General features: G+C 39.8%; 2 protein-coding genes across 4 annotated transcripts; both read left to right on the forward strand.

The window, feature by feature from the left end:
- The first annotated feature begins 1733 nt into the window (after positions 1 to 1733).
- MTRF1L (mitochondrial translation release factor 1 like) lies at positions 1734 to 20218 on the forward strand. Its single transcript, XM_068938682.1, has 7 exons — positions 1734 to 2294; positions 5291 to 5370; positions 6650 to 6833; positions 13109 to 13272; positions 14202 to 14319; positions 18721 to 18857; positions 19444 to 20218. The coding sequence occupies exons 1-7, from the start codon at positions 1997 to 1999 to the stop codon at positions 19657 to 19659; spliced, it is 1197 nt and encodes a 398-aa protein (XP_068794783.1). The 5' UTR covers positions 1734 to 1996; the 3' UTR covers positions 19660 to 20218.
- Positions 19801 to 29183, forward strand: FBXO5 (F-box protein 5). 3 transcript variants are annotated; one of them, XM_068938679.1, is made up of 6 exons: positions 19801 to 19942; positions 21573 to 21679; positions 23935 to 24671; positions 24884 to 24974; positions 26199 to 26360; positions 28076 to 29183. In XM_068938679.1, exons 1-6 carry the CDS (start codon positions 19927 to 19929, stop codon positions 28325 to 28327), a joined length of 1365 nt encoding a protein of 454 aa, XP_068794780.1. In that variant the 5' UTR covers positions 19801 to 19926; the 3' UTR covers positions 28328 to 29183. The 3 variants fall into 3 exon arrangements, with proteins under 3 accessions (XP_068794780.1, XP_068794781.1, XP_068794782.1); XM_068938680.1 differs by lacking the exons at positions 19801 to 19942; positions 21573 to 21679 and adding an exon at positions 21943 to 22038; XM_068938681.1 differs by lacking the exons at positions 19801 to 19942; positions 21573 to 21679 and adding an exon at positions 22668 to 22985.
- The last annotated feature ends 42906 nt before the right edge of the window (positions 29184 to 72089 follow it).

Below are 72089 nucleotides of genomic sequence, written 5' to 3' on the forward strand. Positions count from 1 at the left end.
ATAGGGATAAAATTCAGGTGATTCAAAGGCTGACAACCAGTCAGTGGAAACTTGGTCATTTTTTTCTACCCTTTTGAAAAAAAAAAGGTATACTGTATTATATTATCTATCATACTTAAGGGTTCATGGACAGGTAGATAGCAGTGAGTTTATGGGAAGCTTTCAGTGAATAAGATTTCACAAACAATGCTCCAGGCTGTTTATCAATGCCAGACTAGCTGGAAAAACTGTATAATCTCCACATAGACCTTCCATTGTAATTTTAATTTACTGTTACAGTGTTTTTTGTGAATGAATCTTGCCCAAAGTGGTGCACCTGCAATGTTTATAAAAATCAACCATTCATTTTAATGTTCAGTACTTCAAATAACATATTCTCATTTTGAACATAATACCTTCGGATTTCCAAAATAAACAAAACTTACAAGTTCTCATTTCTAACTACTCAAACAACTTCAGTGCTTATGCGTTATTCTGACTTTTGACACGACACTTATGAAATTGACAATTTGCTAACATATGGGAGAAGTCACTGTCATTCCATCAGCGTAGGTTAATTTAGTTATAAAGTACTATTATCTGGTTCTGTTAAGACATGACCAAGAAAGGAAGACAGCAAACACCTGGCTCATTCCTTGAATGACTGTTATATAAAATATTGCTTAATACAGTGTTACGGATAGCTGTACATTTTTATAATAAAGTATATTTTTAAATTATGTTTTGAGTTTAGCCAAGAATCTTACTGTTGACGCTATCTAAAAGTCAATATGCCAGGCTGTCTGGATACCACAGATGACTTGTTCAGATCATCTGATAGTATTTATCACATCACCTTTAAACGACTCCATCTTCATTCCGTGCCAGCTTAGATTTTTGACACAAGAAATTGTACTCTGACGACTCACGTTTCAGAAATAGGTAGACTTTCAGTCTAATCATTAATCTCTGATTTAAAAGCTCTGTGAATTGCCATTCTTTTCACTTCTGACAACACAGGGAACTCTTAATTTTTTTCCTCTAAATTCTTATTTTTTCCATCTGCTTTCAGTGTAGAATGCATACGGAAATATGCTGTCATAGATATTTGCAACTTCCTTCACCACCTCACAGCAGTTTAGTCCTGCGAACTTCTTCCAGAGGGAGAGGAAAAGCACTGCAGTATTAACTTGGCAAGCCAGACCGCAGGCGGAAGCTGTTCGCGCGCGCTCCTGCACAAACTGCCTCGGAGGCGGGCTGCAGAGGAAGAAGACACTTAACGGTGCAAGTCAAAATCTCAGCTCCTTTGTGGGCTCTTATCCTAGGGAGCCTTTTTTTTTTTTTTTTTTTTTTAAACCTTGTGACATTGCAAGGACCATCTGCAGAGGGTTGGGCTCCCCTTCCCCTCCACACACCCTTTGGTCAAATTAAACAAAAAAAAAAACTCCATTTCCGTGTCGAGTTACGTCTTCCCCGGGACGTCACGGAGGCAGCTCAGCGCGCTGCCCGCCGCCAGCCCCGCTGCCGGCGGCAGCTGCTCTGCGCAGGCCTGGCTGAGGCCACCGAGGCGCGGCCGCCAGACGGGACCCCACTGCCCGCGCCGGACAGACGGAGGGAGGGAGGGAGGGACGGCGGGACGGCTCTCGGCCCTCGAGGCGGCAGGGCCGCCAACCCGGCCGCCGCCGCCCCTCACGGACCGCGCTCGCTGCGCGCCGGGCCCGCCCCCTCGGCCCCGCCCCGCTAGGGCCGGCCAATCAGAGTGTGCCGCCCGGCCTCGGCCCGCCAACAGTCCTTCCCGCGGCAGCGGCGCAGGGCAGCCGAACCCCTTCGTCTGTTTCCGGGAGCGGCCGCCGGAGCCCCGATCCCTTCCGGCTGCCGCCGACACCAGCGCCGAGCCTCTTCGGCAGCTTCCGGACACCCGGGGGAGGGAGCCGAGCGCGTTCGGCTCCCTCCGCCGTGGCGGAGGCTGGCGAGGCAGGACGACGCCCGCCTTTGCGGCTACTGCCCCAGGCGCGGCATGCGGCTGCTCTCGCGGGCTCTCCGCGCCGCCCGGGGGCGCCGGGCAGCCGCGCTTCCTCCTCGGAGCTACCGACCGGCACCAGTGGAAGGCAGCGCAGCAGCGCCATGTCGGCCGCAGCCGCGGCGCTCGCTCAGCGCCCGGCCTCGCTTGGACGAGCTGTTCGCCGCCCCCTCCTTACGCCGCCTCCTGGAGGAGCGGGCGCGGGGCGGGGCCGGGGCGGAGGTGGCGGCGCGGATCCAGCGGCTGCGCGACAAGGAGCAGGAGCTGCGCGACACGCAGGAGCTGGCGCGGCAAGGTGAGCCGGCCCCGCCCCACCGCGGCCGCCCCGCTCCGGTCCCGTCCGGCCCGGCCCCGCACCGTGGTGGGGGGGGGGGGGGGAGGGTTGGGCGGGGAACCCGCGCTGGCGCGGAGCCTCCTCGAGGCGGGTGGCCGCGACGAGGGAGCGGGGAGGCGGTGATTTGCATAGGCCGGGCGTGATTGGAGGAGTGTCCCGGGGGCGGGGCGTAGGCGGCCACGTGGCGCCGCGCACCTGTGTGGGGGCCGGCGGCGGCGCTGCGCCTGCGCCGGGGGGGGGGGAAACTGAGTGGCCGCGCGTGCGCGGCTGAGCGCTACAGGTGAAACGGCGGTTAAGCAGAGGGAGCTTAATAGGTGCGTGTGCGGCCGTCAGCGGAGGTCCCTAGAGGGCGCGTTTTTGCCGCTTCTCCCCGGTGCGAGGTGAGAAGCAGGAGCGCAGGGCGTGGTGGCACGGCCGTTATTTTTCCCTGCTGCGCGCAGCCTGTCTGTGGCCCGCAGAGGCCTGAAGCTGGCGTGCCGGTCGCCTGTGCCCGTACCGGAACCGCTTATGTTCCCTTCACAAAAAACAAACAAACCTTATAAGCAGAGGGCAAGATATGTGTGAGCTAGGGTGAGTGGGCAAGTTTCATCTATAGACATGAAAAATGTTATGGAAACAGATGGGAACCACTGACATTTGAAGGAGGGGCAGCATGATCCTATTGATTTTGCATAAAATCAGGGTAATCCTATTGGGATACAAATTTTTTTTTTTTGGAGTCTTATTGGTTGCAAGCTTTTCTTAACTTGCTACTATGAAGAAGGACCACTACACCTGTACTTCTTCATTTTAGAAGGCATAACATTTAGCAAACATTTGTGTTACATTCTCACCATGATTTAACTTCTTCTTGTGATTCCAGCAGCACACTTCCAGTCCACAGTGAATATTTTTTACTTTACATCAAGCTGCATTTTGATAGCATCTAGAAGTGTGGTAAAATAGCACAGATCAGTAAACATTTGCATGATCATTAAATGTTCACTGGATCATTTAAAACTTATTGCTTCATTAAATATTGGTTAAAAAAAGTATTAACTGTAGTCGGTTATTCTAGCTGATGCAGAAGGCAAACAATATCTGAAACCAAATTGTTTCTCTCTCTTTTTTTTTTTTTTTTTGTTCTCGTCTCCCACCTCAAACTGAAGGAAGAAAAACGCTTCCCTTGGGGGATAAAACCCCACTAATCATTGACCTTAATTAACTAAATAAAAGGGGTTTGTTTTTTTTTCTCCTTTCAGAGCTTGCTGAAGAAGCTAGTGCCATCAAAACTTTATTTAGAGCTTCAGCAAAGTGATTGCAAGTGCTTGGTCAGTAGTAACTTTGAGCACTTCTGTAGTTTATCCTTTAAAATGTTTTTAATATATTAACTGATTTTAAAGATGATGTTATGTTTACACTTTAAAATAGGCAATGCAGTTAAATGGATTATTTCTTAAAAATTGCATCATAGATATCTAATTTGATTATATTCAACTTATAATTCCTTAATTTTTGTCCTTCTTGCTATAGGCCTTATATAAATGACTAGCCCTTAATCAGTCACTAGTTACTACAAAATTTTAGGTAGTGTTGCGGATGACCAGATTTGCATGCTCAAAGCGTTAGAGCTAGTCAGTTAGCCAACCATGCATGCTCTTAGCCTGCTGTTAAGTAAAGCATGCTTGTGATAAACCAGTTAGCACACAACTGTGTTTTTCAGTTTTCTTTTTCTAGAATTGATTTGATAAAAATACTGGTTTATTCACCAATATTAAACCTGGTCTATAAAGTCAAAAAGTTTCCTTTAGAATTGCGTTTGTGACTTGTTGCAGTTACACTGCTGAAAAGGTTCATGTGTACTCTCACACTGAACTGCCAGTCTCAGCTGAACTCGTATAGAAGCTTGTTGTGCCAAATGGGAGAGGTTGAGCTCCCTCCTTTTCCCTTCTTGCTGCTGACTGTGCAGTCTGTCACTTTCTTTGTACAATTTTCTCCTTTTGGAGGTTAGTTTTTCTTGTTTTTCTTCTGGGAAAGTGAGCTGAATCAGTGCAGATAGGAGACTGCTTAAGCTGATGCTGTAGCGCAAGGATGTATGTGGAACCACAGCCTCAATATATGGAATGCCTTTTTATTTATTTATTTGTTTAAAGCTGTAACAGAGCCCTGAAGTGACCAGAAAAAAGGAACGGTTTAACATATTAAAACTGTAGCATAGACAAACAGCTGTACTTACAAAGCGTTAGTGTTGATCAGTCAAGTAACACTTTAAAAATATCACAGTCCCCTTTTTATGCAAGAGGCTTTTCATGCCTTTGTTTTTAGTCTGTTTTTAGTGATGACACATGGTTAGTAGTTTTGCAGCTGTTCTGGCTTAACTTGACAGAGGTAAAATACTTGAAATTACTGGGGTTTTACATATGATGCTAGCATAAAAGTCCTTTTAATGAGGAGTGTCAGTTGCGGGGCTTCTGTGCTTTTTAAATCTTTGATGCTCCTACCGCAGATGAAAACAGAAAGTAATTTCATAGTATGGCTGAGGTAAGAAGAGACCTCTGGATAGTCTCTAGTCCAACGCCCCTGCTCAGAACAGGGTCAGCTACAGGAGGTTGGTGAGTGCCATGTCCAGTTAGGTTTTGAACATCTCCAAGGATGGACACTCCACAACCTCTCTGGGCAACCTATGCCAGTGTTAGACCACCCTCACAGTAAAAAATGTTTTTTTTTTTTCTTATGTCTAACAGGAATTACCTGTATTCAGACATTCCCATGTCTGATACTTGGACAACATCAGAAAACACTCTTAACAAATATTGTTCATCTTTACAGATCATATTATTAATCTTTTTTTCTGAAAGATTTAGTGTATTTTTTATTTGTTAAGTGGAGTAGGTTGTTCATACAATTATTTTTCAGAAGGTTTTCTGAGAGCGGCGGTGATTTTAAGTCTGATGATTAACCATACTCAAATATTCCAGATGAGAGTGAAGATTTGCGGAAGCTTGCAGAAAGGGAAATCATTTCCTGTAAAGAAGAGATAGCTGAACTGAAACGCCAGGTTAGAGTCCTTTGAAAAGCCTTTGTTTCCTTACCATTCTTAAATTTGCAAAGCCAAGTTGTCTTCTCGTCAAAATAAGATATGTGATTGTGCATGTAGACCTCTTCTCTCTCCTCCCCCTCCCAAAGTAGTCTGTAACCAGTGTTCATTGTCTAAGGAAAATGAAAAAGGCAGACCATATGTAGACCATCTGTGAATGTCTACTTGTATCAGAAATTATTTGAATCAATAAAACTTGATAAGTAAGTTCTGTGGTTTGTCCTGTCTTAGTGTGTGTTTGTGGATGTCCATCTTTTAGCTATTAGTAACAGTAAACTTGTGCAGTATCACACACTAGTGGTTTTGAAAAAGACTTTTTAAAACTGTGTAGCTATTTCAGACCTGCTAGCTTATATAGGCTCTACATAGTATCTATGGTATTTTGTGTCAAAATAATTCTCTTAACATAAACACATGTTACAGTTTCCTAATTTTGCTAGTGCAGTAGAGGCTGCTATTGTCGCATCCTTTATTCATTTAGCAACAGTGCAACAGTCATTTTATAAACATTTCTGTAAATTTTCATGATAAAGATTTACCAAAAGAAGAAAGAGAAGTCTGTACAATGAGATTAAGCCTAATGCTGGGAAAGAAAGATGGGTGAAAACACTTACAAATCATCCAAAATTACATGCAGCCTGTAAAATTATTATACAGGTTTTTTTGGTTCTAATATTCTGGCATATCCTTTAGTTCTGCAGATCAATGTCAGGTCACCTCTCATGTAAAAAGAAAATTATAGCTGAATTCTTGTTGAAGGAGTATATTCCTGAAAAGAAAAAAAAAATATATATATATAATCTTATAATAGTATTATATATATATATAATATATATATATATAATCTTCATTCCTAAGCTGAGACTAGATTAAAAGGAAACGATGCAAAGGGAGATAGTCACTTTTTTTGCAAGCATCAGTGTGCATCCTGTGGTGTACAACATGGTGCAGTGCTCCTGAATAATGAAAAGTTCTGTAAAGTTTTGTACGTCTTGAATAAAAACTTCTGTTACCACAAAGAGACACAGCGTCCCACCTCCCTCTTCCTGACTGTGTATTAATGCAAAGGGCATCAGAAAGCACTGGGAACCCAGTCCTCTGGAGAATCAATGAGTTAATGCAGGAGAATGCCACATAGAATGCTTAGACTTGCATGACGTTTCCTTTACATGGCTTTTCATCTCAATGGTGGGTTGTGGTGTCAGAGTGAAATCTTAGATGGATATTTTTGTATTCACAGATAGTATTGCTTTTGATTCCTTCAGAAGAAACAGACAACAGTGATCTTGTCATGGAAGTAACTGCTGGAGTTGGAGGACAGGAAGCGATGTTATTCACCTCAGAGATATTTGATATGTATCAACGATATGCTGCCTATAGAAAGTGGAGTTTTGAAATACTAGAATACTTTCCCAGTGAAATAGGTCAGTAATGAAAATACTTAATATTTGTGACTTTTTAATTTCAGTTGAAACATTTTACTCAGGACACTTGAGTTTCCTGTCTGCAGGAAACTGATTTGCACTAATTTGGTTTTAGAATTAGAGATTATTTGAATGTTTTTGTATTTGAGAATGAAATTTCATTTGAAAAATAGTGCTAAATACTAAAGTACAAAAAAATAAAATTTGTTTTCCAGTAGCTTCAGAAAAGTAGAAATGAAACTAATTGTTTGGAATGAGGAAGTTCAGAAAGTGAGGCAAATATGTTTCAGCTTTATTTTTTTTACAAATACAGGTTAGATACTCATTTTTATTGTGTTTGGATATGTTATTCTATTTAGTTACTTGACGTTTCTGGTGCTTGTGGATCAGTTTGGTGGCAGGCTGAATGTCTGTTCATTGTTATGGGTTCCTTGGCAGAGAGAGAAAAACTGTATAATTGAAAGTATTCTCAGTGTAGAAGTAGTTTTTTTCCTTTCTTCCCTCTTCCTTACTTCCTCTGCACCTATCTGAAAAGTCCTACCATTTTTTGTTTTGTCTGTTCTGATGTCCTTTCACTTAGAATGGTAAAGATTATGCTTTTTTGTCTGGGATAGTTTTTTGCTTGGTTAATGAGGTAAGTCAGCTCTCATAAGCACTAGATCTAGCATAAGATAAGCAGCAACATGTGGCTGGATGCAAGGAGGTTAAAAAAAAAGTGTCTTTTCATGATCATGAGCTGTTAGCTTACTGCATCTCATGAAACTCTGTCTTTACAAAGATGAGGTTTGGTAGGTTTACACGACAAATGAAAGTCCAGTAATGGCATGTGTTAACATATTAATTCTAGCTTAATCAAGCTAGCCTGCAAGGTTGTCTCACAGAGATGAGGCTGCTGTCCTGTCCCTGCGTTCCTCTGACTCCTTTCCGTTGGCACTTGTGATTGTGTGGCTATGCAGAGATTCAGTCACCACGTTGATCTGACTGGAAAACAGCACACACAAACGTGATTAGTTTTCAGGTGATCCAGCACAAGAGGAGAAGAGAAATGCTCATGGAGGGCAGTGAAGGCAGAAATGTGTGGCTGGTACGGGTGACAGTGAGAAAACCAGGACCTCTTCTTCCAGCAGCAAGAGTCTTTGAGTTAAAGCCAGCTGTGAAACTTCAATCCAAGTCATGGCAGTGAACATGAGGTGACAGGGATTTCAGGTTTTGACTGACAAATTGAATATTCAGCCATGGTAGATGGCTGAATCTGGCCAGGCTAGATTTGCTGAGTCTGAGTGTGTTAACATATCTGCATGCTTACTGATATCCATGCTGTCATTAGTAAAGCTGGTGCATTTTGCTAACCTACATTTTCCTGTGGAGGAGTACATGTATTATAATAGGTATGGATAAGTAAAGGAGCACTTGTCCAGTTTACTACTCCTGTCTCAGACTGGTTAGGAAACTTTAACCACATTTGTACTTTCATCAGCATCTTTTTTTTTTTTTTTCCTTTTTTATACTGATAGGTAGTTCGTTTTTAGTTTTACTTAAAGCTTATGCTTTGATTCTTAATACTTCTAATGAATAGGTGTCAATGAAATGTAATCTGAATTCACCTAATTGGTAATGTGAGAAGTAATCATTCAAAAAACTACTTATTTTTAATTGCAAAAAAATGAGGGAAACAATTTGCATGTGAAACTTTGTCAAAGGTGAAATGGAAAAAGCTAAGTTGTTAGTATGTGTAATCTTTTAGAAAAACTGAAATGTCTTTTCAATCAACAGTATTAATATAAATGCAGAGAGATTTTAGCAAACTTTGAGAAATAAGAAACATCTAACACATCATCTATTTGCTTATGCCATATTTTGGACTTAATGGTACTCTCAAATATTTTGAATCTTTTCTATTCCTACCCTGTAGAAATTCACAAAAAAAAAATATCCACAACTCTGCTAACAAATCTTCTCTTCTCATTGAGCTACTTGTCCACTTCTAGTGAGGATCTTTCAGTCTTGAGCCTTAAGACCTTTCTTGACATCAAGTAAAGTTTTTGATTCATTGTTACATACTGAGAAGAGGTTCAAAAATTGGGCTGTATGGGGCGGTAGAGTAGAGTATCACAAATTCAGAACTTGAAAATGTAAGTACAGGTTTGATTTGCTCTCTATATTCACACTTCAGAAAAGGGAGGCTCCTTTCTTTATCTGTTACCTATGCAGATATGCTTTTGTCAAGCCAACGGGCTTACTTTTCAGTGATTATAATTAAGATAGAGTTACTGATTTCAATTTAATATGGATTTCACTTCTGGATTCTTAAAACCCATAATAGAATGCAATAAAAACCTTCTTTAGATTTCTTTTTAGCAGGTAACTTATTCCAAGTTCAACTTTTTGAACTTTTGAATCAGAGCTGTTTTTCACCATTCCAAAATTTCCATCTAGAGCAGCTGCTGTTAATTCAATTAATACATTCTTAAATTCTGTGAACTTGAATTTACTGTCATTTATTACGTAGACTTGTTATCGCTAATAAACTTTTTTTTTATAGTCAGGAGGTCATTTAAGTAAACAGTTTGCACAGCTTAAGTGAAGGTAGAGAGAAGATGAAGTTCACAGCAGCTGAAAGGGAAAGTCGTGTTTATCCCTATTTATGACTAGGCAAACATGACCAGAAGCTGAGCCAATTCAAGCTACTAAGCCTGTAGAAGTCTATTAACTTTTTAGCAAATTAAATTGGCATAGCAAGGTTAGATAAGTGTAAATGGTTTATGGGGAAGAGGCTTGAGTCCTGTGCATTTCACCTGCCCAAGAAGGGGATGTGGAAAGGAAACGAAGGCCATCCTTTCCAGTGATGGCAAACTTTAGATCAGATAAATGCAGCTGTCACATACAACTTCATCACCTTCAGAGCATAGTTTCACAGTCAGCTTAAACGACCAGTTGCCACCTTCCTTCCAGTTGCCAGCATTATGTTCCTTTCAGCTCTAGCGATTTTGAGACCACTATGCTAATTGGGTCATTCAGCTGATCTGGCTTGAAATCTATCTATTGTTATTGGACAGTTTTAAGCTGAGTCAGATCTGACTCAACTTGCAGTTCTGTGATTGCAAGAGAAAGGGTGTGGTGTTTGACTACCCTTTTGATGAAAGCTCATTCTTAGGTGGACAATGAACCCACACCCTCTGAGGCATTCTTTCTAATACCTTAAATTGGAAATTGGAGTAATACATTAACCTCGTTAACATCCTGCCATATTTTCTTTTTGAAACTGTTGGTTTCTGAATGGATACATATTTATTGTAAACTATTTTGTCTTGCTGATGGCTTGCCTGTGCAAGGAGATGAATATTTAGGAAGCTAGCTATCAATTTAGAGGAAAATAAAGGCAGTTCTATCCTCTGTATGCCTCCTGCAGTGTATTTTCTGATCTTATTCACTTGCATGGCTACATATTATCAAAAACTGAGGGGCTGGGAATAAGTTGAGAGGTAGGGGACTATGGGAAGCTCTGCCGCTGAAAGACATGTTTTCCAGGCTGAGCCCTCAGGTTCAAAGCGTCTTTGCTGTGTTTAGGAAAGACTGAGTTGAGGATATTTGCTGGTGATGCTAGGCTGTTGTGTCCCATCCACACTCAATTTTTTATGGACTGCATGAGCAAAAGCATGGGTCCTGCATTAAAATGTCAAGCTCACTCACTTCAGAGATCTCCGGAGTTTGACTAAAAGTTGAACGTGATGAGCATGTGTAAACAAGGTGGTTGTTAAGCAAAGCTGTAAGTAAGAATCAGTTTGGATCCACGCTTAAGTGACATTATTGTCCTATCCCAAAGAGTACCTTTGTACAAAATAACACATTCAAGATTTAAGATGCACATTAAACACAAACCTACATCACTACTTATCCACTACTTCCAGCCCCATAGTGGCATGCAGAGCCATAGATGTAGGACTTTGTCTCAGTCTGAGTATAAGCTGCCACATAAAAAGCACACACCTTGCTCTGTGCCCATCAGCTTTTTAGGATAGAGAGGAACATTTTAATTAAAAGAGATCAACATACACTTGGCAACAGCTAAAGAAGTAATGTTTGACAGGCCTACGATGCGTCTGCCATGTGAAGACGTTTTGATAAAAGGTTTGTGTAAATTTCATTGGATTTCACTGCATTTCATACTAATGCTGAATTTACCGTATATATTGGTAATCGTGTATCTGAAACAATATGTCCTAACTATATTTCTTTTAAACCAGTTTCTTGGGCATCTCATGCGAAGCACCACAGTGTTACAGACACACTATAATCACTGCAAACTTAAGTTCTCTCGAACATGTCGCAGATTTGGCTGCAGCTCAAAAGACAGACTGTACCCCTGATATATATATCAATGCCAGGATAAGTGAGGGAGAAAAGACAGAACATTAGCTGTTGCTATGAACTGCTTATTACACAATTAATACTTGTCAGGAGTGCCATAGCATTGTGGACATTGAAATTATTTTTACTCTGACATTGCCTAGCTTCTTCCTCGTGTGCAGAGGTTGCGTATTATGTTTTTTTTAGTACTTGCTTTTTTATGTAAAGGAGTAATTATGTTTCAATACCAGCATTGTAGTGAACTACATAAATTATTTTAGGTTGTATAAGAATCTTTCAATTTAAAGAGGAATCCTTTTGTTCATTGGAATGGTATTTGTATAATAGTACAAAGATTTTACAGTACCCATTAGAATGAAACTTACTGATTTAAATTGCAGATATTGGCAGATATTCTTACTTGTTAAAACACCTGCTTTATGGCCATATTTATTCTAAATATGATAGATTAATCTTGCAGAATAGTAGACAATGGCTTTAAATGAAATCACTGAAGCATTAGGTATGTTGAACATTGCATTCGAATCAAGTGGTACAGATTTGTGCAAGTAGAAGAAAAATTTTAAAAATCCTGAGAACAAAAATGAGATGAAAGCGAAAGAAGCAGTAAAGGCTATTTTGCAGAAACTTGACTCTAAAATGAAATCTGTTTTAGGAAAGTCATGGAGAGCGTTAAGTTTAAATAGAACAAAAACACTTACAAACCTGCTCAGTAGAGATGAAAAGCCTGGCTTGCATCCTGACTGATGATTTTTCTCATGCTCTGGATGGCTTTTCCAGATTCTGTGTTGTCTTCATTTTCATTTTTAAAAAGCTGTTATCTTGTCCCCATGGTACAAGGTTGTCGATGCAGTCGTGCTTTACCTAGTCTGCAGATAGCCTGAAACAGTATTTCTGAGAACTATGTGCCTGCTGTTTTCCTCAGCTGTATTTTCATGCTGGAAGAGTTCAACAGCAATAGTCTTTCAAGGTATTCTGTCTCCTCTTCAATTGCTCTCATTGCAGAGCATCCCTTGTACTGAGAACTGGATCAAGAAACTGATCTGGCTTAAAAAACAAAACAGGCAAAAAAATATGTTGTTTTTAAGCTTCATCGGTTCTTTAATCCCTCAAACAGTTATACTAGCACAAATGAAGAGAGGTTTGCACACTAGCACAAAAGGTAGAGCAAGAATACTGTAAACTAGGATTGCATCGAACTCTCTTCTGTCAAGAAACTACAGTTATATTGGGTTTTACTTTCAAGTTCCAATTCTGACAGCTCAATGCTAACTTCTAGTGCATTGCTGTCAAGTGTTTTGCTGAATGTATGGGTAGGAGGGGTAGGAGTTGGAGTTCTGCTCATTGTGAAAGAGCAATAGACTAAAATGAAAGAGCAAAAACAAAAGAGGATAATGGTAAAGAACAAAGAGTATAGGTAATAGTCGTCCTTAGGTTAAAATCTTTGAATGTTCTGAACTTTCGGAAGGTCTTAACGTTACCAAGTGTGATAAGGTTCTGAAATAACAGTAGACAAATTTGATATAGTTTTTGAAGGTGGCTTTCAAACTGTGATCTTTATGTAGACTTCCTGCTGGTGTTAGTGAGAGTTCTACTATGGTTGAACGATTGTATATGTACATATGTAGTTTCATGGCTCATAAACAATCTTCTTATGTATATAGATAAGTTGAATTTACCTCTGTTAAATGAATTTGATAGTCCTTTATTTGAGAAACTGTACAGGTATGTATGTTTCTGTTTAGAGTTTTCTTGTTGGATATAATTCTAAGCATTTAAATGGTGAATTCCTAATTTTGTTTAGGAAATGAATGACAATGATGTCTACATACCATGCTAGAATTATAATAGCATAGCATCAACAGTTTTTTACAGCTTTACAACTTTTTTTTTTTTTTTAATTTAAGGTGGCCTAAGACATGCAGTTGCCAGTATAGCAGGTCTGGAGGCTTACAAGTACATGAAATTTGAGGGAGGAGTGCATCGTGTTCAGCGGGTGCCAAAGACAGAAAAACAGGGACGCATTCACACCAGCACAATGACTGTTGCAATATTACCCCAACCCACTGAGGTAGTATTTGTATTTTAGTATAACTGATTTACTATGAGAAATGATTTACCTGCTGTTTTGCTGATGAACAAAATGTTTCCTATCCGTGTTTTGTTAATCTTTCTTAATGGTTTTTTTGAATCTTAAAATTTAAAGTCATTTTCTTTTTTTCCCTAGGAAATTGAGTTAAGGAACTTCTGGATTTCCTCAAAATCCTAATCTCCAAAAAAAAAAAAGTCACTGGCAATTAACTTAACTATACCTTAAAAATTCACTGTAACTTTGCCTTGCGTGTTTTGTGGAAAAGTTTAGATTTTTGACAAAGACTGAATTAGTTTACAGAGCTCATAGAGATTTCTTTTAACACCCCCTCTTCCTTATTTTTATAGTATCTACATTTCCCCCTTCCAAAGTATATGGCTGATAATATCTTCTTATCATATTTGCTTGGTTAACAAAGACTGGAAATCAGAGCTTTGTTGTAATTTTTATCTCATGTGAACTTCACAAACTGCTGAATATGTTATTTCTTCCTCTGCTCCCTAAGATGACTCAGTCCTTCCTCCCAGAAAACATAATTCCTTTCCAAAGCCCAGACAAGGTAATATGTTCCATTTTAGCTAAAACCCATCTGGTCAAGTTCAAATATTGGTTAACTCTGCTGTGAGCTCTGCTGTGCAGAGCTTTCAGAAGAGGGGGAAGATTGATACTAAGTGATGGTTATGTCGTAACTATTCTTTGACTTCCCTGCTTCCACGCTGTTGCATTCCAATCTGGTTATGAAGATTTGCTGTATTTGTTATAAATGGGTAGGGGCTACCACTCATAAACCTAAAAAGTGTTTGACCTTGCCTGAATGGGTTTTATAGAATAAAGCAACTATGCATATTTGATGTCTATGTAGAAAGAAAGAACATAAGCGTGTTCTTTTGCTTTATCTCCCACGACAGATGAGACTGCAAATTAATCCAAAAGATCTACGAATAGACACTAAGCGAGCTAGTGGAGCTGGTGGCCAGCATGTCAATACCACAGACAGTGCTGTACGGATAGTTCATATTCCAACAGGTAGCTTAATTTTTTCCTTAGTACATGATCTCCATTTTAAAATTACTGTCGTAATTACAATGCAATTTTTTGATCATCAAGAGATCTAAAAAGTAAAAACATCTTTGTATGTTTTTGACTTCCTGAATTTCTTCGTAAGACTTACCATACAAAAATAAGCTAACTGTAAGAGGCCTGATGAACCAGCAGTTCCCTTTGGAAAATGTCTTTAAAATCTACATAAATGTAGTTGATGGTGACTAAATCTCCACATCACAAAACTACTAAAAATTTGAGAACAACTATCTAGTTCTTTCTTCTTAAGTACGCAACTAAATTAACTGAATGTCGGAAATCAAGACTGAAAAGTCCTGGAACAGCTATCAAGTATAGAAAAATAGTTCCCAAGTGTTTCTTTTACAATTTATCATTTTTTAATCTTTATAATACTTTACAAAATAAAAGACTATGTATTTAGCTGCAGGTGAGACTATCAAGGTATTGGTGTGTCCTATTCACAGAATCACAGAATCGTTTAGGTTGGAAGGGACCTCTGGAGATCATCTAGTCCAACCTTCCTGCTCAAGCAGGGACCTCTAGAGCATATTGCCCAGGATCACATCCAGACGGGTTCTGAGTATCTCCAGCGAAGGAGACTCCACTACCTCTCTGGGCAACCTGTTCCAATGTTCAGTCACCCTCACAGTGAAGAAGTTTTTCCTCAGGTTTAGGTGGAACTTCCTGTGTTTCAGTTTCTGCCCATTGCCTCTTGTCCTGTTGCTGGGCACCACGGAGAAGAGGCTGGCCTCATCCTCTTGACACTCTCCCTTCAGATACTTGTACACGTTTATGAGATCGCCTCTCAATCTTCTCTTCTCCAGGCTGAACAGGCCCAGCTCCTGCAGTCTTTCTTCATAGGAGAGGTGCTCCAGCCCCCTCATCATCTTGGTAGCCCTCTGCTGGACTCTCCAGGAGTGCCATGTCTCTCTTGTACTGGGGAGCCCAGAACTGGACACAGGACTCCCAGGTGAGGCCTCCCCAGGGCTGAGTAGAAGGGGAGGATCACCTCCCTCGACCTGCTGGCAACACTCTGCCTAATGCAGCTCAGGATCCCATTGGCCTTCTTGGCCACAAGGGCACACTGCTGGCTCATGTTTAACTTGTTGTCCACCAGCACTCCCAGGTCCTTCTCTGCAGAGCTACTTTCCAACAGGTCAACTCCCAGCCTGTCGTGGTGCATGGGGTTATTGCTCCCCAGGTGTAGGACCCTGCACTTGCCTTTGTTGAACTTCAGGAGGTTCCTCTCCGCCCAACTCTCCAGCCTGTCCAGGTCCCTCTGGATGGCAGCACAGTCTTCTGGTGTGTCAGCCACTCCCCCCAGTTTAGTATCATCAGCAAACTTGCTGAGGGTGCACTCTGTCCCTTCCTCCAGGTCATTGATGAATACATTGAACAAGACTGGACCCAGGACTGAGCCCTGGGGGACACCGCTAGCCACAGGCCTCCAACTTGACTCTGCGCCATTCACCACAACCCTCTGAGCTCGGCCATCCAGCCAGTTCTCAAGCCACCTCACCGTCCACTCATCTAACCCACACTTCCGGAGTTTACTTATGAGGCTGTGATGGGAGACAGTTTCAAAAGCCTTGCGGAAGTCCAGGGAGACAACATCCACTGCTCTCCTCTCATCTACCCAGCCAGTCATTCCATCAGAGAAGGCTGTCAGATTGGTCAAGCATGACTTCCCTTTGGTGAATCCATGCTGACTACTCCTGATCACCTTCTTGTCCTCCACACGCTTAGAGATGGCCTCCAGGAGGAGCTGTTCCACCAGCTTTCCCGGGATGGAGGTGAGGCTGACAGGCCTGTAGTTTCCTGGCTCCTCCTTCTTGCCCTTTTGGAAGACTGGGGTGACATTGGCTTTCTTCCAGGCCTCAGGCACCTCTCCTGATCTCCAGGACCTTTCCAAGATGATGGAGAGTGGCCTAGCGATAACATCCGCCAGCTCCCTCAGCACTCGTGGGTGCATCCCATCGGGGCCCATGGATTTATGGATGTCAAGTTTGGACAAAAGATCTCTAACCCGATCCTCCTCGACCAAGGGAGAGTCTTCCTTTCTCCAGCCTTCCTCTCTTGTCCCCAGGGTCTGGAATTCCTGAGGACTGGCCTCAGCAGTGAAGACTGAAGCAAAGGCAGCATTCAATAACTCTGCCTTCTCTATATCCTTTGTTACCAGGGCACCCGCCCCATTCAGCAGCGGGCCCACATTTTCCCTCGTCTTCCTTTTGCTGTTGATGTATTTGAAGAAGCCCTTCTTGTTGTCCTTGACATCCCTTGCCAGATTTAATTCCAACTGGGCCTTAGCCTTCCTTGTTGCATCCCTGCACACTCTGACAACGTCCCTGTATTCCTCCCAAGTGGCCTGTCCCCTTTTCCACATTCTGTACACTTCCTTCTTCTGCTGGAGTTTTGCCAGGAGTTCCTTGCTCATCCATGCAGGTCTCCTGCCCGCTTTGCTGGACTTCTTCCTCAGAGGGATGCACCGGTCTTGAGCCTGGAGGAGCTCATTCATTATCAACCAAAATCACAAAAGTAATTATTGCTACAGATAAAACAGCTAAAATAGCTAAAAAGTGGACATTTGCAGTACTCAGTATCTGGAGCTAGAAAACAGCTATTTCTTTTGCAACAACTATTTTATTTTTAAACCTGGATGATGGCAGAACAGAAAATTTTCATGCATGCAAAAAGTGTTCATAGTATTCTAATGGCAGTGTCTTGTGCTCACCCTTTATTTGTAACTGTGACTACTACCTACTTCAGTAGGAAAGCCATTCATTTTGCCATTTAGGATTACACTCTAAAACCATCCAAAGAATTTATATGAAAAAGTTGTATTTAAGCTTTTAAATAATGGAAAGGGAACTGAAAAAACAGAGTAGGTCAGGACCTGATGACCTGCCTTCTTTTGATTAGTTTCTATCAGAGAGATTGCTCTATTTCCATCTTAAAATGTTTTTCTTTAAGTACTGTCTATCCTGGGGTCTGTTTGGGATACTAACTTACATTAATCTTCTGGCTCCTTTCCCACAGATCACAGACATAATTAGGAGGTCCATTCCCAGGGTTCAGGTTAGGAAACGTAGGAGGTATAAGATACACCCTCAAATGTTACCTGATTTGAGCTGTCATATCTTTTTTATTGCCATTTCTAAGCTTTTTACTTCCTTTTGAGCAACCTACAACAGCTGCCTTGATTTTCATTGTTTTTTTAACTCTTCCTGTTCTCTACCACAAGCAATAGTCAGGCTTTACAACCTCAAGGTAATACTGAGTCCTCGTTATCTCCACATATGCATATTTTTGCCACCCATTTTTTCATATTTATAGAAGACAATAATCTATTCTACACTTGTTGCATCACCTCAGTAAAGTAGAAAGTAAGCAGTAGAATTGATAGAATTCTGTTTAAAATATGATGACACAGAAGAACTGTACATTCCAAAAGTTTTGGACTTTCTGCATGTTTGGAAAAAAAAAAAACCCCAAATGATCTTATTTTTTGCTGAAGGTAGTTATTAGTGTTTGTTATAGTAATCCTAAACTGTATTGCAAAAATTTTGTGTTTATGCATTAGGAATGATTCAGAGGGCTTTTTACATCGAACCTTATCTCTTCACATTTTCCTTTTCCATCTTCATTCCTCTTCGTCTCTGTTCCTATACAAATGTTCTTTGACTTCTTCTATTTCTCTGCTTTTAACTTTGTACACAGGCCTTCATTATTACAAAAAACTTGTCTGAAAAAACTATTTCATAAAGTAATATTATGTAAGCTTACATAAATATGCTGTAAACTTATCAGAGGTACTCACAATAAATCCAAATAGCAACTTACCTTGTGCTATCTTTTTGCTGTATTTCTTCTCCGTACTGTTTTCTTAGGCTATTTACTTCTTACCTTAACTTGAGTTGTAGGTTTTGGCAGGGAGAAAGCGCACCTTTTTTGAAGAACATATTACCTATTTTTGTATCGTCTTACCATATTCCGTATACTCATTATCTAGTGTATACTATTGCTCCTTAACTCTTAATTTTCCTTGAATCGTGACTGAAAATTACTGACGTTGAAGCTATCTTCATGTATCTTTTATTTCATTGTTTACCTATTTGCCAACATATCTAATTAAGTTTCTTGTCTTATGGTTTACAGGACCTGTACAACTCAACTCTCACCTATCCCCCAAGCTCTATCATTAGATATTAATAAGCTGAGACTTTTACATTCCCGGTCCCCAAAATATATGTTGAAGAAAAAAGCTGTTTATTTTAAACTTTAACATAATAAAAATCTTGCAGAAATTGTGAAAACCTTTTTGTATATGTTACTGTTAAGTGTTAAATCTACTGTTATTTTTGGCAGGGATTGTGTCTGAATGTCAACAAGAAAGATCTCAAATAAGAAACAAAGAGAAGGCTATGCAAATGCTTTGTGCTAAACTATACAATCTCAAAATGGAAGAAGAAACTAAAAAGCGAAACAGCGTCCGAAAGATTCAGGTAAGTTTCACTTTGCAAAGACATAATGCTGTATGTGTGAAGGGTAAGTCCTGTGTTGAACTGGGAATAGGAAATGGAACTGTAGTGGAGAACAGTAGTCTGAAAAGAACTTAAATGAGACAAAGAAACACAAATTACATTCTAGGTCAGCAGTATAGTTCCGCAGAATATAAATTCCAGAGGCCTAGTGAAACAAACTGGATTAGAGCATGAATAACCAGAACAGTATTAGAGAAAGATGTAGTAAAATTGTTCTTTTACTTTTTTAATTGTTCTTCTTATACTTAAGAAGAATTACTGTAACTAGTGAGCTGGTCTTACTACTAAATACTTAGTACTAAATAATTAACAAATTTTCTATATTTGTGGAAGAAAAAGAAAAATTTGGGTTCAGATTCTTAATCTGTATTTAATCCTTTGTATAAAAAGACTGTGATCGTATACTACTACTTCTTTGATAGATTGGAACTAAAGGAAGATCGGAGAAGGTCAGAACATACGAAAATTTGGGTTCAGGTTCTTAATCTGTATTTAATCCTTTGTATAAAAAGACTGTGATCATATCCTACTTCTTCTTCTTTGATAGATTGGAACTAAAGGAAGATCGGAGAAGGTCAGAACATACAACTTTCCACAGGACCGAATTACTGACCACAGGATAAGCAGATCAATGCATCATATTGAATGTTTCATGTTAGGGGAAGACATGCTAGATGAAATGATACAATCCCTGAGGGAATATGCTGATTATGAATCTTTAATGGAAATTATTTCAGAAAGTGAAAAAATAAATCCATCCTGAACCTTGCCGTTTGTCAGACCAGATTACAAGAGATACTGGCACTTGTCTTGCAGAGAACTTATTGGAGCTCTATCCAGAAAATGGAACTGCTTTTCAGATCATGAAAGACAACATGACTTGTTTCTTCATAACTGATACACAGTTTTCTTTCTTGCTGAGTAGAAGACTATATGAGACATTATTGCTGCAGTAGTACACTTAAAAAGTAAATGTGACTGGTCCAGAAGTACCTGCAGTTTTTACTTGCTCCACGGAGAAGATACTGGTATGCCACTCTCAAAAGGTAGGCAGAAAAAAAAAAGAGCTATTGCTAGTCCCAGGTTTCACTCAAGCAGTAGTTTAGACATCAGTAGCAAACAGCTTACCTGATTAACAAAAAAATGCTGTTTTGTTAGAATCATTGAAAGAACATAATAAATGAGTGAATCTGTTACTGATGCAGAGATTTCACAAAGCAGATTTGTTAGTATCACTTACGCATGGCGTGGGAGAGGGAGTTCTTCAAAGTGCATCTCCTTCATGTTTCAATGGGCTTTTGGCACTTATTAATAAACACAAAGAAGAATTCCATAGGAATATCCCCTTTTCCAGCAAAAGCTGTCAAAGCCAAGGGACAAGTTATGCGATTACTTTGGAAAATAATATTTCTGTTTTTGAGTCAAAAGTGAAAAGAAACATTACGATATTGTTTGGCTGTCTTGAAGGCTGATATTTTTGCAGTCTCCATTTGGCTTTTATATGTACATAACCGCACAACTACTGCACAGAATATAATAGAGTCTTTGTCACCCTAGACATTGCCTGTGGTTCCACTGATGGGCTTGCTGGCTGGCTTCTGCCTGGCTCACAGCCTCCGTGTTCTTGTTTGTCCCTTAAACAACACTAGATGGTTCGTTGCCTTGCAAGTGGCTACCGTTGGATCAGTGTCAGAAAAGCCAGACACTTTGACATGATTCTGGCAGAAGGCTGACAGAGGTATCCCAAAACTGTCATCTGGCAGGGTTGTACAAGGTGGACTTCTTTACCTTAAGTTGTCCTGTGAATCCAGCCCTTTGGCCTTACACTTAACAGTACCTTCCTGGCAAGCTTTACTCCTTAAAGACTTGAAGTCTCTTTTTTGCTCTGTATTCATTTTAGTGAAAGATTTGTTTTCTCACAAAGCTGTGCCTTCACAAGTAACACAGCCTTCTTGAATTGTTAGAAGATTGTATTTTCAGGTGTGGTGGGATTCCTCCACTTCAGGTTGCTTAGCTTCCAGAAGGACTGTCTCCTTGATCTGCCAAGAATTAATGTTGATGATACTTAAAAAGAAATATATTTCTTCCAAGCGTTAGCAGAACTGCCTTCCAGCCACGGAGAGGAATCCAGATGTGTGATCCACCACCACACTTAAATTCTTCCCTTGGTTGTATTCACATTGTGTGCAAAAAATTATGTGTCTATCCCAAACATATCAATCTGAAAATAAATGTAAGTATCAGGCAGTGTTTCAGTGCACATCTTAACACCAGTAATGCAGAATTAATTCATTCTTTTAGATAAACTCAGCAAGAGATTGATCATGTACAGAGATGGGAGAAGGCAGTGCAGGAGTGGATCAGAAGTAAGCACTGCTTGCCAATAGCTGCCTGGCAGATCATACATACTTTCAGCGTGAATTTAGAGGTTTCTTTTGCGCTATTACCACTTTCCACCATTAAACCAGCGTTCTTTGTGAACTGTTTCTCCACCGACACTGAGCACTTTGCAGGCAAGATGCAGTTACAGGAATAAATACCATCGCACACTTTGTTCCGAGGAGCTCTGGGGCCTGTCCTAGGGACGCGGTGGGGGCGGGGGTGAGGTGTTTGCAAAACGGGCAGCGCCGGGGCCACGACAACGGGGGCAATGGGGTTTCTTCTTTTCTTTTACAGTAGCGGCCGCGCTGCTGCGGGGAGGACGCCAGCACACGGCTCGCCCGCGCGGCACGGGGCTGCCGCCGCCGGGGGCGACTCGCCACGCCGGGGCAGCCGGCGCAAGGGTAAGTGCGGGGCTGCCGCGGGCTGCCGCTGACAGCGCGGGGCGGGAGCGGCCCCGCCTTCCCCCTCCCCCGCTCTCCCGCGCTCCGCCCCCTGGAGCGGAGCGCGCGCGCGCCACCGCCGCGGCCACTCGCCGCGCTCCTCGGCCGAAGAGGGAAAACGTGAGCGGCGCCGGCTCCGCCCGCGGCGCCGCGGATTGGCCCCCGCCTCCTGCCCGCCTCCCATTGGCCGCGCCGCCCCGGCCGGCGGGGCCCTATTGGCCGCCGCGATTTTGGATACCAAATTCAAAGTTTTTAAAAGTACCCGGCAAGGGCGGCCGCGCACTCACTGCCCGCGGGCCGCGGCGGCTGCAGCCATGCAGGTGAGAGCGGCCGGGCCGGGCCAAGCCAAGGCAAGCCAAGCCAAGGCAAGCCAAGTGGGGGCCGGCGGACCGGCCAGTCAGCTGCAGGCTGTCCGGTCGCAGCGGGGGCGCGCAGGGCTGCGCGGCGCGCGGGACCCCCACGGAAGGGGTCGTTGGGGGCTGGAGCTACCGGGGGGCTTCGGCGGCGCCGTGCGGGGAGACGAGCGGTTGGGGGGGGGGGAGCGAAGGGGAGGGAGGCGGCGGGAGGGCGGCCGCCGCTCCCCGCAGCCCGGCTGGCAGCGATCCCGCCGGCGGGACGCGTCCGCGGCGCATGGGCGCCGGCGGGGAGCGCCTAGCCCGCGCTGTCGGAGCCGTGTGGGGGGCGCCCCGCCGCCAGCCCCCCGCCCCGGGGCCGGGGGGCGCCGATGGCGCCGGCGGGCGGCGGCCGAGGCGGCGGCGCGCAGCGCTGTCTCCCGCCCGCGCCCCGGGCCACGCCGCCAGGAGGGCGGCATCCCCCCGGCGCGGTCCTGCCCGCCCCGCGGCCACCATTTTGGGGGGAAAGCCTCAAAGGCGAGGGAAAGCGGAGAGCCCGTAGGCGCGGGGAGCGGTTCCTGGCGGCCCCGGGGGCTGGCAGGGCCCCCAAAGCTGCTCTACCTGCCTCGGACCCGGGCCATCTTGAGCGCGGGCGGGAGCAGCCTGACAGCGCAAAGCCCCGGGAACTCAGTAAATTTCGTTAAAGGGGAGCTGAGGCTTCTGCTTTAACTGCGGTACCTCAAAAACAGGGGTAGGGGTGGGGGATTAATTTCTAATTCTAACCAGATTCAGCCCAGTAGGTCCCCTGCTCCCAAGTGCTAGGAGGGAAAGGGGAGAAGGAGGTGGCTTTGGAAGGGGTTACATCTCTCCCCTGTGCCTTACCCGCAGTGCACAAAAAGCCAAACGTGTTTGCTCCATTATTCTATCCGATATCGGTAAGAAGGGACTTTTTCTCTGGAGCGTTCTTGAAATGCCTCTGTTTCTGTTTTGGTTTTTCCAAGACTATTGAGATTACTTAAATTCCCTAAAATACTTGCTCAAATGTGGAAGCCTATTTTGCATTCAGATCACAAAGGCATGCTGAAAATTATTTTTCCTTTAATTTAACGCAACAGAGATGGCTTCCTCTTCCCCTTCAGCCCTTCCCCATCCCCCCACAAGCGTTCATATGGAAAGCCTCACACTTGGCGGGAGGGGAAAGAAATGGATTAAGAAGAACTGTTTCCCCATATCTATCAATGCCAGCGTCCTTTTCTTCCACCCATTTAACATGCTTGTGTTACTATATTTCATCTTAAATCATTGTTTAATGGTCTCTGCCTTCCCTTGTAATTTACATGTACAAGTGAGCATGCATACAATTTCCGTGCACCACCCCCCCCTCCCCTGCCATTGCAAGATATCTGGCTATATCAGTAGCATTGCCTCTGGCCTTGGATGCAAGCCCTTCTGGTGGCTCTGGCCTGGCCATCCCAATATGACCTGCCTGGGCACTCTGGGCCACAGAAACGGCTTTCACCAATGTCCCTTGCAGGGACTCAGAATATCCTGAGTGTACTGCTTGCGTTTAGGGCAAGAAGTAAAGTCAATGGTGTATCTAAAAGTAATCTATATTTGGAGGAATGGAGACAATGTAAACGATCTCTGTCAGTTTTCTCAGCCCAAATATATGCGGCATAAGCCTCTTATTTTGAGAGGATCTCACGTAGATTTAGTGTGTGGCTACTCAAATTCTTAAATTCTTAGTTGTCTATGTTTTAGGCGCTAGAGGGTCAGTTAAAATTCATGCTTGCAGAAGGAAGACACAATCATTTCTTTAAAAGAAAAAAAAAAAAGGATTGTTTATGTAGCCTTGTATTAATGCTGCTGCTGTTGTTGTTGCAGGATACAAGCAAAATAACGAAAGCAAACCTTGATCATTCTTTCAAAATGAAATGTGATTTTAATTATACCTCTCTTCACACTGGAGTCATGTCGTCAAAGTCTGCCGTGGAAAAAATAAGACTGGAAGAATCCTGCCCCTCAAGTTATGAGGAAAGGTTTTGTAAAGACTGTGCTGAAGAGCATCAGAAAGTATTCCTTAGTGAATCATACCATGCAGTCCCCAGAAATCTAGATCTTGAAGATGAAGGAAGGCCTGTACATAACAAAGAAAACAAACAAGTAACCCAGAGACTTGATGAAGGTGTCTATGAAATGGAGGCCCTGGAAAATAGTAAATTTAATGATGACAGTGGTTACTCCTCTATGTTAAGCAATCAATACAGTGATTCAGTAGAACATGAGGATAGTATACCCTTGGCTGGAAATCTCTGTGCCACACCAAAGCATTGTCTCATGAAGAACCAAAACCAAGTACCGTTTTCAAAGAAGACTTTGTTGCCAGTAATCCATTATGAAGAAATGATTTGCTCAACTTTGAAAAAAAGTGGTAAAAGAAATCTCAAGTCTTGGACTTCAATAGACAGGATTGTTTTTAGGGGAAAGTTTGAACTTCATAACCTAATTGGAAAGAAAATGGGGTTAGACAGAATAGACGTTCTTGCCGAACTCTTCCAAAAGAACCTGAAGCATATATTAGCAAACATCTTAAAGCATCTTGATGAGATGGATTTAATAAAGTAAGTATATTGATCTTCCAGGTATTTTACTGGAAAAGCAAACAACCTAATCGGATGGCTTAAGAATATTTTAGGCATGAGGCTTGAAACATTTGCTCAATGGTTAGTAAATTATTAAGTTATCACCTAACTGCACAATTGTTCCTGCTGTTGAATAATACGTTTTCCCCCTCTCTTAGAAGGTAACTGACATGTCTGTATTTTCGTTACAGTGTTGCCAAAGTTAGCACAACATGGAAGAAGATTCTACATGAAGATAAATGGGCTTTCCAAACATATAGTAAAGCTGTGAAAAACATTTCTGTAAGTTTCTGCACTTGCTGGATATGTTAAGCCTAAGTTGGTGGTGTCTGTTATTTCAGGATTACTTGTAGCCTTAAGCGATCACGAGAGATCTTTGGTTGGAAACAGTTTCATTGGAGTGTTTGAATTTGTCCAGTTAGGATGCCCAAGCTCAATTATTGCTAATCACTTCATCTTTAGTGCCTTGACTGTTTTTGGAGTCCAAAGATGAGTGACTGAGAAGGTTACCCAAGATGATGTTCTTAGGGGCTTGCGCATGTCCTGTATGACAAAGGAAAAAGAGTATCAGTTCCAGCACTGATTCTTGGGTAAGCCATGGGCCATCTCAGCAGATGGCTTGCTAACTTCAGCATGGCCACTCATCCAGAAGGGAGAAAGAGTGAGAGAAACTAGCCAGCCAACAGGGAGACTCAGATCCTCTGTTTGTGCTTTCCAGCAGCAGTCTCTGAAGTGCAATGTCAGCTACAGAAAATTGAAAAGCCTTTGCATATAAGCCACTCCTAATACCCAGCATATTTGTTATATGAAATAATAAAAGGAGATCCAACTACACTAGCATTACACTTATCACGACAGGACTCTTCTAAAACACTAAGAGTTTCTCTCCTGAGATGGAAAGACAATGAAACCAGACAGAGAATCTGCCACAGGGTATGGTCACTAACTTCAACTTTAGATAGTGCTTTATGATACTAGTCTGGGGTGAAACAGCTGGACACCACTGATGTGAACATTCATCCTGTTAAGTTCGATTCCTTTCTACCACTGTGCATTCTTTTTAACTTGGAAGTGCACGTTTGGAAAATTAGGGGAGGAGGAGGAATTGACTCCTCAGAAGGAAAAGCTGTAAGCATTCCTGTTCACTATAAAGAATTAGAAATTTTGCTTTGCGCTTTAAAACACTGCAGTGACTAAACTGCGTGCTCTGTCTAAATAATTACAATGTGTTAATATGAAAGCAAAGTTCATTATATAATAGAAAATGATTTGTTCTAGTGGTCTGAAACTGGGCTATTTTCTATATGTTTACTATAGTAGTTAGCTGAGAAAGCTAAGAAAAAATTGGTAGCATACTACCTGCTATGACACTTAATTACTGGAAACCGCCAGAGGAGGAATCAAAGATAAATTGTTAGCTCATACTAAACAAAAAGTCATTTCATATTCTATAAATGGTTAGAAGATCTGACTCTTGAATTTTACTTGTGTTTTCCTTTTTATTAGGATGGCAGTAAAACATCAGAGCATGCTGCAACAAGGGAATATGTTCTCTACCGAGCAGCTTTAGCTTCTGTTCAGAAAGCCACCCCACCAAAAAACTTGAGTAAAAAAGGCACCAGATCCAAAGCATCTAAGAATCATAGCAGGCTCATGGAGTTTTCTGAGGTAACTGCTGTTTTCGTTCATCTTTAACTACTCGCATGTTAGCAGGCACATTATCAGCTTGTAAAAGATATTTCTAAAAGTAGTATCTTCAGCTTGAAGCACTTAAAATTCTTATATGTGTGGCTACCAGATTTTGCTTATTGAGCTAATTTTAAGAAACTATCAACAACTAACTGGAGAATAGTAATACACTGGGATGTTACACAGCTTTTTTCCCCTGAGTGCTTAGGTATCATCAAAATGAGGTAGTGATTTTTTTTTTTTTTGCTTAAATTTTGTCATGGATCAGACCTGAAAAAGCTTAGTCATTTCCTCTTCATTTCCGTGGGCTTATGATGAATTTGGTGCTTTTGAGATATACAATCCTCCCTCCAAGCTGTCAATTTTGCTTCAACACTGGTCAATTTCTATTTTCAAAAAGGCCAAAGACTACATAGTTTTGAAAACTGAAATGAATATCCCCTTGTTCATGTTATGCTTTTTTCAAGTAATTTCTGAAATTGAAATGGCTTTTTTAACTACAAATGTGTCCCAGATTTGGAGTTTTAATTCAGATTTTTGCTTGGTCAACAACTGTTAATAACATAATTTTTTAAATGGAGACTTTGTCGTTCAAAGAATTTATAATTTTCTAATCTTTGCTATAGACCAAAGTGCTATGGTTGCAACTGTCACAGAGAAGTTGTTAGGTTTAGAAACTGATTTCATCAAGGTGCACTGCTCTGTAGAATTAGAAACACTGGAAGTGTGGCTCTCCCTTCACCTTGTTATTTTTCTTAAACATTTTTTCAAATCTAGGTGCAGCTCTATATTGCAAGGGTATTACAAGACTTTTTAAAATGTCAGTTGAAAGTCATTGTTAACAAGCAAGGGATGTTCCTAACTAGCAAAGCAGTTGTTACACTCAAGCTCAAAAATCATACTTTGCAAATTGGTTAGACGAAAGATACAAAGTCAATTTAGAAGTGGCCTCACATTTTCATTTTGTAGTAACCTTTTAAAACAAACAAGACAGACCATCAGGCAGGAAAGTAAGATCAAGCTGTTCTAGAACAAATATACAGTACTTTGTAGCATTGCAAATCTGAAAATGCAACTGTAAACTAAAGTAGCAGTCTCAATTTTTGTTGCCATGATAAAAATATATATATGTGTGTGTGTATGCCCATGCACACATTTAAATTATGAAAAGATTTTGTGTTTAACAATTGAGTATAATATAATATACAGCTCTATAATTTTCAAATGCCAAATAAATTTGGATGGATCCATTTTTGTGTCAAAAATAGATTAATTTGAAATACTTAAAAATTGTTTCTGATGACACAATTTTTAAAAATCTTAAATTAAAACAGCTAACTAAATTCCCATCCTTGCATGAGGTTTGGAGAATTCAGGAGTTAGATCTGTGTTACTTTTCTTACTGCTTTATATTTAGTCTGGCTAGCCAGTGTTTTAGTCATCTATGACTGTACAAACGGTAAGACTTTTAAATGGGTTACCTCTAGTCCAGTATAAAATATCTGTGGTTATAGACTAATTACTCAATCTCCATCAGAATTTGATAAAAACAGAATTACACTGAACTTGTAATAACTTTTCTCCTACTCTAGAGAAATTAAATGTACAATGTGTTCTGTGGTAGTTAAATAACTTCAGGGAATGTTTGGGGCATCCGTTGATCTTTCGCTGATGACTTTGTACTTTTCCAACAGGCCGCCAAGACTTTGAAAAACACTGAAAGCCTTAAAGTCTGCCATCGCTGTGGCTCACCTGCAAAGTATGACTCCTATCTACACAGAGCAGTATGCAACCGTGAAAGCTGTGGCTTTGACTTTTGCACAAAGTGCATGTGCAGCTACCACAGCTCCAGTGACTGCATGAGTGGCAAACCAGTGAAACCAAACTCTAAGCTAGGGCCGCTTCCTGGGACTAAGAAAAGCAAACAGAATCTACGGCGATTGTGATCCATCCTAACACAAGTTGACAGATAAGCCATAAAAGTTCTTTCAGATATAAAGTTACCTAAGAAGAAAACCAAACATGAAAATGCTTCCTGCTACTCTATATTCAAAAAACAAAAAAAGTTAATGTAATGTTTGGTCTTGTCTAAATTCCTGAGAATTTTCACAAATAGCAATTTAAAAATATTTTACTAATTAATAAGTATAAAAGAAAACTCTGGATATGGATCCTAATAACCTTTTAAATATAGTCCTGACAGTTTCTATCTGCAGTGTTGCAGTCTTCAAAAACTGCCCACAGTAATATTGAACAAAGTAAAAAAGAGTTACCTTTGGCAAGCAACTTTCCATGTGTAACATTAGCAATTCTTGACTAGCAGAAGGGGAAAGCATAAATTTTGTTTTAATTAAGTATTAGCTCTTGTTGTTCCAAAAGTCTTTTAAAGCTTTTATAGTGAAAATTTAAAGTGAGGTGGGTAAGGTCTGTTTTAACATAAAATTCTGTGAGGACTCCAGATGTTACTATTTTTTTGAGGCTTTGCCTTAATTTTAAAATGTGAAAGTTCAAAATACCATTTCATCTGCTGATTTGCCTTATGTGAATCTCTTGTTGCTGTGCCTTCATTCTTCACTCATCCAGGAGCCACTGTGACCCTATCCTTTCCAATTAAAAAAAAAAAAAAGGAGAAAAAAGTACTGTATCTTGGCTGTATTGCTAAAAAAAAAAAATATTTTGGTTTGCTATTTTTTCTGAATTATAAGACATATTTTAACTATTTGTATATATTTGTAAATACCACTTTAAATATTTTCATGTGTTTGTATTGTAAATGTGAAAATAAATTACTGTTTTCAACAGATTTGTGAGTCTGGACTTTCTGTTTATAATGTTAAAGGTTTACTCTTCCTGCTCATTTCCCAGTATGTGATTCTTAAAAACATTAATTGATGAAGACCAAGTCTCTCTTCTATTTTTGCGTAAATCCATTCTCCTGCCGTGACCCAGCAGCTTACCTAAAGGCTCTTAGTAGTAAATTTCTGTAGTCTCTGAACAAACACGTTCAGTGGAAATTTTTCTATTGACTGAATTTATGATGCTATTATAGAACCAACTGCCTAATAGTAAACTTGCGGTTGGTATTCCATGGCAAAGTTTTCAAGGAAAGCACTGGTTGTGTTGTCAAAAATGACCGCTGATTTTTTTGTGTTATTTGTGTTATTTACATCAGGAGTAAGTAGATAACAGACTAAGAATGCAGCTTAGTAGGTCCTACCTGAGTAGTCAGTTTTCCTTGAACTTTTGGTAGAACAGTATTAAATGCTACATAGCATCTTTTTCTGCACTTGTTCATTTGTCATTCAGGACAACAGTAGTAGGAAAAAGTTGTGTGGAATCATTAACGTTTTGCAGTTAGATGATAATGTAATATACTAACTTAAATCTGAGACTTTAAGAACCTGACTGAATACTACAAAGAACTTTCATTTTATGCAGCTGTGGTCTGTTTAAGTCCACTTATGAGATATGCTCAAGATTCAACTGTGAAAGCCAGAAGTCTTCCATCCTGTTATACCTTTTCTTATTCATTAGGCCACAAAAGTTTCACTAACTAGTCCCACGCTGCAGGCCAGAAGAGTGGTGTTTTTATGGAGGATAACAGCCCTCAGCTATTGGGTATTGGTCTTCAGCATCTTTTGTGACATATGGAAAATAGCCAGTGGTCAGTGACTTGATTTACTACTAATTATAATCAATCTGTTATTAGGCTACAGGCCTAGCACAAATGTGTAAGAAATGTTGCGAACAAGCTGGTTATCAAATTTTCACCTTTGCCTCCTGGAATTCCTGTGTCCTGAACAGCACAGAGATCCTAATGTGAGTTCAGTAGAACTGTCCTTTCCTGTAGATTATTGGCACAGGCCAATAATGCCATGTTCCTGTAGAGCATGGCACAGGCATGCAGCCTTAGACTGCTGTTATGGAATATTATATATCTTAAATTGAAGTTTCTATGCCTGATTTGGAGCTAAATGTGGGTGTTCCAAACTTTAACAAATTTACCTTTTTGAGTTTTGGACTTACTGAAGGAAACTGTTTCCAGCTGCTTGTTGGCCTAACAATCTCTACAAAGAGAAAGCAAAGGGCAGCTTCATTCCCCCACCTAGAAACTGACCTTTCCTGACAAGGGGGACAAGACAACGGGGAAGGAATGAGACTATACAAGTTCAATAGTCACAAATGGAGACAAGCAATATGAAGAAACATTTTCCACTAACTTTTGAGGGATAGGAAGCAGTCCAAGGCAGAATTTTTATTATATCTTCTGCCTCAAGCCTTGTGGCAAAGGTTGGATTACTTCTAACGATGCTTATGCCAATTTGTAATGTGTCTTCTGACAACTGATGTGGTCATTTCTTTTCCCTTGCCATACCATTTTTAGAGTCTGTCTTATCCTGATTCTTAGAGCCTTGCTTACCAGTCTTGGTATTAATAAACAGCAGCCATTCCAGATTGCAACTTTCAACAGGTGGATAGTTAAGTGTACTGGAAAGAAATACATAGTCTTCTGTGAATCCTAATCTAAAAGCATAGTCTAATAATCTAGAAAATAATTATGGGCAAACTGCTTTGAGTAACAACCTGTGTTTGAAAGGAATTAAAAGTAAAATGTGATACCTGATCTATTCTTGCAAACTAGGCAATTCTCAGCCTAAGTTAGCTCATGCTGAGAACGGGGAACTTCCTATACTAGTGTAGTCCATTTGTGACCTCTTCTTAAGGACCCCAACTTGTTACGTATGCTTACAATTTTCTTACGGAAAATTTTTAAAAAGAAGCGTGAGGATCTATGCTGATAGGTATTTCCTATAGTAATCTTGCCCAACAATTGAAACGTTGCCCAACAATGCTGATCCTCAAAACTGTATATGAACTGTATGCATTTTCCTGAAAGCCATTTTACTGTTACACTGGGCTCATAACAAACAGGTGAATTGTATGCAGCTGAAAAAAAGCAGAGAGTGGACAATCAGTCCCCACCCAGGCATGGCAGTGTATAGTGCTGAGTGACAAGGCAGCTCTTTATAGACTATGTGTTAGTACTAGCTGGCACTCTGGTCAACGCTTAGGAGGGGGTTTATGTTTCAAAGGTGGGAACATAGTCAGAAAGGCAGAATATTGTTAAGGGCTGTACTGAGCCTATCTTGAAACTGCCGTAGACATATGGCCAACACAGGGGTCCTACCTAGTATAAGAGAATAGCATAGCAGTTGCTAAAGCTGTGTTGCTAAACAGCTTTCAGACTTGCCGGTTGGCAGCCAGAGTGATGCTACAGAATAAGGGTGATAAATACATGCAGACCGGCAGGGTTCTCTAACCGGTCTGGGCGGTAGAGTACATGTCCCAGTTACTTGCTCATCTCTAGGCATGGTTCTACATCAGTAGAAAGCAAGAGATATTTCTCTGTCCTGTAAATTGCTACAGCTAGTAGCCATTTGACCTGTTCTGAAAAACTCTTTGCTGATAGATTACTCCATGACCTCATCCTAACACTGATAAGGGAGGCAAAACCAGGGATTTACCTCTTGAGGCGACTTTCTGAAATCAATAGTGACTCAGATCAGTATTTTGCAAGTATTCTCTTGCACTTTTTATGCCGTTTTGAAAAACCTTATATAGCTACTACCTGAGAAGTTTAAAGAGGTGCTTGCACTTTTTTGAAAAATATTGAAAATGATAGCTATCTCAGCTGTCCCACCTCAGCAGCCAGAAAAGCTGGAGAGAAGTGTCAGATGGTAATGTTTAATTTGATAATATAATCATTTGTAAAAATAAGGACAGGCTTGTACGTACCTAGCAGTATAATTTATCCTCCAGCAGTGGCTTTTTGTGCTGTGAGGGCTAGAAGACATGGAAGAACCGAAAGAAGAGAAACAAAATCTTGCTTGAACTATGCAACATTTGGCACCTTAGCATAACACATAATCTATCTAACTTTTTTCGAGGAGGCTTCTTTCTGACACATGGTAAGATTTCAGTATATATCAAGTATGCTGTCACTCGTTGAGGGCTCCGTCACTTGTTGAAGGCTCCATTACAAAGAACCTACATTCTAAAATGTCAGAATAGTTTATTTGACAAGAAGCTTAAAACTCAAATTACTTAATGTAATAGCTTAAAATGTGTGGCAGCCATTACTCTCGAAAAAGCTCAGAATGTTTCATGATAAAAATGTACTGTCTGTCCTGACTGATAGAATTTAAAATAGGAATCTAGATTAAGATTGTGAAAAGATAGTCCTCCCCCTCCCAAAAAATTCTCACCTAAAGCCAAAGACTGACATCCCCTTTCAGGAAATGATGTTGTACTACAGCAATTTTAAAAAATAAAATATGTTCTGGAAAGGGAAAACCACAAGATGGTGCTCTTGAAACACTGAATGAAGCCAGACTCATTGACTTCCTTTTTGCTGAGTGCATCAAGAATATATTTCCCCTGTTGCCATTGTGTAAGCATTGAATATAGCTATTCCTCTTGTTACCATAATCAAGATTAATTGCTTTAAATCTGCACGTAAAAGAACAAAACTCAAGCCTTGTACTCAAACTCTGATTTTAACATTTGTTTCAAAAATATTTGTGTACAATATATACTTGTTTACTACGCTTGATAAAATATAGTGCTCCTCCTCTAAAAGCTTTATCCTGCTGGCAAATACATATACCTTCTTCAAACATTGAGTGGCTGGACTAAAAAAGTAATATTTCTTTTGTCCTGCTTGTGCCCCGGCAACGACAAGTGGAGAGCAAAGCTGCGACGCCAAGGCAGCTGCAGAGGCCTGCAGCAGGCTGTCGTGTACAACCATCGCTTCTCACCTTTGGCGCAGCGCGCGTCTGGAGCGAGCAGTGAGTGGACCTTTGCTTTGATGTGCGTTTCTGATTCACTTGCTTATTTTCAAGGAACACATATGGGACTGCTATGGAGTGAACCGGCTCTGTTTTCTGGCAGAAGCTAAAGGTGCTGAATTGCAAAATATCTAAAAAGCTTAGCAAGAATACATGAGGCTACTTCCTTCCTCATGCCAACCTTGACTCTGCTGAGATTGAGGGGAGCTGGTATCTTGATCTGAAACCCCATTAACTGAATGCAAGAGTGGGCAGCTTTTGTGATACATACATGATTCTGGAATACACTTCCTATGGTGGGATATCTAAAATTTGGAGTAGAGGATGAGGGATTACAGAGATGGGAGTTTGCTGAAATGGAAGTCTTCTACCTGAGGATGAACAAATCAGCCTGCCAGACTCACTGCATTTTAATGTTACCTTGTCGGAGTTGTTTATCCTCTGAAATGAGTGTGGAGGAGAAAAGGAAAAGTATAGTTCTAATTTTCCTGACATATAAGCAAGGGTCTACTTGAGCCTGCAGGCACATACAGAAATAGTCAAAGGTTCAAATGAAACAACACTTGTTTTTGCAGATTATAATAGCCATTGAGATAGTTCAAAGCTGAGGGTTTGTTCCTTAAAATTTAGCATTGCTCTACTTTTTACAGTCAGTGCTGCACTCAGAGTACTTCAACACAGCACTCCAACAAGCTGAGGGCTTTGGAAATATTTTGAGAAATTAAGATGCAAAAAAAAAAAAAAAAAAGCAATGATCCATGTTCACTGATTACTCTGTAGATGTCGATTTAGCCCTGGGCGGACAAGGGCCTGAGTGGAGCCCTCCACAGCCCACGGCCAGCTGCAGCAGAGGGACAAGCCTCGTGGCCCTGAAGGGAGTCTAAGGGGCTAACAGGGCCTGCAGCCAGGGCGGAAAGGGATGAGATAACCCCCATAACCCTCTACCCCCTGGCTTCCCACTTCTTAAGGGCCACACAGGTTTCTGGAAAGTGCCAGAGGTGCTGCTGCCCTTGGTGGGTGCAGCAGTGTCCGCTGCTGGCTTGGCAGTGCAGCAGCCACTACAGAACTGGGGGCAGGCTGGAGAGGCAGCTGCAGAGGACAGCGACACGGCCAGGGTAGGGGTGAGCCCTGGTATATCTGGGGAGCAGAGGAAAGGGTTTGGGAAGTCAGCTGGAGCAGGCTGCAAGGCCTGGGGTGGCCTTTGTGCAGGACTGTGGTTTGCCAGTAACTAACACAACAGGTTGCCAGTGTCTATGATGGCTGAAAAGCAAAGATCATTTGGCAGCGTTTGATGCTACCTCATAGCCCAATGAGGACTGTGCTTATGGACTCAGGTATTGCATTAAATGGCCTGGTCACTCTGGCTTTCTCAGCCCAAGTAGGATCCACCATCAAGAGCATCACGACAGTCAGAAGTGGCTCTGATCAAAAGTACTGGCAGTGTTTGGATACAGTTCGTACTGTTCGCAGCTGCTGTTTGCATTAGCCGTTTACGTGCTGCAGTATATTTGAACCTTGAGAGCCACGGAGGAGCTGCGGCTCGGGGTTGGCACAGGGTGCTCATCCGCTGGGAGGAGTGTGGCAGAAGGTCTGAGCTCGGGAGAAGTCTCTACGTGTTTCAGGAGAGGAACCACTTCAGGCTGGTGACAACATCTCGCTGAGAGACTGATGGCGGACACTGCTATGCCTGTGTTTCACTGGCAACTCTTGAAACTCGAGGTTTCTGCAGTTGTCTCCTTTTCTTCCACCAGAGTGCGCAGTACACCTTTGCAAAAGTGATGAAACCTACTTCAAGAGCCTTAAACGGTGGCTTGCTCAGGCATGAATCATAAAGCAAACGGTATGACATAAGACTTCGGAGACTTACCGCTTATGTTTAGTGTCGCTTTTTGACGACCTACCTCAGTTCAGTTAATTAAATTGTACATCAAGTTTTTGTTAGTCATATGTAGATCTAATTTTCAAGATTGTCCCAGGGTACCAAATTACTAGAGAAGATATCAGTTGCAATTTGCTTACAAACACACTTTAAACACCAGCTGCTTGTAAGAATGTACATAATATTTTACAATTAAAAAGCTCCGTGTTGCTTAAAAAATACTTACACCAGCCAAGAGAATAACATATTTACTCCCTGCAATACATTTACTTATGTATCCCTAGATGAAAAAGCCGGGAATCAATATGAAAACAGGAAAGACCATGCATTGCTCACACATCCCTACCGTTCTTTCCGGCACATCGTGATTGCATAATGGGTCGTGATGTGTAAATTCTGGTAGGAAAAGCTCATGTAGCAGGGTAAAGGTGATATAAGATGCTGCATGTCAAAAGTAAGTAAATTAATAAGAATACTGCAGGATTTCCAGGCTCACAGCCTACATTTTAGACAGAGTTTTGGAAAAGCAGACAGTTAGTATTTGTTTTGATCTCCTCCCATCTCTTAAGTAACAGTTATAGTATATATGTGTGTTTGATATACAGATGTAAGGCCTCAGAGAGTACCATCTTGGCCACCTGGAGACTGAAATCCCTCATCTCTACCACAGACATGGCAGAGGCACCTCTGTACAAAATTCTACAGGCTGTCAAGCCCAAATACCTTAATACCGTCCCGGAAGAGCCTCCTCTGTGAGTGAGACACTGGTCTACCTCTGAGCACATTGCACTCTCTGCTGCACCTGCCCTCAGTTGTCACTGTGACTCATGTGAAGCACATCCCTCCTTACCAAGTAAAATAGTACCCAAAACCCAAGCTATCTGCAGCAATCTGCTGGACATAACTTTTGGCAAATAATTTGTTTGGCATAGTTAAAATTTTTTCTACTGGCGGGTTGAGGTATTAATATGGTCTTGTGAAGACACTGTACGTGATTGTGAATATGTTCCTTTTGGAATTAAACAGTTTCATGTAAAGCTCAGCTTCCTTCTGTAAGGAAGAAAGGAATGTGTGATCTAAATACAACTGGTACCATCATATCTTGAGAGGCCTCCGGCAACACCAGGTTTGTCACTCTAAAAACTACTGCCAGCCAGCAAGGAAAAACTTTTGCCATATATTTCTCCCTGAGATATCTTCAAAAATAAAACAAAAAAAAACCCCTAGGAGATGGGGAGGTTGATAGATCAGATTTATTAAATTGATAGATACCTTTGCATTTTGAGTATAAATCTAGGCTTTAGTCCTCCAAATATATCAAACCTTAACTTAACATTAGAATATTAGCCCTCTTCTTGTAGAAAAGTTTTCGTAGGGGAGGTATTTTACATACTTTGATAGTATTGGACAATCTTTACTGACAGGCAAACTAGACATAATAGAGCAAAATCAAACCTAAACAAGGGAAGGTAAAAAATAACTTTCTCATTTTAGTTATTTTTCTAAATATTTTCTGTAGCTCTTCTTTGTTCTCTCTCTCTCATGCTGTGCCAAAATGTGAGGAAGACAACTCTTTTGTTTTATTTTGTATATCACAGCAGAAGAAGGCTTCTCTTCACTTATAGTTTCAACCAAGAGGAAGATTTTCATTGTTCCTACAGACCATCTTTATCCTCACTATAGCAAGGTTTTCACAGAGTTTCTGGTATAGACAGTAACTCAGCATGTCAGTTTATGTTTACATGCCACTCTTGAATATGACTAATTTTAAAATGCTTTCAGATGTCCTATCATACATATTGACATTGAAGCAAAGTAGACATCTTCAGTTACTCTTTTCCATATCAATTTCATAAATTCTGGCAGTCACAGTCAAAGGCACTACTCTGCATCTTTTAAGAAGTTAGAACATATGCAGTCCTTCCTCTGGAAATGCTTAAAGAGAAAGAAGCTGCTGTAATGTATTAGAACATAATAACTTTGAGAAATACTGACTTATAAGGCAGTTAATGCTTACTCTTGTACAGCAAACAGCTTGCTTTCTGGGAGATACAACTCATTGACCTGGAGGTTCATTCTTTGCCTATGTATGACTTGAGAAAACTTGAAAATTCAGGAGATCCATGAGCTTCTCTTGAAGTTGATGGTTGGATAATTTTCCTCCTGAGTGTTTACACTAAACTAAACAAATCCACATCCAACACAATGTTTGTTCAGAGGTAGTGTTTAGCATGATCTTGGCTTATTGGAACATAAACCAGGTGTAGCAGAGGACATAACAGTACCTAAATCATGTGTAATGTTTTCTTATCTGTAAATTGCAAAGAATTTCACAAGTCAGTTAAGTATTGTTATTCTATTTTAAATGTAAAGCAACTGAGAGATATGAAATGCTTGGTCCATGGTCATGCAGTGGCTCAGTTACAAATACAGCCTGGAGTTTCTGACTCCAAATTCTGGACTATGTCTTTTCCTTCCTAAATGCCTTTCTATAGTAATTAAAAGCAAATAAATGGCATTTTATGTTGTATGAGGCTTTGTGCCCAAAGAAGAAATAACTATTTTAGGAATGTGAGGGTATGACAGCATAAGAGAGTGCTGGTTTATTTTTTTTAATTTAGTAGTATTTTAAACTAGTTTACTTAAATCAATTAAAAATATGAAAAAGGATGTCTATTAATGATAGAACCTGGCTCAGCTCATTCTTCAAGTACCTTTGAGGGTAAGTGAAGATCAGAGGTAAAAAAGTTCCTCATTTTTCTTTCTGAGACACCCTTTGAAGTAATTTCTTACTGCAGGTAGATGATGGTTACTTGTACAGCCCTCCCAAATCTATCATCTGTTCATCACTTATGCAGCTGATGAAAGTAAAAGTTTACTTTATAAATCCAGGATAAACTTTTAGTACTGCTAATGAGGCAAAAAAATGTTTGTTGTGTTTTGGAGCATACAGGTGTCACTCAAAATGCAAAAAACTAAATTGATGAAAGGAGTAACTGTGACTTGAGAAAACTGTGCATTGGCCTCCAGAGGGTAAAAAATGCTTGTTGTGAGGAGGATGATGAAGGGTGGCTGTAGCTTTGGCTCTTCTATCCGTCCTGAATAAGTTAAGTGCATAACTTAATATGGGTTTACAAGAGTTATAAGCTTAAAAGAGAAAACTGTCACCTACATGCCTATCTATTTTAGTTCCTTGGATTTGAAATTAATAATTTTCTTTTTTCCAGAGAAATCATTTCATCACTAAATAAAAATCAGAAAGGTCAAAAATATTTATAAATGTTTTCATTGCCCTATTAACAGAAATTCTTTATTAAAATCAGCTCAACTTATAACTTCAGGGAATAAAATTAAAGAATTGTTCAGTTCCAAGGTTTTCTGCATCTTTAACTGTTGTGCTTAACCATGGCTAATTTACTCAGTCTTAATACAAAGCATGTTAGGCATAAAATATTTGTTTTTATGCTCCATAAATTATTGTGAAAGGAGCTAGCCAAAAGAAGGAAGGTTGTATCAGTATTTTTAAAATTTTGAGTTTATTTTTGATTTACAGTTTGAAAAACTTTGCTCCAGTTTGCTCCATTTTCAGTATTTGAATGTACTTTTTATTCAACATTATTTTCAAATCTCTAACTTTATTCAGTTATATCTTTAAAAGGTTTATTTGTTACTGACTTTTTAAAGTATGTGGAAAACATAGATGACATTTTCCAATACAGAAAAAAAATTGAAAGCTATTTTAGCCTTTTTTCTTGCTTTTTTCTTTGCCTTGAACCCCTTCAGAGGAAGGGAGAGAAGAAATACTATGCCATCTTCTTTTAGTCAGGATTTAACAGAAATTACTGGGAGAACTGTGCTGAAAGCACATTTGTTGAATGGTGAGGTTATATAAACTTGTGGCCAAAAAATGGTGAAAAAAAAAAAGAATGTGTATGCCATACCTTTATTTCTCGTAAAGAACACACAAACTAGCCATAATCTGGGCTGCCTTTCAGATTCTAACCTGAGCTTCTAGTGTTACAAGGGAAATACGTATTGTTATTACTATGAGTCTTGCAATAACTGGGGAAGTGTTTAATCCAATAAGATACAAATTAGATGCTCAAAAAATCCACACCTTAAAATGGTGTGTAAGTGTAAGCATAGCGTTCCTTTATAGGCCACCACCAATATTATAGTTTCCTAGTAGCAAGTAGTAAATATATGCAGGTTTAGAAATTAGAAGAAGTCAAAACATGTATTTTGGTTACCATTTTTAAGACTTGTTCAAGGCCAGAAAATTAGCCTATCTTTTAAAAGTGAACAGAGAAAGAAGCACAATCCAAAAGGCCTCTCCTTAAGCCTGTCCTTAAGGGCCCTGAAAGAAACTCGGTGCAGGACTGAGATACAAAGCTGTGGCCAAGAAATTGAACTGTAAATCTTTGTAAGTTGTGCTAGTATTTGTGTTACTGAGAAATGTGAAGAACCAGACTCTTTCCGTTGATAAAATGCCCTCAATGGCATTGCATATCCTGTATACCGATTTGGTTTAGAGATGCTGAGGTATCCTTTGCCATATCAGCTGCTGCAACATTACTGCACAGACCTAGACTTCTGTGATTCTGTTTTCAGTGTCTTTCTACTCTCGATGTGTTTTCCAGGTAACAAATGTTAACTCCGAGGAAGATAAAAAAGCAACAGCGTCATGTTTGCCTTAAACCTCCACTACCCTCAATTCATTTGGAATTCAGAGTAGAAGTAGCGTTTCTGTTTAAGCCAAAATTGAAATAATGTGCAAGAAACATAGACTATCATCCAGTAGATCTGAGAGATAATCGGAAGAATTTAGGCAAGAGAGTGGAGAACATGCTCAATAACTTGCTTGTCTTTATATGCTCTGTGTGACTTAAAAATTGTCATTTTAAAACATTGCACAATTTTAATAAACTCTGCTACTTAATAATTCTTGACTTCCATCACCTTATTCCTGCCATGCTGATGACAGATTTGAATACTTTCAAGAATATTTCAGTATCTTTCAAGCTAAGACTGTCTGAGTCAGCAAACTTGACCTCTGAAAAGGTCCTCTTACTCAATGTCCACTGGGGAAAAACTACGAAGGAAAAAAGAGTACTTCGCAATAGCACAAAAAAACTTTTAGCAAATCTTTCTACACCCTGGAGAGTTCATTTCCCTACAAAATGATGATGAAACAGAAAAAAAATTGCAACCTGGAAGTGTGATATTTGCTACTGTGGATCAGCCAGTGTAGTTTCCCCAGTCTACGTATGTGTGATACAAATATGATATGAGGCAAAACAGGCCTGAGCCAATGTACCATAATTTGGTCCTTCCATAACTAGGAAGTGATTGTCCAGGAGATTCGATTTACTTGTAAAACCAGTCTTCATAGTTCTCAGGTAGTTCTAAGACATCAGTGTAACTCTAGTTAAAGGCATGACTGTAGGGTCTTTTTTTCTTTCAAGACAGACTTGTGACTTCTCTGCCTGTTCTCTGAACTAGCAGGGGCTATACAAAAAGGCACGTAACTATGTTAGCCCGGTACTGCACACATGCCAAAGCTCCAGTTTGCCCTTTGGTTTTCACTTTTTACGCTGGCGAGAATGCAGCGATGTCCACAGAAATGTGGAGCATGTGTACAGCGTTATTGACTCCTCTCCAGTCATTTTCACATACATACACCCAATATGCAGATCTCCTGTGCTCATCTGATAGCGCTCTGCTACACAAAGCTCAGAACAAGAACATTGAACATCCCTTGTTGTTAGTCTCATCAAAGGCTGAGAGTTATAAAAGGCTTGATTCCCCTCTTGGACTGAATCATGCTCTGAGCAAACAGAGGCTGAGGTTGAAAAAAAACTGTACCTTTGCACTCCCCACTGCTGGCCAGCCTGAGACAGAGTGAGCCTTTCGCTGCAGACTGGAGCAGGCTGGCAGGAACCAGTGCTATTTACAACCCCTCTCACAAGTGGTGTGTTAGAGGCAGAGCAGCAGCCGAACTTTGTCATGCCAGCCGGTTTCTCCCAGGCAGCAGCAGAAGTGCCATCACACAATTTCACATCAGTCAAATCCATGCTCTGAAGCAAAGTTGGAGACTAGTTTTCTAAAAAGCTTGTTTTTTTAAAACATGTTCAGTGTTTTCCGCCTTTTAAAAAAGATCAGTCAGCACTTATCCATCAAAGCAGAAGAGGGGAAGGCGGGGTATTACCTGCTGCTTGAAGACAAGCAGGTAAATGTTTTATACATGCATGCATGGTTCTTGATCTTGGGCCAAGGTAGGACTTGAGTTCTGTGATTTCAAGGGATGTCTGTGCAGACCCAGCTTGTAGAAAACCTCAGTGATACAACCTTACAGAAATGGTTGCACCAGCTCAGTGATAACAGATGTTTTTTGTTCCTGCTGGTAGATTTGCTGTAAAAAATATTAGAGTTCTTACCATCAGTGCCACCCCACATCACTGGTACTAAGCTTGGCGTTGATTTGATGTTTGCTCTCATTGCACTAATTTAAGCATCCAGCCTTTGGATAACTTTATATCTATGTTCTTTTCTTTGCACTCTTACAAATGTATATGAAATCATATCTAATCTCAGTAACTCTGACAGTTTCCATGATGCCAACAGTACCAGTACCCACGCGTGCACGAAAAGGAAGGGTCCTCTGCTAAAGAGGAGGAAGGTGAAGAAAAGGTCTTGCAATAAAATAAATACTAAGAATTTTTACCTTTCCTCAGATATTGTCATGCATGCACGTTTTGGCTCCTATTTTGCACTAAATTCCAGCACAGTGCTCTTATACTATTGATTATCATTAATTTCCAAAGGTCATTTGAGAAAGACATCAGAGCTCAAGATGAGAAAATGCTATCAAATTTATCTATTTTATTGATTTATTCTTGAGTGCTTTTTAAAATTGCATATTTCTTGAATTACTGCCTTGTAGTATAACTAGTGTCGTTTGGTTTTATACATCACAGCACTGAAGTTCTTTTAGAGAGTCTTTTAGTTTCTAGTGCTTCCTATCTTAATAAGAATGTAAAACTATTGCCCGGTATAGTCTTGCAGGCATTATCAGCTGAGTTCAAAGTTAATAAATCTTCCTCTCAATTTTAACCCCTCAACAGAGCCATGACCTTCTCCTCCCACAGTTTTGAATTACAAAGAGTTTGGGGGTGGTTTAATCTACTGATGCACTTGTTCATTATGGCCTTGCTGTATTATTAATTGCAGACATAGACTATGTGTGCATACTCATCCATTTGCTTAAAGAAGAGACACTTCACAGGCTTTATGTAACAGACCCATGTTCCCAGCTCTTAACTGCCCCAGCTTAAGCTTTCTAATTGCAGTATGTACATAATTTGTCATGAAACAATAATCATCATAACAGAAATCTGTATTACCCTATCAAGTTTTCATAACATGGGCTACATTTTTCAGTGTCAAATGAGTATTACAATGGTTTAAGAAAGTATTGGGTCTGTGCTGAGTGGTGTAACAGTCCCTGTGTTCAGTCTTAGTGCTGGCGTTCATGCAAACAATGCACCTTAGCTTAAAGTCCATCCAATGACGTTTGGATTAAATTATTCTGCTTTGCTATAGGGGTGGACTTAAGTGTGTGCTGGTAAAATAAAAGTGTCCAGGGGAATGTTTGTAGGCCCTGAGTAGAGAACAGCCCATGCTCATGCTGGTAACCCCCAGCCTCCAAAAGAGGTCGGCTGTGTGATGATCTGTATCATGTGTTAATTCTTAAATTGCACAAAGAAATGGTCTGGGAAAAAGCTAGCTGGTACAGGCTAATGACAGGGCCGTCACCCTAGAGGACAAGGCATTCCAGGGCCCGGAAGTGTTCTCAGGTAGCTTTTAATTTGCCTGTATAGAGGCAGCTGTAGTGGACTACTCTAACACCATCCATTGAGCTTCTAGTAGGGAATCACCCTTACTGAAAGGATGACATCTTAAAGGATGTTAGAATGTGGCCCACAATCTTAATTACAATTTATGGCAGAAAGAATTTTTCGGGAAGCACTGAAATCTTTTTACCACTAAAGTGGTAAAATAATGGGAAATCCCTGGAGTCCAAGCAATACAATAGAGAGAGTCCCAAACTGTGGTGTCAAGACATGTCCAAATAGTCTGTGGAAAGCTGCCTCACCTTTCTCCAGTTTCCAGTTACTGAATCCTGTTCAAAAGAGAGATAAAAATGCGTTATGCACGTTCCTAACATTGCAAGCTATGTAAGCGATTTCTGTAGTTGCCCAAGGGATAGTATACCTTCTTGCTAAATAGATGGATTGCAGGAACTTTAAAAATAATTATAGTGAATAAATTACCATATATTTATAGATCTGACCCATCTCTCAGGAAACATGCACATCTTTAAAAAATACTGTGAAAGAAAAGTACTGAAATGATGCACATCCTCAGATAACCAAGCTGAGTAGAAAGGACTATATTTGTTTCAGGCACATGGAAAGAAAGGTTTCTGTCCTATGCTAGAAGGAAGAAACAGAGAGGTAAAAAAGGTTGTATTCCATCACAGGCAGCAAGCTGAAAAGACCTCTGCTCCTGACTGTGGTCAAAGAGGGAGGGAAGGAAACATCTCTTCTGGACTCCCTGCTGCAGGCTGAGAAGGAAAAAGAGAAGGCTCAGAGCTGGAAGAACAGCTCCACTTGGTGAACTTTTCCTTGTATTACTCATGCATGAGTATAACCCATCCTATTCTTGAACTAAAGATTTTAACTGATAATACATAGCCTCTACATGTGAAAATGCAACACATAAATTCCATGTCAGCTGAAGCTTCCCAGGGATTTACCCCTCAACTGAAGCCTGTAATTTATGTTGGTGGGACAGATTTTTCAAGTGTTGTAAATCAAAGTATCTACGTGATTTACAGCATATGAGGATCCAGTTCAAATTCTGTGTAGATAATTTCTGTTGTATGAGAAGGATTTTGGGGTCTAATTTTCCTATGATTTTTACTAATATAATTTTGAAGTAATCTCCATGAAAATAAAAGTATTTCCTCATTATGAGTGAGAGGTGAATTAGCTGCAACATGGGCACTGCAAAGATGTAAAGGCAGGTCATGTTGTGTTTCTTGCTATTGAGTTTAAAACCCAGCAGGTGTGTATTTAAGTCCATGACAGTCATGTCGAATTGAGTCTATCATAGTGTTAATCATGTAATAGATTGTGGATAAATCACAATAAATTATGTGGATGCCATTGTTTTAATGTTCTTGCAGAGGAAAACACTGAATATTCAGTTTAATTGATGACACTGAAAGATTAAGAATATTATTGAAAGTGGCAGGCTTTTTCAAGCAGAAAAGAAGAGCGGGCAAACATGTGATATTCTAAGAAATATGCTGAGATGTTATCTCTTTGAATAACTCAGCAAAGAATTGCCATCAGAACTGCAAAAGGTCACTATGAGATGGTTCCTTAATAATGCTGCGTTTAGATCTGGTATTCCCTTGCAGGGTAAATTTTTACAACCACTCCAATGCTAATAGTAAAGCATTTCAGCCTATATAAGGGTAAAATCTAAAATTTTCTAGAGCAGCACAGTCCAACTGGTGAAACAAAAGCCTAATATAGACCCAGGATACTCCTGCCTGGCTCGTCACCTGCTGCTCAAAGGAGTGTTACAGTCCTAGCAATCCACCCAGAAATCCTCCAGCTTTTTGGCACACCAAGGTACTCAGAGGGCAAGCCTCTGTCACTATATTTACATGGGAGTGCAGGCAGGAATGAAGGCCTGTATTGTCCTCCCCTCCACATGCTCCACCATGAAGAGCACCTTCTGGAGCAACTCAGCCCAGAAAGAGATCCCTCAGCTGGGATTTGGCTCTGGTGCTGGGGCAGGACTGTCCTGTCTGAACTTTAGTTCCTTTTAATATATATAACCAACATTTTTGGAGAAGACACTTTTAAGGTTGCCTGTAAAGATTTTTGTAAAGTATTGACATGAGAAATAAGCCTCGTGGAAAGACAGAGAGGAAGGCTAGAATAGAAATAACGACCATTTATTAGTCATTTGTGAAAGGTGTTGGTCATCTTGCATGTTAAGTGGTGATAATGATGCAGTGACTAAAAGCTGAATCTTTTCAGAAGATTGCAGATCCTTGCTGCACTTCTAGCCATCCTCTTCCCTAGTTTCTGGGAACTATTCACCTAAAGAAGCAGTGGATTTGACCATTCAACCCAAAATAGAAGCCTGGAAGCTGGGGAAAAAAGGCAGGCTGTCAAGACTGTCTCTTTATTCCGTTCATGTCTTCCCTCACAGTAGTAACTCCCCCAGGTAATTGGAGGAGCAAAGGCAGCAGGGAGGTTTCCATACAAGGCAGCCTTTGGTATCGGGTTCTGGCCTGGAGCACTTCTGGGAAATGCCGGCACTTTCATTACCTACTATCTAGTAGTTGATAATTTGGGATGGAGGAGGCGGGGTTGCTTATTCTTAGACCAGAGACAAACTGAAGATGTCTCAATAGCCTCAGGGATTTATGGCCAACAGTAAGACTTGATGGCCTATGATTGTATTAGACCCTCTGATTCACCATAAGGTGGGATCTACTTTAAAATACAAAGGGCAGATCTTTTGGCAAACCTGGAGGTGAAGAGGAAGGGGGAGTACAGGAAGAGCTTCTTTCATCAACAGATAAAGTGAGGGAAAAGGGATGTGTGTGGCATTAAATCATTTCTAAACTTGTTATAGTGAAAGATAGACAAAGGAGAGCCTTTAGTTATGAAACAGGCCTTCTACTGGCTGCTGGTTGTGGCTGCCTAGGCTCCATGAAATCAGTATCGATTTTGACTTCACATAAATTGCTTCTGTTTGGGCCTTCATGGGAAGCCTTCTTGTTATGCAGGCCTGTATTATGCTTTTTGTTTATTTTTGTTTTAGCAAATGAGGTCAGTGAATAGCAGCTGCACTTTAATAGGGTCCATTTCTTACGTGTTTGAAATCTATTTCCAACTCAGTAACACAGCCTTCATGACGTAATTTATTGTTCTTAACACTCCCTGACAGCTCTGGGCATCCGTGGTTTGTATCTGGACAGTAGATTTACATTGTCTGAAACCATCTGCTTATGAAGCTGCAGGCTTTTCTTTTACCATTGCCAGGTTTGTGGTGAGTTAGCTCTTCAGGGCTGGAGTATGCAGGGCTGCTGCACAGCTCTGACGCGCAGAGCTTTGTAATGGTAGTGGGTGTAGAGTACCATGCTCTTCTGCATATGAACACTGATACTTTCTGATTTAGCCATATTTCCACCTCTTAAGTTTCTTTTCTGGAGAAAGAGTTATATGCTAACTCAAAGTTAGCACACAAAGTCGTGAACTCCGTGTTGTAGACGCTCACCATGTCTTTTGTCCTCATTCTTCCTCACCATCCTTTGATCTTGCTTTGCTGCTGCAGCAGATGTTGTTCACATGCATACAGTTCTATTTAGACTATATAATCCTCTGAATTGAAGCTGGCTCCTCCTTTCTATTCAGCACATTTTGGGGTGCTGGAGGAATGTCAGTAGCTTAGTTTGGTGAGAAGTTTTTAGTGGTAAAGCAGATCTGTTGCTAAAAGGAACTGACAGTTTCGTTTCAAGCACTCAGCCAGTTCCTACAGAGGACTACATGTGCTTATACTTTTTTCAACATGTTGAGAAATGGTGTTGGCCTTGCTTAGGACACACACCTTTTGGTTGCAGTATTTAGGCGTAGGCTGATATTTTCATTATTATCATTTCATTCCAGGGTGCTCTTATCATTTACTGTGCTAAATATTTTGTAATCTTCAATTAAAAAACAACATTCAAACACCCCAAACAAACACTTTATTTATTGAAGGTTCATTGTAAACTCACATATTGAGAAGGATCTTTCAGGCTGAAGTACTGCAGGCATTAGTTTGGGAACGATGACAGCGAAGCTCAAACTACATGTGAAATTATATTTTACAGACTGCATTTTTTAAAATGACTCTCACTGCAACCCTTGAATGCTGCCTATTATACCTCCTTAACTGCCCGGTGAAAATTGGCAGTGTGGTATAGACAAGGAGATTCCCTTGCAAGACCTGACACAGGGGATGCACCAGGGGAACAAAAGTCCTTCTGGATGGTGATTTGGTTGATGTGGACAAGGATAGCCTAAAAGCAGTTACAGACTTAGCAGGGGACCATTACATTATTGAAATTATAATAGACATCATTTCCCCCCCAAGGAACTCCACACTGGAAGGAATGAATGTATGAATGTTGGCTAAATCCTCCTCCTCTTAGCTCTTGCTTGTAGAGATACATTTCTTGTTACATTCTTTAATGGATACATCCTGAGTTTGTATTAACTTTATGTTTTAAAGCACAGTATAATCATACTAATCTTCACAAACTTGTAACCTATTTACAGTGCAGAGATGAAGAAACCGAAGGAAGAAATGAAAACTTGCCTACATCTTACTGTAAACTTTTTTCAGAGCCAGGATTATAATGCAGGAGCTCTTGACTCCTACCCTCATCTTCATTCATTCACTATACAGCTCCACTGTCTGTATTTCTGTCTCTCCTTTCTAGAGTCTGAAATACTATTGTGTAAGCACTCCAGAGATTTATGTATGTACCTGTAAGTCCTTATGAAGCCTGAATCAAGGCATCATAAAAAAAAGTTACTCCTTATAGTGGAAGACAATTCTTCTCCATGCCCACTAAATCTAGCAAACGTTTCAATCATTTTGATGGCTGAAAGGCTTAAAAATTGTTCGGCTAATATATTTTGGATTTTTAGTAAGAGAGTAGAAATTAAAATAATTTGCAAGAAATGAGATCATTTCCTACTTTGAAACCCTATATTTTCCAATTGTTTCACTGATTCTGCTTCAAACTTCAGGAGGAAAGTTTTAACCGTTACATAAGCTGAAACTTCAGGTAGGTAAGTTTTATCTGGAGGAAGATGAATTTTAGGAAAAGTTTATTTAGAGCTGTATTGTGAATGGGATAAAATGATACATTAGTGAATAATAAAGAATACTCATCAAAATTTTTTAAATCAATCAACCTTCATTCAAAGTGGGAAAAGATAAATTCTCTCTTTTTTTTTTTCTTTTACCAGTACAGCTTTTGCGATTTCGCTGGCGTTATTTTAGTTTACAGTTACCTACATGTGGAGAGACTCAGACCTCTAATTTTCCTTTCTAATTCTTGATTCTTTCCTTTCTAATTCTTGATTCCGGTATTATTTTTCAGTGTATGCTGAGCATGAGGGGAGTTCTGCCGCAGTATTTGAAGAATACTCTGCTGTTCAACCTCTGCTGTTTGTCTGGAGCTTGTTGAGTACAGCTCTGCAATGTCAAACATCTTTGATTTGATTTGAACTGGACCAGATGTCAACAAATTGGAATTTAATGTTGTTGAGACAGATGACAATGCAGGGAGCATAAAGGGATTCGTTACAGATTAGAATTAAAGAAAACATTCAGATGGAGTTGTGCAGTTTTTATTCATCACAACTTAGATCAATTAAAAAAAAAAACTGAAATACAATTTTTCTATCTTTCCTCAGGAAGAAATGAATAGGAATTTACAACTTACGTCATAATGCAACTGCAGGCGTTTTTTTTTCAGCTGGACTTGTATTTTTCAAGGAGCAGTTCTTGGCATATATTAAGACATTCTTCCCTGGCTTTTTTAAAGCACACACACCCTGATATTTGTGGTAGAAGATTAGACAGAAACTTAACAAGGTGCCCTGTGTTAAGCAGGAAAAAAAATGCTTTGCGGAGCTTCATATTTAACAACAGTAGTATAGGTGCACAAATCCAGTAAGGATTTTTGCTTTTCTCATGTTGAAACCAAGAAACATAGGAACAATGGCATTTAATATGTACAAGTGACTGCAAAACAAGCAGGGCAACATTGAGGCATCCAATATTGTGCCCAGGTTTTTTTTTAGAGCATCCTCTGGGGGGCTGGCCAGTGACTATCACCTTCCTCTGGATCTTCTCTGCTGCTGGGCGCAGCTGTCTCACAGATGCAAGGAGGGAAAGCTTTCCCTGCAGACCATCTTCTGCCTCCCTGCTGAAGAAAGTCCTTTTTCTCCAGGAGCTCAATGGTAGCATAGAGGCTTATTTTGCCAGCCTTGACTTATCAGTCTGTCTATCTGGGACCTCAGAGACTCTTTTCTTCTACTTGCCAGCCCTCCCTGTAGATTTTCTTTATGAGAGTAGGTAATTTGGCCTCCAGGGTAACGGTTGCAATGGACTGTAGTAACGGTGAATAAGATATTACAGTGATAAGTTAAAAGGAGTAATTGTCCCAGATTGTTTTTCTTTTTCTATCCCTTCTGCTTTGTCAAATGTATATCTTTCTTGCTCCTTTCTGCAAAATGATGCTTCTTATTTGCATTCAGGCTTTAGAAAATTTATTCCTTTCGATCTTAATTGTGTCCCAGTTTCATATTCCACTGTATGAATATTTCTAGAATTTTTTTCTGGAATCTTGCACATAGCTCAGGTTGCATTGTCACTGAGCACCATTTTAGATAAACCAAGGTTCCATATGCATATTTGCTTCAAATTCAAAACTGAAACATACTGTAGACTAGCCTTACAAGGATTTCAGAAATTCATAGAATTATCCATAGTGTTTCCCATTATTCCTGATAAATACAATAAGAAATATTGCTTCTTGACTTTGAGGAGGTCTCCATAGAGATACTTCATAGTATGTCTTCAAAAAAATTATATTGCTGAAATAGAACTTGAATCTTTGCCTTTTTTCTTTCAAATACCTGAGAAAAGAACGCTGGATGATTATAGCTGTATCTTCTCTTGAGCTTCCCTTATCTTCTAGTTTTAACCAAAGTTGCAAAGCAATTGATAAATTCTTGAAGAATTATGTCAAGAAGAAAGGAATCGTGTCTAACAGCAGTGTACACTAACAAGTTTTCACATGAAGTAGAGGATAGGTAAGATGTAAAAAATTGTACAAATGTATCTAATTTCCTTAGTGTGCCTATTTAGTAAGAGTTAATTTCTCTCTAAAGTCACTCTGGTTAGCTCTTCTGCTATCTAGAAATGCAAAACTGGCTTGAGAATGATCTTAAAAGTTAATTAGGCTAGTAAAAGCACCTAATAAATGTCTCTGCTCTTGTAAAATTCAGTGAAGACTGACTTCTCATCAGATGTAAGTGATAAAATCAGCATTTTCTGAAATTAAACCCACTGTAATGATGATTTTATTCAGTGACTGTAATTCTGCGTCTAGGAGCTGCAATGCTTGCACTTCGGTCTTGCAAAAAAAAGTTCTTCTGATGATCCACAGCTTTATTTCCTTTTCTCCCAATTTTAAATTCATGTAAAATGTAAAAGAAGTGTCTATCTAGGCATAACTAATTTTCTAGGTACTTTTGACATTATTTAAATCATAGCCGGTCAGTACTCAAGTACAACAGCACCACGGTTTTGCTTGCCAAGCCAACTCAAAGTTTGAATCCTTCTCTGTAACAGACCCTCTTTCCTCTTTACGCACCCCCTCCCCTACCTCCTATGTTTTAGAGTAAGATATAAGCTTTTATTATTGTTGTTATTAGCTCCAGTGTCTGAAGGAACAAACAAGAGAGAAAATACCAGTGAAGGTAACACAAATAAAGAAACAGCAAGTAATATGTGAGGTTTTATATATACTCCAGAACAGGGCATAGCTAAGCAATAGAAAGGAGGAATACATGGCAGTTGAATACCTTTGAGATACACAATTTTATTAACTCACATCATGCTAGAGGAAAGAATTTCAAAGCCAGCATCTACTTCTTCTACCTGTAAGATAGCAGAGCAAACGGACTAAAACTTATGAGAACACGTAGTCCATCCTGCTGCCCCGAGGGAGAACCATTATTTGGGTATTGTTCCTGACAAACACTTCTCTAATTCTTCTAGTAATGTGGACTGTACAGCCTCCTGGCTGACTTGTTCTGCTGCTTCACTCTTCTTACCTTTAAAAAAATTTCCCTAGTGTCTTATCTGATCCTATTGCTACAGTTTAAGGCTATTCCTGTTCACTACTGTGGTAAAGGACAGACTATTCCCTTCCTCTCTGCAGGAACCCCTTATGCATTTGAAGATGACATTCATGTCCCTGTTCCATCTCTTGTTTCATGTAAACAGCCTCAGTGGGTTTAGCTTCCCTTTGTGCAGCATATTTTCAGGACAGCTGATTGTTCTTAATGTCCTTCAGCAGATCTGCATCTTTCACAGGATGAATTCTTCACAGTCAGATATTCTGCCCTACTTGTGCAGAGCCAGGAACAGATAGTTTTACCTGAAGCTTGAAATCATGCTCCAGAGGAGGTCCTACTAACATTACAAGAGAGTAGAGGCATTACTTTACACTCTTGAGAGTTTGCTCCTCTTTATACATCCCAGGATTATATTTGCCTCTTTGGCAACAACATGACATTGCTGACTGATGTTCAGCTGTGATCCCCCTTAATACTCAATTTCTTTTCCAGGAGCATGTCAGCTCACAGTATCATGCAGGTTGGAAGGGAGTGCAGGTCTAGTCCAACCTCCCGCTCAAAGCAGGGTCAACTGTGAGCTCAGACAAGGTTGCTCAGCGCTTTATCCAGTCTGAACCTCTGTTGTTCCAACTTCTGCCCCATGTCTCTCATCCTCCTGCCACACAGCACTGTGCAGAGCCTGGCTCTGATTTCCTGCTGAGCTCCCCACACTGCTGGGGCTGCGGTGACGTCCCCCTGCAGCTGTCTCTGCTCCAGGCTAAACCAGCCCAGCTCCCTCACATGGCAAGTGTTCCAGCCCCAGCCATCTCAGTGGTCCTCCACTAAACCTGCTCCAGTTTATATTTTTCCTGTACTGGGGGTACTATAGATGCACAAGTGCTGAGTGAAGAGGGATAATTAGTTCCCGTGACCTCCTGGCTGCGCTCTTGTTCACACAGCCCAGGGTGCTCTATTGTAGAAGTCATCACTGACTCCAAAATATAATGCAATGTATTTAATAACATAATGCATTATGATACAATATACAATATAAAGCTGTAATATTTTACTGAAGCAGAAATTCAATCCTCTCATGCATCTATAGCTTTCTTAGCAGCACTTCCTAAGTTACCCATCAACTAGCAGGTAGGCTGTGATAATGTGGGTTTTGCTTAGCAAATACCCCTTTTCTGCTCCTTTCCTACAATTTTGCTGAGGTTTGGGAACTTAAATTTATGAAAATGTCTAGTTTATTAATCCTTTTTTACCACGCTCATCACCATGGTATCTGAGCATTTCTCTGATCAAGGCTTTACTGCGTTTCACTAGTGTCTGACAGGAAAAAAAACGTGGGTTATTTCTTAGTATCCAAGCTTTAATCTTCAATCAGCATGCGAAAATAACCTAACTGCCTATTACCCATCATCTCAAACAACAATGTGAACTAAATAATGGTACTTCAGTGCTTCCACCTTTATGTAGTGTAATTATAATTATATTCTTGGAACCTACAGAAGTACATTCTAACCTGCCCAAGACAAGGAAAGCTTTAATCTTCAGTTACTACTTCCAGTGCTTGTTGCCTTCATGTTCATTCGACAGAGAACATTGGGTCATTCCAGCTGCCAAATTCGTTTCTTGTAGAAAGTAAATCACGTTTACTTCCTAGTTAAAATAATGTTTTTGCTTTGCTATTCATAAACATTCTCTTTTAAAGCAATATACTTTTAGAGTATGAAAGTAAATCTCGAACATTTTCAAATAGCTATCCTTTACCCAGATACTTTGGATTAAACCTAATCTCATAGGATCTGCTTTGAGTACAAAGCTGGACTTGGGCTCTGGAGGTTCCTACCAACCTACATGATTCTGTGGCTAATATGTATGTCCTTGTTTCTAGTAATCTCTACTTGCTCCTACTTTTGTAGGAGATTTCATTGTATTTTCAACTTCCGGAAGTCAAATAAATCTCTGTAGTAGTAGAGGGATAATTTTGGTTCTGGGGTACGTAAAACTCATATTGGAAAATGTAAATGTAGAAAAGTGGACAAACTTGTACTACAACTCAACAGAAGTGCTCTTAGTGGATCAGAAACATTGACTCCTTTGTACCAGCTCATGATGACCACACCAAGTGCAAAACCAGAACCACTAATTATAATCTTTGCTAAAGAGTGTGGTGTGGAAGGACTACTAGTGACTTGGACCCATGTCTAGGTTGTAAACACAGTACACACTGGGCACCTACAGAGGTAACATTTCTGAAATTATGGGCCCATGCTCAGATACACATATTGAGGCTTCTGGTAGCTGAATGTTGTAAGCATGTGCATTGATGTAAATGTGTACATAACTCCCAGGACAACTCTAGAAGATATAGAATAGCTGACATCTATTAATAAAATTGGTCTAGAAACTTCCTGACACAGTTTAAATCTGGAGAAAGCTCCTCAAGGTTAAAAAATATTCTGATAATAGACTTGAGGAGGATGGTCCACATTGTCCTCTCTGGAGGTTTTATTCAATGTGCTACTGTAGCTCCGAAACTACATTTCAGTGTGGAATGACGCAGACATGAAATGATGGCTTTCATTGATCTAAAATTGGAAGTCTTTTTCGTCTCAGGATCGACTCCTTGCCACATTTTGAATTCCTGAAAGCTTTAGAATGCTTTCATAAAATATTGGAAAACAGTATGTAAAGGAGATAATAAAAATTAAACATAAGGAGTTTCAATTTCTTTTTTGGTGTGATATTTACAAATTGCAGCTGAAGAAATAGAAGTTGTTTCTTCTGAATGACGAAAAGCTAAAAATATGTATGGATACAGACCTTCACATTTGTTCTCTTCTGGACAATCAAACAAATTATTTCTTCTGCATTTCTTTGTCTGCCAAGATCAGGCAATTATGAAGGAAACACTGACATAATTTTATTGCTAACAAGTAGCACAATAATAATGAGCTCCAAAAAAGGCCAATAGGAATTCAAAGAGAAAGATCTCTGCTTTTATTATGGAAATTATAAGAATACAAAAAACTACTATCTTGAAGATTTTTCCATTTCCTTAGTTTAAAAAATGGCTTTATTTTCCAATAAAATAGTTCCCCATCTATGTGGCTAGCTGCTGGGAACAGATGGATTCTTAAATTTTGATTTAAAATGCAAAAGAAAGACAAAATATTAATATTTAAAGTTAGTAGGTTAAATGTGTGTTAACCTTAGTAGGTAGTGACCTGCAAGTTCAAGTGCTATTGCAGCAAAAAGTAAAGAGAACTTTTCACAAATTTTTCTCAGGATACACCTCTTTTATCTTTCCTCATCCCTCCTCTGATTTGCAGACAGACTAGCATTCTGAATACTAATAGGTATACCGGCTCATAAAGTATCTAGTTTAGTCCAGAAACTCCACTTGAAGTTTTTTCTTCTAATTTTCTTTGCATGTTATATGATTGCTCCAATATATCCCTATTAAGCGTTAATAATTTACCACAAGTTGCATAACTTTAAAGCCCATTTTTGAACCAAGTGTTTCCAAAAGATCAGTTGTGCACACAAAAGTCTATCAGAAATTCAAGCCACTGAAAAGCTCTGATGGTGGTAGCACAGGAGTCAAGAAAATCGCTTATGAATTTTTTTAAAACAGAGGAGTTGCACATTATTTGAAATACAATATACTGCATGGTTGCAGAAGTGTTTTACATAGGGCCTGATTTCAAAATGTGGTATGTGTACAGCAATAGGTGTGGGACAGCACTGCAGAGCTCCACTCTTATATTAGACACTAGGAGCTCAATTCATTTGCCTAAATACAAGTACTGATGCCACTTGTGAGGCTCTAGGGTATCCCAGATATCCACACAGGACCTTAGGGAAGCCCATGTCCTTCCCATGTTGTAGTCGGAGGCTGGGCAAGACATGCGAGTTACCTATGTAACTCACTGATTATAGCTCTGGGTTAATGTAGTACATCTACAAGTACATCTAAGTTTTTTTTCTGAGAGCTAAGTTTTTCAATAATGGCTTTTTGCAGTGTGGAATTACAGAAAATCAAGCTACAGAGGTTCATCTGTTCCATCTCCATGCCCTCAAAGCAGACTCGCTTGTACTTAAGCTGCTCCTAACAGATGTTTGTCAAACCTGTTTTTACAATCCTTTAAATGATGGAGATGCCACCATCCCCACAGACAAGCTATGCTGCTAGAAAGCTAATTCTCTCTCACTACAATTTAAGCCCATTACTTCTTATGCTACTCAGAGCAAATGCAGAAAACGATTTATTCCTTCCTTCTTCACAGCAACAGTTTATATATTTGAAATTTTCTTCATAGAGGCTTTATCTGATTCTCCTCACCTGACTGCGTCTTTCAACACAACAAAACATTTACTGCACAAAAGCTTTCCTCCCCCAGCCCCTTATCCCACCAAAGAGAGAGATCGTTATGGTGATGATAGTAAGCATTGTATCACCCATATTTGAGACATCTGCTCTCTGTCTACCTTTGCTTTTGAGGAATGTTTACTGACATTCATTTCTGAGCCCCGTTCAAACTTCTCATAGCAATAATGCCTAGAACTTTAGGCCTTGGTTGTCTGAGAGTTCATCTTTTTCCTCCGTTAGTAATGGTGCAGCAGGAGTTTTCAAGTTTATACTTTGCCTATAACTTGACTAGGACTGAACGTTCTGTTGGAAACTACTATTTACAGAGGTGCTCAAAGTTGCAATATGGTTAAGAAGCAGTGGAGTGTAACATGAGAAATTTTGTAAATGTTAGGCAGGTCACTAACAACTTACGAGATTTAATGTGGCCTATCCCATTACCAGTAGTCTGACCTGGTTGGTCTCCTTTAGGGTAGAGATACACTACCTTACCGAAACTGCCTCTGGGTGCCTGGAAAGGCATTCTGCCCAAACGTCTCACAGTTGAGCTATTTACATGCCTCTTCTACTTTCACTTACTGGAAATTAATGCAAAGAATAGAAGAAAATAATGGTAGAATGTGACTTTAGGAGCGTATAAATTGATGGGATCTCAGCTGCAGCAGTATGTTTGTCATTACTTTTAAAATGATTAGATTTTCTCACTGCTTCTGAATGGACTAGATTTCAGAGGACAGTGCCACTTTAGCAGTTACTGATAACTGATCGATGTTGGTGTCAAGATACTGAATTAGTTTGGTAAGCCTGAAATATATAAATCACAAGGAAAATAGACACTTAAAAATAGTTTGTCAAATCAGGGATGAAGATCAGATGAAAGAAATAAAAAATAGAAACAGAACAGCCTTTGGGATATCAGTGGGATCCATCAAAGTCTAATCATTATACAGCTCTGGCATTTTGCTTCAGTGTAGGGTGTGCCCCAAGCACTTCTGCTTGGTGGCTTGCTGAGTAAATGTCAGTTTAACACTGTTTTCCTGTTTTTGTGAAAAGCTCCTGTAGGGTCCCTGATCAGCTAACCAGTTTTATCACGTCCCCAATGCCTGTAGTCAAGCATAAATGTTAGGTCTATATGTAGCTGCTTTTTTAGCTTCTCTTGTTTCTCTTTACTTGGTGACGTCAAGTTTTTTAGCCATTGGAAGTCAAAGACCAGCTATTTTCAAATCATGAACTGTTGGTATCTTTGATCATACTGGCAAACCATACCCCTGGGTGCATGTCATTGAATTTATTACAGGCAGTAACCATTCAAACAACAGCTGCTTTAAAATTATTACTTCTACTTTAAATATGATCCATGAATAATACAGCCCAGTGAGTGCACAGGAAATAGGATCAATTTTGATTTTTTTTTTGTCATGAACACTGACGAGACCAAAGAAAATCTTGTGACTTTTGCTGTGTTACATATGGGGGGTGGGGAGGGGTGAAGTGACGAATTTTCATTTTAATTTGCAGGATATGTGCTTGGCCGTGATTGCATGCTACATTTTTAGTCCATCTCCACATTGTAATGTACTTCACATAAAGAGCAACGGAAATATTTTGTTTGATTGTTAGATACTTTAGAAAAATATTCTCACCTAATGATAAACTAGTGGAGATAATGCAGTTCTTCATTATTCTGCTCTAAGCGCTGTAAGCGTCCATGGTAACTTGCAACATGCAATACAAAGAACATAATCCCTACACCACCAGGATATCACAGTCTAAATAAATGAGCAGGCAAGGTATACTGAACACTGCTTACACATCTTTTTCACTGTTGCTTAATTACCAGTGTATTTATTTCATCACTAATGATATACCTATCAAATAAATAATCACATTAGAGATAGGCAAAACTGGGATGAGGGTCTCATTTACTGACCTTACTTTTTTAATTGTTGTTGCATTTGGGGTTGGACTAGGAAATATTTCTTTCAGCAGAGCAGCTTTCTCTGGGATGTGACAAAAAGAGTGGAAAGAGTTTTAGAAATATATATATTTTTTTTTTTTTTGAGAAGGATATTGCACCAGGGCAAGGTGCAGCCAGTGCCGTGCTTCAGCTTGTGTGACTGTTGTCTAGGTAACTCCCTGTACAGAGCTCCAATATGTTGAATTCTAAAGCTCTGGGGCCATGTCTTTCTATGAGTTACAACAGGAAGAGAAGCTCTGTTTCTAGACAAATATAAGGTTAGAAGTTTGTTTTTTCAGAATAGGTCAGCTCACACAGTTCTGTTTACAACTAACAAAAGTTAAAAGAAAGTTGCCCTAAAATCTTGCACAATGCCAAACAGTAAATCTGTGATCAAGGGAACAAGCAGTCATGGGTTTTAATTTGCAATCTTGTACTCACCTGTAGATAATACTTTTTTAGCGTACGAAAGTGAGTTTAAAAACAGAGAAAGCAATATTTCTTTGAATCTCTTTGATTTAATTAAAGTCAGATTCTTATAATTTTTTTATGCTAGGGCTTTTGCACATAAAATATAAATGAAAGCTGCTATTAAGATTCCGCCTTTTTTCTGCATCATAAGTGCTACTATTTTTAAATAATCATCCCTTAATGCAGCACATGGTTCATTTTCATTAAATAAACATTTTAAGTGTGTAAAAGCCATATTCATTAATATTTTTAAAATAATTCCAAGCCAATGAATGTGACTCTCTATGAATAATTGATATTTGTTTTATCTCCTGTTCCATATGAAGAATGAGTTATATTAAAATGACATTTTCCTCATTTGTTTAATTCTTCTTCTCTTTTAATCTTCCATTTATATTAAGATAATTCAAATACAAATGAGTCTTTGTCCTATTCCTTCCCTTTTTTCTTGGCTGCAAGGCTGCAAAGAGTTGACAAACTGCCACCACCTCCCTAGCCTTTGCTTCAGTCACCACTTACTGTACATCCAGCTTAAAGTCCAGCAGCTGGACTTTTATTTCATTAAGATACCAGAACCCAGCAAACCCAGGCTATTTGTCAGAGTCCATGGTTCTGTAAAAGTTGCCCATTCACAGTGTGCTGTCCTTAGGTGTGATCCTGGTGCCTCCGTTCTTAGTGGAAAGGAAACTGGAGTTGAAAGAATCCGAAGTTTTACGTGTTTGTTTTTACTGAACTGCTAAACACCCCCTTACTCCTCACTGTGCACAACCCTTTCTTTAAGTGTTTTATGTGCATTTTGGAATCCATACGAATGCTCCTTCTTCTCATTTCACCCCTCAGCTGTCTGATAGCATTTGTTTCCCATCTCCACATCTCTGAAATTCCTGTAAGGTTTTAAATTCTTCAGTTTTTTTCTTTTCTTAGTGTGCTGCTATTGTGTGTAACTGATGGCTTGCAACTTACTCCCCATGTCTCCTCAAATCCCGTCTCTAGACAAGAGTCCTCCTTTCTATTTTGCCTATGACCCCAATCCTGTACTTAACGTAACAATCAAATCCTGTTCTCTGAATTTCATCCTTTTTCTACACGCAGTCACTTTCAATGAAATCAATCCATTATAATGGCACTCAGCTTTGAAATGATTTACTGTGCATTGTACATGCATAGGATTTAATTAGCTCTTGTTTTTTGATAAGTTCTATTCCAGACATGGAAAGACAGAATATTCTGTTTAGAATATATACAATTCATTAAGCAGGAAAGGCACACATTTGTTGTGGAGAGACTAGAAACACATTTTCAAGCCAAACATGAGTCTACTAAGGAACAAGTGTTACTCATTCTGTTGCAGTTGTATAGTTGTATGTTTGTGCATCTGAACTTAAAAAAAAAAAAAGGTAGACTTTTTAGAAACAGCACCAGTCTAGGATGACTGATACCTGGATTATAGTCCTTCTCTGCCACTAGCCTTGCTCTATCCTTAAGCAAGCCATTATCTTCCTACACGCTTCGGTTTAGTATCCGTAAATGAAAATGATTCTTTACAAACTGCTTGAAACCTGCTGGCAAGAATAGCTGAATAAGAAAAAATTCTGTTGTACCATTTTTTAGTCTTCGTTTTGGTAACGTAATTTGGTCATATCTACCTTCTTTAGTAAACAAAATCACTTTAACTGCTTTTCACATTTCTTCAGAAATTATTATTGTTATTTCTTCAGAACCAGTGCTCTGTACTGAGAGTGAACTAGAGTCAGTTCCAGGTATATACAGGCGTTGCTTGAATTTTAACATAATTAAATTACAGTTTAGTAAATCAGTGAAGTAAATGCAGTAAGTGCAGAGTTATCATCTGTGATACAATGCAACCAATGGAGATACTACTCCTGGACTGCAGAGCTATTAGTGCATAGCCAGCAGTAACTAACATTTTAGGTGTGACAGTATGCAGGAGAGAAAGGAAGCTCTCACGGTCTCAGACAGAGATTACAGCACTAAAACAAGCATATTTCTCTTCTAAAAAAGTGCATTTCATATGTAAAAGACTAAGACGGCAAGTGTAGAATCCTATTTTTGAAATTCCTATGTTGAGAAGTATGAATAGGTGTAGCTTGTTTTTCCTTTTATCTTCCACCCACTATTAACTTCTTGGCAGGGAAAAGTTTCCTCAGCCTACACAGGCGTATCAGTGGCTGCCATCAGCAAACTAGATCTTCAGACAAGGAGCAGGTTAGAAGATTTGGGTTTCTAAACTGGGGAATATGATGTTCCTAGTGACTGCTGAGCTGACTTTCTGCTGACACTTGTCTGCTACCAGATTTTCCCCAGCGTTCAACACTTTCATACATTAGATGACTCATGACAGGGACTTTCTCTGCAGAATTGACATGTATGAGGAAGGAAGGATTATAGCGCCAGCTGGAGCTGCAGAGAAGCCCTCCTAATGAATTTCTTCAGAACTCAGGGTCCTACTGTTTGCTACAGTACATGAAGTGCTAGAGGTAAAAGGATGAGATAAAGTCTCAGCTGGATACAAATACGAAGCAGAAAACCATTGTTTGAATTTGATTTTCAGCACATGAGATATTGAGCATAATTATTTATAAAAGCGTAGCCTTTCATATCCAGGTTGCTCACATATAAATGATTTTTTAAGCTATCTTGTAGTGGAGATGAGATAATTCTCCTTGCTCATTTCTACTGGTCGCATCCAGTTTCTGAGCTGCCAGGCAGACTCAAATTCTGACCTGTTTAAGTGTTACAGAACAGGAAGAGTTTGCAGTGGTGAGTTTTCATATGCGTGTCTACTTTTGCCCTGTAGGGTATTACGGTTTGTTTTCAACCAGGGATTTTAGCTATTAATTGAGCTGTGTGTCTTCTGAGCAGTAACCTTTCATCTTTTCTCTGTCTTATATAATATGCACAAATTGTCAAATGTTGTTGTTGTTTCATTAAAGTAAATGTCTAAATGATCAGAGGTCATAATCAGTGTCCATAACGATTTGCTGGTGAATAAGCTGTGCTTATTAAGTGGCTTCTTTTGCACAGAGTCACAGTATGGCTGAGATTGGAAGAGACCTTTGGAGATTATCTAGTCCAACCCCACTGCTCAGAGCAAGTGCAGCTCAGAGCTGCTCAGGGCTGTACCCAGTCTTGACGGAGAGTCCACAGCCTCCCTGGGCAACCTGTTCCTTTGTTCGACCACCCTCACAGTAAAAAACTGCTTTCTTATGTTCAGACAGAATTTCCTCTATTTCAGTTTGTGCCCATTGCCTATTACCCTATCACTTGTTTTCCCTTCCACAACTATAATTATTTTTATTTGTGTGTGTATATGCATAATAATACAAAAGACTTCTTACATTATCCTATCAGATTCTGGGGAAAATGATAAACAAATAAAAAGTTTTTTCTGATCTCATTCAAAATATTGGGGGGTAGAGGGAATTGTTTGTGAAAGGTTATCAACCCCTTAGAAAGTTTTTTCCAGTTCACAAGAACATTTTTAAAAGGCAGTTAGGCAAAAAGCTTATCTTTCTCCAAATCTAGCCTGTACTGACTGCAAGTTGCCAGCAGCTGTTCAGAAGCAGTGTGTTTTATATTCCCGAGAAGCCTTGACCGAATATCATGTAGTCTTGTTTATTGCATTACTTTGTTTTGAAACCTCTTCTCTCTTCAAATGGGACAATTTTGTATGGAATATCTACGATGTAAAAATCCTTTCTGCTCTCATCCATAAGGAACATCTGTGCAAAGATACAAGTAGCTTTCCTGAGTCTCCTTCTGCATTTTCATTATTGACTCCAGAAAGCTCTTACTTGTGATGCTCTTGGCAAAGTTTTATTCCTAGCTTTCAGCCCTTCAGCAAGATGCTTCTCAAGAATGTTTCTGTATGCCTTATTATGTTTTTACATTTAATTGGTTGGATTAGATGCTTGTAACTTCCACTTTTTGACAGATTCTGTCAAAACTGGGAAAACTTGGGAAAAGATTCAGAACTAGTATCACAGAAATTCTTACAAAATTGCTTTTAAAGCTGATACGTTCTGAACATTAACTGTAATTCTCTCTGGTATAAGGTTACTCCAATCTATTTCTGTCTTATTTAGAGAGTGCATATATTTTAGCATTGTCTCTTCAATTTTTTAGCAATCTTTCAGGCTTTTTTGTGTTAAGGAAATTAAATAAGAAGATAAAGAGTGTAAATATGAAATGTAATGAATTTAGGATTCGTATTTAACATCAGATCCTGAAATTAAGCTTTGTAGAACCAAAATACAGTATATCAACTTTAACTGTTGAAATAAAAAAAAAAGCTCTCATCTGATCCATCTTTCTGAATTGTGCCTCACATGGTATTCCTGTATCATGAAATGATTCAATATCTGTAGTCTGACTGGAGTCTGATCCTGTGTCACTAACACCTTCTGCTTCATGCTAACCACTGCTGTGTTGGTTTGCAGCTTATTTGCAGCTTCATTTTCAGCTTTCTACACGAAGCAGTGGAAGCAGTAGCTTATGCTCTTCATAGGCACGGCTAAAGCATATTCTGCCAAACTGTGATTTCCTGTTTCCTCTGGAAAAAATTTCACAGATTGGATCCAGTTTGCAGCCACCAGCTGGACCACACTTTGAATTAACCAGTGGGAAATCATAAGTTTAAAAACAGACTGTATTAATTAATTTATTACCAATTACAATAATTTCTTTATGGCAATGTTTGTTTGGCTATGTCACTGTAGTCATTTCCGTCTCTCCTTATTTTGGTATGCCAGAGGAAATAAACACCTAGTGCAGTTGTTGTTTATCGTGTCCTGAAACAGGAAATAAAGGAGGAAACCTCACAACAGCTCTCCCATCTGTTTTCCAGTTCTTTTATCAGTACTGTCAAGCTTTCCCATATGAATGATAGAGAAACTGAGATAATTAACTTGATCTGATGGACATGAAAAAGAATAAATTGTTAATACCATCTGAAAACCAACAAAAATGGGTTAAAGCTGAAAGTGTGTGAGACATTTAGATAGTGATGAATGTGATATAAGATCCTATTTAGAACCAAACCTAGATAAACCCAGACTGTAAATCTACATAAAGACCATCCCTCAGCCTCACAGGACCCTAAAACGGCTTCTATTGCAAAAAAGGTTAAATGTTGTATCCCTTTCTGTATTTTTTAATTGATTTTTTGCTCCGTGCATAGATCCCAAGTGGTCCTGTCAAGGGCCTGCAACATTTAATCTGCAGGTGGAGACATCATTCAGCTGTACCATTTTTCTATCATGGGTCAGTCTTACACAGACTCAGAATTTTCAGCAAGCAGTGATATCCAAAGTAGCATCACAGAATATCCACAGTATATTCCCTATAACTAAATATCAAATGCCTATTGTATTTTTACAGAACTCATTCTCTGAGCCAAATCCACAAATCTAATTTAGTTTTATTAGTTACATTAGATTATGATCTCTTTTGCTACAGATAGCTCTATTCAAAAAATCCAGATATGTTAGTGAAATAGATTATTCAATAAATACTTCTGTTAATGACTGATTCTTAAAGATTGCATTCACTATTCAAAGACTACATTTTTTATTGCATTTTATATTTAAAAAAACTGCTCCATAAAACAGATGTTACTAGAGCAGGTCATGACAAGTCAGTGTTTGATTTTTGGTTATCATTGCTTAGGAAAACTATTTCACTTGAATTTGTTCTCCTTTTTCAGCTGTAAAGGGTGGGACATTTTTCATCTGACTTTATCAAAAAGTTAGGTATCTTACTTGAGCTGCTCATTTAGCTAAAGCTTAAACTTAAATTCATCTAGCCATATCAATTAACAAAAGAGAAAAGCAGACTTCTAAGTCAAGTCTTCAGTTAAGCAGGACCTATGTCAAGTAGGATGAATCTCCCTTTCAGGATGCCTGTGTCTCTTCATTGTTGCTAGAGGTAATCTGAATGACTTAGTTAAATGCTTAATTTTTAGATTAAGGTGAAGGAGTCCACACTAAGTTTCTACCCATAAGCTGGAATACGCAGAGGCTATCCCTGACGATTTCGCAATTTAAATGATATTTTTCCACCCTCTCTCATTTTTGTCACACTGTGTAAAATAACATAAATACAATCATCTTTCTTCTCTTTCCTGCTTTCTGGACACCAGCACATCTTCACTAATCTCACTGCCGTTTTTCATGCAGCTAAAGGATGAGACTTTAGATTTTTATTATCAACTTAAAAAAATCTGATTAACTAAATCAAGTAAGAGTTTATTTCACAAAACCTCAGCTTGGATGCTTTTTGAAAGCGAAAGATCTAAAAAGATTTTCCACAAAATGTTCGGTATCATAACCTAGCCAGTAGTTGAAGAACCAATTTTTCGATTGGTTTCAGAGGTCCGACATTTTACACAATCTTGTAGTAGAGGGCATGTTTTGCTCATGCTGCTAGCTATGAAGTCAGTATCTGTTGATTTCTTTAACTTCTAAAACTGAGCATTTAGTTATAAAGAGGTAAACATATTCTGTATGTTAAAATGTAATAACACATTGTATCATATGAGTAATGCTCTATTTGAAAAAAAGCTGATTCTACTATGCTGTGATTAGTAACTCTGCCCTATTTCATTTTATAAAAGTACTTGTTCTCTTATCTGAATGTGGTTAAGGCATATATCCCGCATACTTTCCTTCTGTTTTTCTTTTTCACTTGTATTGATTTCTTTACTTTGATGAAGTGCTATTCATAAACATGCAGAGTATCTTTTGAGTGAGATTTTCTGAAAAGCAGGAATCATAATGAAGTTCCTTTTTCCTTTCTAATTTCTGCAAAGGTGAAGAAGTTATGAAAAGTTACAGAAGGAGGGAATAGAAAAGATGAAGAGCAGTAGATATCATTCTGTTGTAGAGACACATTTTGGTTAGACAGGCATTTGAAAAGAGCTGGTAAAAGTTAATGTAAGCTTTTACTTGGCAACATACTGCCTCTGGCAAGACCCACAGCTGCATTCTACTCTTTTACATCTGGTTGTTTCTTTCCATGTGTTTATTTGTCTATAACCAAAACAACGCTGGTCACACTGAAGCTAGTAGGTGTATTTCTGCTTACATTTTTTTGGAAACTTCCATGTGCCTGTTCTCTCCGTACTGCCCACAGGGACTGCTGTACTGGTGAAAACATTTATCTCCAAGAGAGGACAGCCAGCTTTCTGGTCAGGCTGCTAATAGAAGGGATTGATTTTATAGTCAGAGCTAAATGGCACCTTTCCGGCAGCAGACACGCTGAATCACATCTGCTATGCACGTACCTCTGCTGCTCTCCTGGAAGCTTTCTCCTATATGGGCTCTGCCTCTCTGTGCCCCAGCAGGAGCATGCTCTCCTTGAGCAGTTCCTTTCAGCTAGGTTTACTAGCGCCTGAATGTCTGTAGTGCCTATTTCTGTATTATGACACTTATTTTTGACGGGCTTCAGGTACCCTGCCTCCAGACGAATACCTCCGTTATATCCTGTAGGCTGAGCAGGATATTATAACCCACTATCAACTCCATGACGTAAATATAAATCCACACAAGAAGAACCCACTTACTTCCTATGCAGCTCTGTGACTCACTGCAGATAGTAGCTAGTTTCTCCAAACTTTCTGGAACAACTTTCTGTAATCTAGATACTGCTTGCATGAGGTCAGGCAATACCTGCTTTCAAAGTTTAATGGGCGCAGGCACAGAAAAAAGAACTGAATTAGTCAGCCAAGGGGACTGAAAGAGCAATTAGTGATGGAGAATCTAAGAGTTACACTGAGCAGGCAAATGATCCCTCATACGTGCCTCCTACGTGAATAGTAAAAATATCGCAAAATCCTGCCACTTAACATAATTTCTCTTCTACACAATGGATAATTAATCATCCTTTTATGATTTTTAGATAGATGGAGCTGTGAATGAAATTACTTGCTCATTAAATGAATTGAATTTTAAAAAAAAACTCCACTTGATTATGTGGAACAGTACATTGCTTTACCTCTCACATATAAAATGTAGTATTAAGAAACTGCAAAGTAATTAGCACCTGTCTTTTCTTTACCTGCATCCAGTAACTCTGGTCTTTGTCCTGTCTCTCTGTTTTTTTCGTGTAATGGAGATGCACTGATCTTCCCAGAGAGATCTGTCAAATTGCTTCATATTCATTTTTTGACATAAATGTCAAATTATTTTTTCCCAGGAGTGCAACTAGTAATACAAAAGGAAAAAAATGGGTAAAGTGTCATGAAAAGAAGTAAAAGTAGACCTCTAGAATTTTCAGTGATTGATACAGTAACTTCATTCAGTATAAGTTAGATTCCAAGTGGTATAGGAAATTAATTGAAGGATTAAAAAGGGCATGGCAGAATTTCCTGTTATTCCTGCGTTATTTCCTATTGTCTCCAAATGTAATATTACTTAAATGATAGCTTGTTTTTTCATTATGTTCAGGAAATATGATTCAACATTTGTGCGATGTTTCTTGTAAATGGAAGCAACTGTATACTTCTAGAAATAAAAGTATTCAGCATTAAATCTGTGAAAGTGGCAATTCTTGTGGGAAAGTTAAATACAGATTCAAATGAAATACTTTCAATTAGACAAAATAAGAAATCAAAAGTATAAGACAATTAATTCAGAAAACAGTACTGTTTTTGCTTGGATAGAAAATGAAGAGACTAACGAAAAATTATTTTTGGCATTCTTTGTAGTATGCAAGAGTCACAGTCCACAGATGAGAAGAAACTAAGAGCTCCTCCTGGTTGCAAGCTCAGGAACCCAGCAAGAGTCCCAACAAACTACTCAGAGTTTGCTGAGATCAGTAAGTTGTTGACAAAATCATGCCTTTGCCATAGTACCCAGGCATCAGGAGATGGAAACAACCCCAGATTTGTTTCCACGGCCCTCTGCCTAAAGCTTGCTCTTTACTTCTCTTTTGACTGGGATGAGCTTAAAGCAGGTCCAGCGAGAGCAGCTTGCTCAGAGCCTTGCCCAGCTGAGTTTGGACTATCTGCAGGGATGCAGGCGCCACAGTCTCTCTGGCAACCTGGGCCAGTGTTTGGTCACCCACCTTCACGCTAAAACAAATGAATAAAAAACTCTTGTATCCAGCTGGAATTTCCCATGTTCCAGCCTGTATCTGATGCTGCTGCTTGCTCTTTCACAGCGCATCTCTGGCAGGAGCCTGGCTCTGTCTTCTCTGTACCCTCTCATCAGGTAGTTGTAGACAGCGGGAATGTCTCCGCCCCGGATTTCTCTTCTCCAGGTTGCGCAAACCCCACTGCCTCAGCCTCTCCTCACGTGCCCTGTGCTCCAGCCAGCTTGACCAGCCGGATGATCTCACTGGGCTGGCTCCAGTACATCAGTTCCCTTGTGCTGGGAAGCCAAAGCCCAGGTATATCACCCCAGCTGCCTTCTCACAAGCGCCAAACAGAGAGGAAGGCTCACTTTCCTGGACCTGCTGGCTGTCACACAGTGTCTTGCTCATACAGCTCAGGGGATGTTTGGCCTTCTTGCCTCTGGGGACACACTGCTGCCTCATGCTCACTTTGTTGTGCACCAGTACTTCTAGGTCTTTTTCTGCCAAACTGATTCCCAGCCAGCTGGCTCCAGCCTGGACTGGTGTACAGGGTTGCTGTCACCCAGGCACATGACCCTGCACTTCCTTTTGTTGAGCTTCATGTGGTTACTGTCAGTCCGTTTCTCTCTGGAGAAAATGAAGAATGAAGAATGCTATCTCTCTGGATAGCAACTGTCTCTCCAGCATATCCACCACTTCCTGCAGAAACATCTCCTGGTCACCTCAGTCATCTCAAAGATGATTAACAGTGGCCTCACAATGACATTGGCTGGTTCCCTCAGCCACCTTGGGTAAATCCTGTCATGCCCCTTGGTCTTTCATATGACCCAATGGCTTATGTCCCCTTGATTGTATCTTCCTCCAGAGTGAGCAGACTGCTAGTAGACTGGGGGAACTGGAATGCTGGGGGCTGGCCTTACCAGTGAAAACAGGCAAAAAAAGCACTGAGTTCTCAGCCTTCTCCATGTCCTTTGTTACTGTGCTCCCTGTCCCACTGATCCCCCATGTATCTTAGTCTCCCTTTGGCTGCTGAAGCACTTACAGAAGCCCTTCTTGGTGGTCTTCACCTCGCTTGCAAGTTTCAGCTCCAGCTGTGCTTCCGCTTATCTAACTCCATCCCTCCATGCCCAGGCAGGGTTTCTTTGTCACAACTATGTAGCCTGTCCCTACTTCACCTTCTATGTACTTTCCTTTCTTCAATTAATGAAAGGGGCATTTGTGTGTCTAAAGACTGTGTCAGCTTTTTCTTGCACCATGCTGTGCAAGTTCCACACTGAGTGTTTGTTTTTGAACCCAAGAATCTTTCCAGAGTTAGTGTTCACCACTGTTCACCTCTGTAGGCATGACCTCATTTTATTAAGAAGATGAGACTACAAAAGCTTCTTGAATATACTCTATAAACAGGTATTTCAGATTTTTTCTGAATAATTTAGAATTATTTATCATATGCGTAATTATTGAGAACAAAACCAGCTATATAAAATTTTTCAGAGTTTGGGGTAGAAATATTTTTTTTGCGCCAGTTGTTATAATATCACCAGTCCACAAGTATTAAAGAGGTATATGGACTATAAATAACCTAAACAACAAAATTTATTTAATTTATAATAGAATAGACAGGATTACACTAGTTTTAATTGAAAAGAGGTATTATGGACTTTATACATCCTAATGCAGAGTGGCCTTAGTGTGAATTCTTACTCACTTTATACTGCATCTCCAGGCTGAATTAAAATTAATCCTATTATATGTAAGCATATTTCTTTAAACTGACCAATAGACAACTGGGTGATCCTAGAACACTTTTATACTGTCATGAATGTTCGAGTATATCATGTAATAAAGACAAATTACAAGAGTTTAAGCATCTAAAGTTAACGGTAAAGGAACTTACCAGGCACTATAAAATAGAAAACCTTCCTTTGTACAATCCATATGTGGTTTTGGGTAGTAAAACTGAGGGTAGTAAAACCATTGATAAAGGGGCAGGAAGTCAGAGAAAAACAAGAGAAGAGCAGAGGAGAAACTACTGAATTAAATTAAATATTTTAAAATTCTCTAGAACTCATAAAATTCATCCTTCATTGATCAGAGATTGGTCTGACTTAATAATCTTTAGCCAAAACTTACATTACTGCTTTTTATTTTCATGCTGTAAGCCTCTGCATCAGGGCAAGATCTGGTCATGTACGTTTATTTCGTCTTTCTTCCCAGTGACTGTTCCCATATGAAAAAAGCCTAGACAGGCTGCTAAAATAATGCTGCTCAGTCTAGGGTAAGCCTCTGAGGGCACAAGGGCAAATATAACGCTTATCTTTAAAGGAGGGAGTGGGGAGGATTAGAAATTATAGACCAGTGAGCTTAACTTCAGTTTATGCTATGATAATAATACCATAAGATATATTTTCTTAAACATTCAAGAAGTTAGCAAGAGGATGAGTAACAACCAAAGTTCGTCAAGAACAAAATATACCGTGTGAAATTCCTTCTCTGTTGATGGCATGCACTGAATGCAGAGAATAGTTCACGGTATATGTTTTGAGCTCACTATGTTTTTTGAACTGGTTCACGTGAGATGTTCATAAAAAAAGCAGGAAAGAGAGGTCTTCATGAAATTACTAACAGGCAGATACGCAAACAGTTAGGAAACCATGTTTAGCAGTTATTAATGATTCTTCTTTGGCTAGCATTACGTATTGGGTAGTGTTCTGCAGAGATCAGTCTTATGCCCAGTTCTCATCAATGTTCTCATTAGTGACTTGAATCATTGAGTAGGTAGCCAATGATTAAATAGTGTAGTGTGCTTATTAAATTTCCAGTGACATCAAGTTGTGAGGGTCTGTAAAAATGTATGAGGACAGACTTTAAAAGATCTTGACAAATTAGAGAAATCATTTAAATAAATTGGATGCAGCTCAGACAAATGAAGCTAAGCTTAGATGATCAAACATTTCAAGATAAGGCATAGTATGTGAAGCGGCAATCCTGCAGAAAAGGATCTGGGACAGACTGACTAGACTTTTTGCTTAACATTAGACATCTAAAATGTGGATACCTACATCTGAGCTATTCACCTTAGAATCTCTTTCTAGTTATTGGGAAGAAATGCTTTTTCAGGTCACCTGACTTGTTTTAGAAATCAGCTTAAGATATATTAGAAATGGATATATTTCTCCAAAGACTATCCAAGAAGCCTGGGACAGAAGCTCAGGTACAGATGTCCATAATATCGATAGACAAAAATAAATCAAGTGACAGAGCTGGATAGATTTGTCTTAAACCAAATGAGAAGGGGCCTCTTTATTTGAAATGTGTTGTCCTTACCAACAACTTAAAGCCAGTCACACAGTAGGAAGCTCTAGATGTAGATTTATCAGGATAAGTAGGGAGCATCAGCTGGTTACTCCTCTTTATCCTTTCGCTTCTCTTCCCCTACTCCCCTCCACTGTTCAAAATGCAAAATTAAAAGAAGGTTCCTATCCTGAAAATCTTGCAATCCAGGAAAAGAGATTTGAAGAGCAGATGTTCAAAATGTCAACACTTCAACCTGAATCAAGAATTGCAGTGCTGCTGTTATAACTCTGAAGTTTGGCTCCAATTCATCAAAGCACTTCAGAATTCTTTTAACAAAAATTTGTGATCAGCCCTTTAGAAATCTGTATGACTATCTGTATGTATGACTCTAAGAAATCATGCAGGAGCCTATTGGGTGCTTTATTAATTTTGACAAAATTCCCTAGAAAAGCTTGCCCAAACATTGAGATAAGCAGCAAGAGGCCAGGTGAAAACACTGGAACCTACAAGCTACAGCTATTTAAACATATACAGCATAACCTTTATCAAAATGTGTTCAGTTTTGCTTCTGTTCTATGGTACTATTTCAGTAGCTGTCCCCCAAAACCTAACGGTGCCTCTATGTGGCAAATTATGATGAACAAGAGCTAGTGATATGTGCATGCCAGAAACAGACTTTTCACGTGTTTCATGAATCCTAATGAGGTGTGTGACAGTCTAGTGAAAGGTACGGATGATTCTCCTGGCTAGTGTTGTGACTTTGAGGTAACTTTGGGGTAATAGTGACTCTTTGCAGACTTCAGATCTGTAAATTAACAAACCCTTGAAGCATAAAGACTGTTTCTAGGAACAACAGATAAAGTACTAAAAGTCTTCAGCTCTGTGGTACTTGCAACGAGGCTGACTGGGGAATGATTGAAAATATTTCAGCCCTTTTCTGCTGATGGGCTTTGTAGGAAGAATATGACAGCCACTGCTGGCTCCCAACAGACAGATATTCTTCTGACATAGTGTCAGAGGAACATTCTACCTCTTAGTGAAGTCTTTATAGAGTCTTACGACTCATAGCGCGTAGTACCCAGGCGCCTTAGTGATAGTTTTCTGCTCCCAAAAGTTTAAGTCTCCGTTGTTTCATCAAAAATAGAATTAGGTAAAACATTGCAACTACAGCCAAAATATCCACACCTTTCCATGTTTTTGTCACGCAGTATCAGTGGAGCTAGATCAACAGACTCTGGCAACGGCTGTTTGCACTTAATATTTAGTCCCAGTAATAAATTGTTTTAAAAAAGAAAATACAGACTTAACAGAAATGAGCAGGGAAAACAGTTAAAAGCACAGGATTTCTTTCTTTAATCTGATAGTATTCAGCTTTTGAGGACTGAGCTTGTACTAAGCAGTCATATGGACCACAAGTCTGATACCTGCTGTCACTGTTTGCGTCAATCAAGTGGCAACGTTATTTCCATCAAATTTATTAGAGCTGTGTGTCCCTGGACGCTGGCTCTAAGAGCTGAACTGCCAGCAGCCTAAACCAAGAGAAGTTCAGTGACATTTGTATGAGAATGATTCAGCGCTTGTTTCTTGTTGAGAAAAGGGATGGAAGCAAATATATTTATGCATGCAAGGAGCTCAGTGCTCAAGGTCTGTAAACAATGAGAGTCCCTATTTCATAAATGTTCTGTGACACTTTTATTACGAAGTAGAAAACACAAGGATGTTCATAAACTGACAGACATGGATGTGGGCAAATATGCCTCCCAGGGGTGCAGTAAGACCGGTAATGAGCAGAG

The sequence above is a fragment of the Struthio camelus genome, chromosome 3 (genome assembly GCF_040807025.1).
Source record: "Struthio camelus isolate bStrCam1 chromosome 3, bStrCam1.hap1, whole genome shotgun sequence".
NCBI lineage: Eukaryota > Metazoa > Chordata > Aves > Struthioniformes > Struthionidae > Struthio > Struthio camelus.

Excerpts from the sequence above, each read along its gene's own strand:
- MTRF1L (XM_068938682.1), top strand. The coding sequence starts at position 1,997 with ATGCGGCTGCTCTCGCGGGCTCTCCGCGCCGCCCGGGGGCGCCGGGCA. Across the intron at positions 2,295-5,290 it reads GCAGGAGCTGGCGCGGCAAG|ATGAGAGTGAAGATTTGCGG; the intron begins GTGAGCCGGCCC and ends CAAATATTCCAG. Across the intron at positions 14,320-18,720 it reads GATAGTTCATATTCCAACAG|GGATTGTGTCTGAATGTCAA; the intron begins GTAGCTTAATTT and ends TATTTTTGGCAG.
- FBXO5 (XM_068938679.1), top strand. Across the intron at positions 21,680-23,934 it reads CCGGGGCAGCCGGCGCAAGG|GATACAAGCAAAATAACGAA; the intron begins GTAAGTGCGGGG and ends TTGTTGTTGCAG. Across the intron at positions 26,361-28,075 it reads GGCTCATGGAGTTTTCTGAG|GCCGCCAAGACTTTGAAAAA; the intron begins GTAACTGCTGTT and ends CTTTTCCAACAG.